General features: G+C 36.0%; 2 protein-coding genes and 1 pseudogene across 2 annotated transcripts; 2 read left to right on the top strand and 1 right to left on the bottom strand.

Moving 5' to 3' along the window:
- Positions 1-2,006: 2,006 nt before the first annotated feature.
- On the bottom strand, positions 2,007-8,981 carry LOC150011371 (uncharacterized). The gene is made up of 5 exons (XM_090275426.1): positions 8,871-8,981; positions 7,978-8,073; positions 6,914-6,997; positions 3,271-3,357; positions 2,007-2,555 (listed from the first exon to the last, which is right to left on the bottom strand). The coding sequence occupies exons 1-4, from the start codon at positions 8,950-8,952 to the stop codon at positions 3,293-3,295; spliced, it is 327 nt and encodes a 108-aa protein (XP_090131552.1). The 5' UTR covers positions 8,953-8,981; the 3' UTR covers positions 2,007-2,555; positions 3,271-3,292.
- A 5,573-nt stretch (positions 8,982-14,554) lies between these two features.
- LOC150011372 (spindle assembly abnormal protein 6 homolog pseudogene) lies at positions 14,555-18,595 on the top strand (annotated as a pseudogene).
- A 17,408-nt stretch (positions 18,596-36,003) lies between these two features.
- Positions 36,004-44,492, top strand: KLRD1 (killer cell lectin like receptor D1). Its single transcript, XM_090275427.1, has 7 exons — positions 36,004-36,123; positions 37,387-37,479; positions 37,686-37,748; positions 39,459-39,610; positions 40,336-40,439; positions 41,456-41,630; positions 44,258-44,492. The coding sequence occupies exons 1-6, from the start codon at positions 36,117-36,119 to the stop codon at positions 41,574-41,576; spliced, it is 540 nt and encodes a 179-aa protein (XP_090131553.1). The 5' UTR covers positions 36,004-36,116; the 3' UTR covers positions 41,577-41,630; positions 44,258-44,492.
- Positions 44,493-59,994: the final 15,502 nt, after the last annotated feature.

Raw genomic sequence — 59,994 nt, forward strand, 5'->3', positions numbered from 1 at the left:
TGTGACTCTGAGACTGCTACTTAGATCCACAGGTACAGATGTGTTACAAAGAACTCTGTTTTAAAATCTCAATTGTCAAATTTGTATTTCTTTAAGTTGTTCTCTTACATAGGATCTTTTAAAAATAAAAAATTAGAAATTATTTCATTTTAACTTATCAAAGGCTTTAGAATTGAAACAGTGCTGATGACAAGCTGGGGTTCTTCTCGTGGTTTTATAAACTCCAATGGTTTCTATGTATTCTGATACAGTAAGCACCATTCTTTGTTTATCCCATAAGACTTAGTCTAAATGTATATATAAAGAGTAAAAAAAATATGCTTTACCGATGTCCTTATTTTATTTTTAATTTTTTAAAAAAGATTTTATTTATTTTCAGAGAGAGGTGAAGGGAGGGAGAAAGAGAGAGAGAGAAACATTAATGTGTAAGAGAAACATCAGTTTGTTGCCTCTCACATGCCTCCAGCTGGGGATGGGACCTGACCCACAACCCAGGCATGTTCCCCGACCAGGAATAGAACCAGCAACCTTTTGGTTCACAAGCTGCTGCTCAATCCACTGAGTCACACCAGCCAGGGCCCAATCTCCCTATTTTACTATTGCAGAAACCTAATAGTGACAGAAGAATTATATACTCTATTCAGGCTCTTTCCACCTCACCACACCTAGTTTACTGTATACTTTTCTCCTCTAAAAAAATTTTTTTTCCAGGAGGTCATTCTACACAAAAAAAGTAGCAATTTTTCAGAGTTTAGCTTTTTATTTTGGTGTATATCTCCGTGGGATTTTTTAAAATGGGGTTACTGAAAGTGTTAACATATGCATGCAAATTTGTCAATAAAAGGTGAGAGTTACTCTTATTGGTAGAGGGAAGACTATTCTGACTATCCCAAGTGCGGTAAAATTCAGGAGCCCTGTCGTGAACAGACTCTGAAGGGAAACAGATACTTCATTTTTGTCATAGCTAATTGCCTTATTCCTGATATGCCAACATTCTTCTTTATTTCAGGGGATATCCATTTAGCATATAAGATCTTTTATAAAAATACATGAAGGAAGGGTAGCCTACTACCCTTTTATAGACTATGGGGTCACTAGAAAAGTAAATTATTATCCAATGTTACTGCAACACATTTAAAAAGAATATGTAACAGGTATTTAGTACCCATTTCTAGTTCTATTTCTTAAATAGTGTGCCTATATCCTGGTCTTAATTTTATTTTTAAACATATTTTGTTTGCTCTTTCTGAACGTGTTCACTGATGATCTTTATATACATGTTCATTTTGAAGCATAATACGTAGATAGTAATGCAATGGGGGAAAACATTCAGATATGCTTTGTTGAAAATTTTTCAAAGTGGAGTCCAGCCTCAGTAGGGAAGAACGTTGTGATTATGAGGAGTGTCTTCCAAGAGCACCATATGGAAATTGTCTGCATACATGCCATAAATTTACCATCACTGATACAGTTCAAAGTCTTTATTGAAGGGAATAACAGAACTTGAATGCAACGAAGAAAGAGAAAGAGCGTATGGGAATCAGCCACATAGTAAAGGAGAACTAAACAATAAAGAAGACCTGTATTCTTTACTCTTGCTAGAATCTAACAGCATCATTTCTATTCATCTCTTTTTATGTATTCTGAAGAGTGATTAGTATTAAAACAGTCATCCTTATAAAGAACTATTGTGAAATTTGATTCTGGAAAGGTTTTTTTTTTTTTTTTTTAACCATCTTTTCTTCTCTGAAAGATACATTCGGGGGAGAAAAATGTAAATATGCTTGTATAAGCAGCCCTGGCCGTTTCCAAAGAAGCAATATCCAAACAACAGGGTTTGATACAATGTATTGCTCTGCAGTCAGCATAGCATAATGGTTGTGCTCATGGTCTCTAGAGAAAGTCTATCTTAGCTTAAATCTTAGTTCTACTTCTTACTAGCTATACAACCTTGGAAAAAATTTTCATCCTCTCTGGGTCTTAGATTATTATTATGATAGCAATAATGATAATACTGTCTTATAAGATATTGGGATGGTACATGCTTTAATATATGTAATCACTGAAGTGCTGGTGCTAGAAATATTAGAAGCAATCAATAAACATTAACTATATCTTAGGTGCTGATTGTGACTAGATTTCCTTTAGTTTGTATGTCCTACATAATTTTTCCCCCATTTGTTTACTAAGGTCTGAAATTTTTATATATTGTATATTGACATCTATATGTAAATATATTTAGAATTTAAAAAATTACACAATCATTTTAAGTCCATATTTTGATAGTTTGTGTTTGATTATGAGATCTCCAATTATAATACACGTAAGCTTTACATGACTGAATGAACACAAGATATTAAAAATCTCTTTTGATAATTATCTTCTGTGTAAGACAATATAGGAATAAATATCATGCCATACACTTCCCATTCTTCCTTGTTATTTGTCTTGCTTGATAAGACTGGAACTCAGTGCTCAGAAGAATATTTTTGCTCCCAAGGTTTTATTTTCAGCAGAAATAATATATCAGTTTTCTTCACAGAAGGACCAGTTACCTTGACAAACAAAAAATACCATATGATTTAACTTATATGTGGAATCTAAAAAAACCTAAACAAACAAACAAACCAGAAACAGACTCAGATACAGACAACAAATGAATGGTTGCCAGAGGGGAGGGGGTAGGAGAATGGATGAAAAAAGGAAAGGGGAATAAAAGGTATAAACTCCCACTTATGAAATAAGTAAGCCATGGAGATATATAAGCACAGCACTGGAAATATAGTCAATAATATTTTATTTATTTATTTATTTATTTTCTTTTGAACAAGATTGTTTATTGAGTATATGACATGCTGGGCTGGGGTCTTGGAGTCAGATGCCAGCAGCCTCAATAATATTTTGATAACTTTGTATGGTGACAGATGATTACTAAACATTATGTTGACCACATCACAAAGTATATAAATGTCAAATCACTATGTAATACACTAGAAACTTATGTAATATTGTATGTGAACTATAATAAAAAATGTTTTGAAAAGTACATGCATAAAGATAACCTATTGCTCATGGTTACTAAGTACATTATAATTTTTAATTATTGTTTTCAATTATCTTCCATAACTCTAAGTTTTGATACATGAACATTTTTTAATGAAGTACACCATAGTTATGTAACTTTGATCTCATTCTATTAATTGTACATATACATCCAGATATAAACAGCTTACATGTGATACAAGATTCCCATTGTAATTCAATACATACCTCTGTTTTGCTATAGCATTTTTTAATGTGCAGTCTCATTTTGCATACAGATTTTCTTTGCCTCCAGAATCCCTTTTAGATACTGAACTGAAAGTCACAAAATTTGCAAAAAAGTATGTTAAGACTATTACCTCTTTCAAACATTGGGGACTACAAATAAAATTGAAATCTAAAATTTCTTAAATAAATTTATTCATCATTTTTATTATTAACTGAAGAATATGCTGTAAATTTTCATTTGTATATAACTGATATTAAAGTATTTAACTTTTACTGATAATGGATATTTATGAATTAATAACTGGTGTGTTAATAATTTCAACTTTTCACATTTGATTGATGTTGTTCTAAGCAATTAGTAAACCTAGAAAAGTCAGGACATAATGAAAGCTATCTTTGACACAAACACTTTTGACATAGCACACATCACATCAATCACAAAGCATTTGTTCTATCACTGTGATGCTTCATGTATCTGTTCCCTTCTTCACAATACCATAACATTTCCCCTATTCAGATTTTATTATGTTTATACTGAGCTATTGCAATGTTCTACAAGCTCTTGGTCTCTAGTTTTTAGTTGCCAACATTTTCCTCAAAATGCCTCTAGAGTTATTACCTCCAACGCACAGCTTGAATAATGCTACCCTTTCAGTCATTTTCAGAGACTATCAGTTGTTTATACGCTGAAATTCAAACTCATTAAAATTAAAAGATTACAAAATTCTACCATTTTTCTTAACAGCTCTATTTCTAACTATCTTCAAATACGAAAGCTTTAACCCACATCATTTCACACGGATGTGTTATTTTATTTTAAAGGACCTAGAACAATTTGAATTTTCAAATAATGAGTGAATAGAATGTTCCTAGCTTGAATTTATTTTAATCTGAATGGTCTATGGTTACTTCCAAGGGACTTGGGAAACTTTACACAGATTGTAGGGAAAAATCTGCCTGCGTGCCTGCTTTATCAAGATCTGATCCCAGTCCAATTACAAAATTATGTAATTTGTTGTTGGACAAAGGATTTCAATTTGGTCAGGTGCAGACACCTCTCACTGTGGCATTAAGATCTCTGGACCATACTACTCTAAATGCTTTGCTGACTCATGGACTCATGGGAATACATGAAAAAAAAAATTGTTGCATCATTTCTTTACCAGACCACTTAGAGTACTAAAGTTAAGAATTTTTCTTATGGTAATTCAATGAAACCAGAAGAAAGAATTATCACCAACTTCCCATTCCCTCAAACTTGCAGTCTTCCATATTTGCTCCAGAAACTGGATTATTCCATATTTTAAACATATTCTCCTACAACAGATGCTGCTAGTCACTGATTTGATGTCAGTTAAATATGGACCCATAACTTTCCTATCTCATGGAAAATGTGTGTGTTATATGCCATTGAGTTGAGAGATGTCCACAGTGTCCTGTTCTTAAAATGATAAGCCAAATAATCAAGCTAAAATCCTAAGGCATCACTGGATAAGCAAACCATGCTTGACTAATATTATTACCCCAAAACATTCTAGTTTGTTTACAGAATTTCCCCTCCTTTCCAGCACTTGTTTTTTCATCCTGGGCTCATTTATTAGGTGGCCATAATATTCTGGAAGATCTCTCCTCTAATTGGAAATTCACAGATAAGATTAGCTTATTTGACACAGGGAAATACTTCTGTTGGTTCAACTACTTCTCTTTTCTCTCCTCTTTATTAAGACAAAGTTAATGTCTTGCATTAGATAGGTTGTAATGCAGATATAGAGAAGTGTTATAACTCACTAAGTTGAGATAATCAGTGACAGTTAGATACCGCAGATCACTCCTAGATTCATTTCAGTGGACATCAAGTGTCAAGGAAGACAACAATATTAAAGTGTCTGATTTTTTTCTTGATGTTGATAAGAGTCAGTGTTGAGAAGATAACAGTCTGTTTGGAAATGTTGTGTGCTAGGTATTTTTTTAAGCTATCTAAGAAAAAATGTCAATAAGAGGCTTAAAATATGGATCCACATATTGGATGTTAATATGTAACTTGCCGGTATATTTAAAAACTCTGTTAACTTTTTATTATCTTTCTTATTATCATTTTTTAAAAATTTTGATTGTTTTTTATCAGTATATTTTCTTGAAATATCTGGACTAGAAAGCACACCATTCGTGGACAATTCCAGTGTTTAATTTTTGATATTTGTGTTATATCTAAATAGGTTTTCTTCCATTATTGTTTTTCTTTGGCTAGGACACCCGAAGAAATGTTGAGTAATATCAATATCCCTGTTTTCCTAATTATATTGAAAATTATCTTAATTATTCTCTATAAGAGATAATATTTGCTGAAAGTTCTCATAAATACTATTAATCAGTTAAATGTTTTCTTTTACTTGTTATTTCTTCTTCTCTTCTACAATATATTGAGAAATCTCTTGATAAATATCCAAAGCCATTCATAATTTTAACCAGAATCTGTTCATCATGTAGCATTCTTTTAGTACAGTGGTGTATTATGTTACCTCTTTTATGAAGGATTTTTGCTTTATCTTTGTAAGGAATATTGTCTTTAAATATTTTCTTGTGTATGGAGATAATTTGGTATAATGCTGCGGTCATCTTACTGATTTCAATGAGAATCTTCCATTTTACTAGCTACTAACAATTTATCTAGGGGTTAATTTTTGTTAAAACATTTTAAAGTTCATCCTTAAAAAATTCTTAGTCATATATCTACTTAAGATCACACTACTGATTTATTTATTTTTTCTGTAGAATATAGTTATTTTATTCAATTTCTCTACATTGTCTTGAGTCTCTCTTTATCATCATATGAGTCTTTGCAGAAAACCATATGTTTAAGCAAGTTTTTTGTTTATTAACATTGTATATTGAAAATTATATATTAAATTATTATTATTAAAATTCTATATTATGCTATATTGTGAAATAATTCATTTTAAGATTATAATTGTTTTAGATCAATTATGCCTTTTGTACCAATTTATATTCTGTGTGTTTTGAGTAGTTGTTTCCCATGCTTTATAAATCTTTATAAATCTTTTCTTACTTTCTATATTTGAATCATTTTTTCCCATTTCTGGTCTGTTAAGATTATTAAGTATTTTATGAACTGATTCTTTTAAAGGGTGTCTATTTAAAAATAATAATAATATTAAGACATTGAGTTCATGCAATGTATAGATTCAGTTTAATATTCTGATCCTTGAGTTTCATTTTTTGATGAATATATGCGCACCATCTTTCCAGCTTTTCTTTCCTCTATTAAATTATCTCTTTAAAATTATTTGAATTGATGCCCTATAAATATTTTCATGTTTTATTACATCTCAGACTTGGTGAATCTAATGTCAATAACAATATGATAAGATATAGAAAGTTGTTATTATTTTCCATTTTTTATCAAAACATTTAGTTATCCACTGATTTCTTCCATAAGACCACTTGGGCCAATGCTATTATTGAAAACTCAAAAACTGAATTGATAAAATTACTCTTATATAATTAAAATAACAAATGAGATAAATACCATGAGGAAATCCTTAGAATAAATTTGAAAGGCTTTTAAAAATTATATTGTAGTAATTTAAAACAAATTAATTAAATAGCTCTGAAAAGTACTTACCCTTAGCTATCATAATCGCAGCTGTTATCAGAGCAATTAAATAAAGGAAAGCAAATACCATTGCAACAAGGAACCATGGAGATTCTGTCCAGAGAGAGAATGGAATACTGATATGATCATTGGAAACAAGATTCAGGAGTTGGGATTAGAAAAATTTTGGTCAGGAATATTCAACCCATTTGAATTGGACTGAAATCTAAGCTTATGGGAGCAACACATTGTGGTAAAATATACTCCAGCCTGTGAGGAGAACTCTAACAATTTCATGCAGATTTGGCTACAGCCAGGGAAGATGTATTTTTTATGCACAGATGGGTTGTTTGTGAACTCATAATTGGTACTATTAAAGAAATCTTTCAAGTACTATAAAATAGCACTTCAGAAATTTTACCAGGAATTTATCAGCCTCTCCAAACTTTTAATAAAATGATTTCTTCCATCCTGTTGCAGAATTATGTAAAAATAAAACATCTATATTAGCTATTGGCCCAAACAAATATTCTGTGACATATTTGATAAAAATCTATTTACCATTAAATACCTCAAAGCTCCATGTTTTTAGAAATATGAATGCATTAAAGGGACACACCATTTTTTTAAATCTAAAATATCGAGCTGGGGAATTATATATGAAAATTTTTTTTTCTTCTATGGCTATGGTACATCATTTTAAGCCACTGTGGCCATCAGTGGTTCCTTGTTAATTCTTATTTGTTCTTAACACAGCACTTTAGATCAGTATGACAATTAAATAACTGTCGGTGTAAGAGGTGAACTTTGACTCCGAGGAGAGTCCAGGAATATTTGTTATTATGATTAGTTAATTAAAATATTACCCCCCACTTCCCCAAAAAGGAATCTAGCCCTGATCACTGTGGCTCCAGTTTGATTCCCAGTCAGAGCACATGTCTGGGTTGTGGCCTGGTCCCTGGTTGGGGCATGTGGGAGAGGCAACTGATCAATGTTTCTCTCCCTCTCTTTCTGCCTCCCTTCCCCTCACTCTAAAAATAAATAAATAACAAAAATTTTAATAACAGGAATCTAGAATTTTAAATGTTTTTTACCTTTTGTCTTCAAAGTCCTAGTTATATAGTTTTCCTGAATATTTGAAGAACAGTGAATTTTGAGTTCTGAGTATGTTACACTTCCCTCACAAAGCTCTAGGAAATATATAAGAAAAGATGCATTCAATAACTATAATTAATAGATATATGCTAATATATAAATATATAATTTAAAATCATGTTAGAAATAAAAAATTATTCCATTTTATAAGAAAGTTTTAAAATTGTTTATAAACAAATTCTAAAAAATAATTCTTAGTTTCTTCATCTATAAAATAGGGATAACAAATATATTCACTCAGATATGTTGTGAAGATTAAGTTAATGTAGATAAAGTCAATAGCATAAGTGCTTAAAACAATAGTCATGCAATAAGTTATTTCTCGTAGTACTACTAATAATAGCAATGTGGAATAGAAATTTGCAAAAATATAATGGTCAATAACATCAGAAGCAACATTGGTTGCAGAAGCAAGACTAGAACTATAAGAATTATTTTAAATGCCTATTTCTGTTTCCTCTATAGTTGAATATAATCTTAATTAAAGGAGCATGAGAAAAAAATAATCTAATTCTCATTAGGTAGATAAATTCTCCTGGCAAAATATTGCATGTACTTTGTCAGTGAAAGTGAAGCAGAAGTCACAGCCACCAAGGCAATAACATTTTTCCAAAAAATGTTAAATTTAAGCCCAATTGTAAATATTTATGCACCAAAAAATGATGGTCTGAAATTTAAATCTCATTCACTTAATAAAAGGAAATCTTAAATTCAATCATAAAAGCAAAAGATTTTCAATTCCTACGAGTATCTGGTCATCAACTTTGTTGTTTGTGATATTTTCTCATCAAATAAAGGTATTACTTAGCAATAATAGTAGTACTGATTTTACCTGTGTCTGTTTCATGAAATTCCTCTGGCAAAGGACAAATGTCAAGACTGGAGCTCGACACTGCCACCGTCTTTGGTTCCATAGTTGAGATTAGATTGTGGAGCTGATGATGAGCAGAGGGCCAGAATGAGGTAGGGCCAGAGAAGCAGATCTCAATATTGCAGTATCAGACAGGATGTTTACTCTGAGTTTAATATGTAAACTACTTTTTCCACTTAAGAAAATAAAAGGCAATGTAACTTATCACCTATAGATTAAATTTGTTAGTTTTCTATGTATAACGAAATGTTCATTTATTTTAAAGTTATACTTTTTTAAAAGTTATAAAATTATACCTTATATTTCTTCTCTATATTGTTTTTTCCCCAAAAACAATGAATAAACCATGAAGACTGAAACATTTTTATGTAAATAAATGATATATTTAAATAAAATTGTAGCAAATACTAATTATTGAAGTATTTTTGTGGCTTTAAATATCCATGCCTCTTTAAAATAATTCAAACAATATTAGAACATATCCTATAGGAAATGAAAAAGACATATACCCTATTCACTCAATATAACTACTGTTAACATAATTAATTCATAACTTTTACTAATTGTTCAAATGACCAGTGGATGCTTTCTTTATAAAAGTAAAAAAACTATTTACATTAGATGATGAAATAAATCATAATGGATTCTTAAAGTAAAACATATGTATATAGTAATTAACTATAAATGAAAGTTCTGCAAATGACATGGATAATTTCCCATAATATATTAAGTGGGAAAAGGGTGTAGGTTATTGCATAATATGATTGTATATTATGTTTGGTAGAAAAAATATTGTTATGTATGTACTTGTAATATAATATGCACCTGAGCTGATATTTTAAGATTACAATATAATAATATTTAAGTGACAGTAAAATTTTACTTCACATATGTGGTTTTCTATTTTGTATAACTATTTTTAATGAACATAATTTATAAAGTATGCATATGTAAAATTTTATCTTCAATCTCATCTGTGCTCTGAGATATGCACACCACAGTGGCCACAGGGGCCTCTGCCCTCACCTTTGATCAATAGAAATAACCTTCAAAACAAGTGAATATAATTTGACTGAGAGACCATAGAATGTTCTTGAGTCTCATATTGTTTTGGAAAACGGTAAAGATTTTGGTCAATTCCAGACATTAATAATTTTAGTACACATGCATTAAATATGAGTGTAAATACTAAAGGGTGAGAAGTACAACTTGAAAAATTGTAGAGAAAAACATATATTAAGAAAAATAAATAAACCCAAAATAAGCAAAAAAGGGAGGAGGGGAACCCAAGAATAGGTATGGCCAATAGAAAGCACAAAATTATGATATTAATTAAAAATAAAATATAGCGACAGTAAATGTGAAGCCTCTAAATGCTCCAGTAAAAAAATAGAAATTATCACCTGGGTTTTAAAAAGAATTTAAATATTATGTATTATTTCCCAAATTAACATTTAATAGGTAAGGACATGCAATGATTCAAATAAAAGCTTAAAATGTGTAGGAAAATACAGATATATGAAATTAAAGCAATCATAGTTCTTAACATCTGATGAAATACACTTAATGTAAAATGTAACATTTAAGGTGGATTTCTTAACAATAATAAAATTTTCAATTCAACAGTAATGGATCAAATTACTTTAAAATATAGTAAATATAAATGGCATATATGTAAAAGGAGCAATAACCAAAACGCAGTCATTTGGGAAAATTTTAACATAGCTTTGATATATCAAACAGATGAAAAAAATCAAATGTTAAGTAATTACCATTTCTCTAGTGCTGACTTTGGAAATTCATTATTGTGCTTTGTGTTCTGGTTTTTACCAAATATGTACTTTTCTTTCTTTCTTTTCTCCTGATTAATGTTAATTGGGCTTCATAAATCTGTGGGTTGATGTCTCATTATCATTAGAAAAGTCTTTGTTATAAAATTTAATGGAGAACACATTTGCCCCGTTATCTCTTCACTCTTTCTGGAAAGCTTCCTTTAGGTATTTATATAAGTTGTTTCATGTTTAATTTTTTAAATAATTTTTTTGTCTTTATGTACTGTATTTTGCAGAGAGACTTTGAAAATCTTTTTTTTAAGTATATTTGATTGATTATGTTGTTACAGTATTTCCAATTTTTTTCCCCTTTACTCCCCTCTGCCCAGTACCCCCCATCCCTCCGCCAATCCCAACCCCCTTAGTTCATGTCCATGGGTTGTGCATATAAGTTCTTTGGCTTCACCCTTTCCTATATTATTCCAAACTTTCCCCTGTCTATTTTGTACCAACCGATTATGCTTCTTAATTCCTGCACCATTTCTCCATTTCTCCCCCTCCCCCTTCCCAGCCGATAACCCTCCAAATGATCCCCATGCCTATGATTCTGTTCCTATTCTTGTTTGCTTAGTTGGATTTTGTTTTTACTTTTTAGATTCAGTTGTTGATAGTTGTGAGTTTGTTGTCATTTTAGTGTTCATAGTTTTGATCTTCTTTTCTTAAGTAAGTCCCTTTGACATTTCATATAATAATGGCTTGGTGATGATGAACTCCTTTAGCTTCACCTTGTCTGGGAAGCACTTCATCTGCCCTTCCATTCCAAATGATAGCTTTGCTGGATAGAGTAATCTTGGTTGTAGGTTGCTTTTCATCACATTGAGTACTGCTTGCCAGTCCCTTCCTGACTGCAAAGCGTCCTCTGAGAAATCAGCTGATAGTCCTATAGGCACCCCCCTGTAGGCAACTCTCTGCGTCTCTCTTGCTGCCCCCAGGACTCTGTCTTTATCTTTCACCTTTGGCATCTCAATCATGATGTATCCTGGTGTGGTCCCCTCTGGGTCCAGCTCGCCCAGGACCCTCTATGCTTTCCGGACCTGTATGTTCATCTCCTTTGCAAAATTTGGGAAGTTTTCCTCATTTCTTTCAATTCTTGCTTCCTCATTCTGCACTGGTTGACTGTTTTTTTCTTCCTTATGTTCTAAATCATTGATTTGAACCCCAGTTTTCTTCCCTTCACCTTTGGTTTTGTATAGATTTTCCTTCATTTCACTTAGCATAGCCTTCACTTCTCTTATGCATCTGCCATACTCATGCATATCTGTCAAGCCTGTGAGCATCTTTATCACCAGTGTTTCGAATTCTGCATCTGTTAGGTTGTCTATATCCTCATCTGTTAGGTTGGCTATCTCCTTGTCACTTAGTTCTCCCACTGGAACCTTGATCCATTTCCCCTTTTAGGCCATACTTCTCTGTCTCATTCTGACAGGCTCCTATGTTTGTTTGCCTCCGTGTCTCAGGTAGAGCTGCCACTCCTGTTATGTTGCAAGGGACGGAGCCTTAGGGATTCATCAGTACAGTGCGACCTGTTTTACCACATTGTGGCATTGTATGTGAGGGAGGGGTCCAAGAGGGAACAATGCCACCTGCCCAGCACTCGCCCCTTTTCCAGACACCTCTCCCACTTCTGCACCAGACTGGTGCCTCTCTAGCTGCTGCCCTGGCCATCGTCCCCAGAGTGGGTGGGTCTGCAGACATTCTAGGACTGTGGGGGTCCTTTAAACAAGCAGACTTTGCTGAGACTGGCAGTTTCTGCCTCCACTCTAACCCCCACTGGTCTGCACAGTCAGAAGCAATGAGACTTGATTTTCACCAGTGCTGGAACCGTGAGCTGCAAGGTTCAATGAGGAGCAGGGAACGCTCCCCAGGCATCCCTCTTGACTTTTTAAAATGTGTGACTGTGCTTTCTGCCAGCCTACCACTGCCACCGCCACACTGTGTCCTCTCCACCCTGGCTCCGCCCCTCCTACTGTCTGGATGAGTATTTCTTCTTTATATCTTTGTTTGCTGGACTTCCATGCAGTTTTGTTTTCTGGAACTTCTGGTTGTTTCTAGTTTTGAGATAGTTGTATTCCTTCTTAGTTGTTGAGGGAGATGTAGCATGTCTGTCTATGCCTCCATTTTGGCTGGAAGTCAAAAGTGTCTTTTTTTTTTTTTTTTTTGCAGTGTCACTAACTTAATTATTTTAAAAATATTTTTATTATTGTTTTTCTATTAAAATTGTCCCAATTTTTCCCCTTTTCCCTCCTCCACCCAGCCCACTCTGCTCCCACAGTCAATCGCCACACTGCGGTCCATGTCCATGGGTCATTCATACATGTTCTTTGACTAGTCCATTCCCCTTCTTTTCTAATTGATTAATTCTTTATTGATTTCTAAGTAGATAGTGAATATATCCAATATATTATTTTTTTATTTAATGTATTGGGGTGACATTGGTTAATAAAATTTTATAGGTTTCAGGAGTGCAATTTTATAATACATCATCTGTATATTGTATTGTGTGTTTAATACCCCAATAAGTTTCTTTCCATCACCATTTATTCCCCCTTGGCCCTCTCCTACCTCCACTCACACCCTCTTCCCTCTGGAAATCACCATACTGTTAATCTCTTAATCTTTTTCACCCAGCTTCCCAGTCCCTTCCTCTCTGACAGCTGTCAGTCTGTTCTCTGTATCTAAGAGTCTATTTGAACTGCCTTTGATCCAGCAATTCTACTTCTGAGAATACGAGGTCTGTCCAGAAGATATCTAGCCATGTAATATCAAAAATAGAGACATTTAGTGCATAGAACGATGACACCTCAAGCCCCTTCAAGTAGGCACCTTGGGACCTCACACAGTTCTCCCAATCACCATCAGTTGACCCATTGTATTTTCCTGAATCTCATTGATGGTCTGAAATCTCTTCCCTTTCAAAGGTGATTTTAGTTTTGGAAATAGCCAGAAGTCACAGGATACCAAATCTTGGCTATAGGGGGCTGAGTCACCTGGGTGATTTGATGTTTCACCAAAAAACTCTGCATGAGCAAGCCCATTGTTGTGATGAAGCTGTCAATCACCAGTTGCCCATAGCTGTGGCCTTCTGAATCATCTAAAATGATTCCATGGAGGCATGTTCAAGCTTAATACAAAATATGATGCTTCATTTTGAATGAGATGGCCACACAGTACCCATGCTCACTCAACAGCACCTACCACCCTCACTGACTAGTACAGTGAAGTCATCATTGTTCACACATGCACATTATAGTCCATTCTCCTTGGCTGCAAGTTTCCATTGATGTTACACAAACCATTCTTCTTTGATTAACAATAGCTGGACTTTTTCTGAACAGACCTGACCTGAATCATTATAATATATGCACCTCTATGTTTATTTCAGTATTATTTACAATAAGAAAGATTTGGAAGCAGCCCAAGTGCCCATAAGTAGATGAGTGGACAAAAAGCTGTGGCATATTTACATAGTGGAATACTACTTGGCCATAAAAAAGGAAGGGAATCTTTACCTTTTTTGGACAGCGTGGATGGAGCTGGAGAGTATTTTGCTATATGAAATAAGACAGTCAGAGATAGGCAAATACCATATGATTTTACTTATATATGAAATCTAATGAACAAAATAAACTAACAAAACATCTATAGTATCTTTTTTAAAATTCTATTTGTATAATTTCAAATATTTTTGGTCATTTTAAAGAGATTTTTGTTCTTGGTTGAGTGCTAAACTCAAACCTCAGCAGGGCCTGGACTCTGTTCAGACCAGTTTGGCCATCTGTGGGCATTGTGCATGCAGTGGGGCAGTGGTCCAGCATGAGCCAGGTCCTGTTCCAGCAGCTCGTTTTGCTGCAGGTCAAGTGCAGAGACTGTGAGGGGAGGATTTAGTTATCTGCCTGACTGATGATACTGATCCATTTTTCCTGTATAACCTTGTTATATCTGAGGAAGATTTTCAGAGTTTAACATCCCAGCAAGGTCTTTTCATAGACTTCCTCACTTTTCCACAAAAATGTGTAGATTTTCTTCAGCTGTGCACTCAGGAACAAGCCAAAGAGATTCTAAGGTTTTTACTGAAGTTAGTTTCTCCAACTGCTGTTTGGAATAACTATCCTGGCCTTTGAAATGTGGTAGAGACAATCCTTTTAAGCCTCTTACACTCCTCTCCCTAAAACTTTTACCTGGAAATGATGTGGAAATTAAGAAATTTCTAGCAGGCTGTTTGAAATGTACCAAGGAAGAAAAATTATAATCGATGTGCCCACTAGAGGATATTACCAGACAACTGAATTTCAGACAAAAGACATTAAAAAAAAACAACAACAATAATTAGGTAAGTTACAGAATGAATGGGCATCCCACACAGCAGTGTTGTCAAATACATATTCTCAGGAAACTGACCAATGATAAGAAGAAGGCCTTGCAGGGCAGGTTCAGTAGCAAGAATTCCACTCTGGATGCTGAATGCCATGAAAAAGAAAAGTATATTAATTAGCTTCAAGCAAAAGGGGCTGCTTTACAAAAGGAAGTTGAGGATGAGGACCAGCTTGTTTTAAGAACCAAAGAAGCATCTGATACAATCCATGAATAAAAGGTGGTTTTAGAAAATGGCGAGAAAAATCAGGTACAACTAGGAAAATTTTAAGCTACCATAAAATCATTATCAGCAGAACTTCTTTTTTTTAAGTATATTTTATCGAATATATTGTTACAATAGTTCCATTTTTTTCCCCTTTGCTCCCCTCCACCCAGCACCCCCCCTTTCCCAGCAATCCCACCACCCACTGTCCATGACCATAGGTTGTGCATACAAGTTCTCTGGCATCACCTTTTCCTATATTATTCTTTTTTTAAAAAATTAATTAATTAATTATTTTTTATAACAATAAAAAATAACAACCCCCCCCTCAGACTTAAGACCTTTTATAATCTTATAAAGGACAATGGGCGAAGGTCTTGTGCTCCTCTAGCTGCTTCAAGCTGGACATGGTCGCTGTCCTACCTACCCTTGGGTCCAGAAATTTCTAATAAAAGTGGGGGCTGTGGAGGGGAGGGTGGCCTTCCCACTTGGGGAAGGATCTTGCAGCCTCCAGGTCAGTTGGCTGTCCCCAGACCACGGCATACTTGGTTTAATGGGCTGGCATCCTTGTTGTATTCTGGGGGCAACAGACTTGGTAACAGTGTTAAAAGGCATCATTCAATCCATAACCACTAGATGACAAAAGGCAGGAATTAATTTTTCAATGTCCCACATTAGGGGAAAAAAGGGCTTCTTTGGAAGAAGGTGCGGAAGGCATGTCACACTTGTCCAAAACCCTTTTGCCCACTACACTTAGTTTGGGCTGAGGGAAATATATTAGGTTTCCCCCTTCTCAGATCTCTGAGCCCTTTCTGTCAAGTCATTAGGATAGAAAAGAGAAGCCAATTTTAAAGTGAAGCCCACAGACCACCCCATGCTTCACCAACCCCAGCCACTTAGTTCAGCCAAACCATTGAGTCTCAGGAGGCAGCAATGCAGACAGGATTAAGTGAGGCCTATACGTACAGATAATCACTCAGGTAATGAGATCATAGGCTTATGCCCTTTGAAAACAGAAAACACATGTTAATTTATGCAACATAACCCACAAACCAATCTCTAAATTGTAGGACTGTCTTATTGGAAAGACATCCAGTTGTAAGGTATTTGACATTCTTCTTGCCTGTAAATTAAGCATCTTTTTTGATGCCACAGACCTAGTTTAACTTTCAAATGAAAACAAACTTTAAATGAAAATAAACTTTAAAGACAGTTAGCTGCACTACTTTATAGTCTACCACTGAGCATTGTGATTTTCCTCGAATCATGATTTTTCTCCTTAATATTACCCTCCTTGTCATTAAAGGGACTGCATTGAGTCCATTTTTAATTTATCCTGTTCATTTGCATAAACACAACAAGAGCAGCAAATGATCACTTATGATCTTTAAGTCTGCTTTGCTGGAACTTACACAAGGAACATTTAGGGTGACCTTCAGTCTGCCCTTCAGGGCACAGGAGCTGAGCCACATACCTGGCATTCAGCCTTGCCTGTAAACACCTGTCTTTTCCAAGTCCTTCAGGTTTTCCATTGTGCCTTAAGGTCCCTTCTAGCCATCTTCCAGGAGAGCATCCTTCATTCCTTCTCTGGAGAGATATCCATGGACCGCACAACCAACCAAGGTACCAAGTCTTCTTTCCCAAGGGATTTTATTACCTTTGAAAGTCAATGCTAGTTACTCGGGGCTTTTGGTAACAACCAGAGCGCAAGCGTGTCTCCTGTAGGCATGACATTCCAGTCAAAGTCTTGGTCAACAAAACCTCTATTAACAACTGGTCTTATTAGTTTTATGCAAAGAACCTTATGTCATTACGTACTTGTTTAGAATTCCAAATTCTGGAGGGATCAGACAGGGAGAGAAATATACAGTGTGAAGTAAAATCCTTATCCTTCTAATATTCACTGAACTTGCATTTCCATTCTTTATATTTTCATTTTTTCTCCCCACTAAAAATTTTTTTGTTTGCTTTTCTATTACAGTTGTCCCACTTTTTCCCCCCTCTTTCTTCCCCGCACCCTGCCCCCCCTTCTCCCACATTCAGTCCCCACCCAGTTGTCCATGTTCGTGGGTCATTTATACATGTTCTTTGACTAGACCCTTCCCCTTCTTACCCCCTTCTCTCCTTCCTCCTTACCCCTTACCCCCTTGTCACTGTTAGTCTACTCCTTGTTTACAAACCTCTGGTTCAATTTTGCTCATTTGTTTGTGTTGTTCATTAATTTCCTGTAATAGGTGATAGCATAAGGTATTTTTCTTTTGTCGCCTGGCTTATTTTGCTAAGCATAATTCTCTCTAGTTCCATCCATGTTGTTGCAAATGGTAGGAGTTCCTTCTTTCTTTCTGCTGCATAGTATTCCATTGTGTAAGTGTACCACATGTTTTTGATCCACTCATTTATAGATGGGCACTTAGGTTGTTTCCAGCACTTGGCTATTGTAAATAGTGCTGCTATGAACATAGGGGTGCATAGGTTCATTTGAATTGGTGTTTCAGGATTCTTCAGATATAATCCTAGCAATGGAATTACTGGTTCAAAATGCAGTTCCATTTTTAGTTTTTTGAGGGAATTCCATACTGTTGTCCACAGTGGCTGCACCAGTCTGCATTTCCACCAGCAGTGCACCAGGGTTCCCTTTCCTCGCATCCTTGCCAGCACACGTTTTTGTTGTCTGCAGAACTTCTTAAGGCAAATGAAATTATCAAGCAGTTACAAGGGGATCTGAAAACTTAATGGGTGCATTGAAACAGAAGAATACAGTTACCATTCAGCAAGAGAAATTTTTGGCTGAAAAGGAAGAAAAATTACAAAAGGAACAAAAAGAATTACAAAATGTTGGACAATCACTCCAAAATAAAGAGCCAGAGGTATGCGAATTACAAGAACAATTAGAAGCTACAGTTCAAAAACTTGAAGAAAGCAAACAGCTTCTAAAAAACAATGGAAAGTTAGTAACATGGTTAAGTAAACAATTAAATGAAAATCAGCTGGTGAGAAAGCAGGATGTGCTGGGCCCTTCTGCCACTCTGCCTAGTAGCGACTCAGTCAGAGGTGGACTCTCTCCTAACCCTAACGTGGTTGATGGCAGAAGGACTTCCCCAGCTCGTGGGATTAGTTGTCCCGTCTCCCCTGCATTTGCTTTCCAGAGCACTTTTTCTCATCTTGTATCTGCCAAAAATGCTATCCATCCAGTTTCATGACCAAAGGTCCAAATTGATTTTTTTCCCCTTACATCATGGAGAAAAACATTTTTGGAAAGACGATTTTATAAAAGGTGAAATTGGGGACTTTGAAAGTGTTGTTGTGAAGTCTTTCACACATTAGGCCGGGACCTCCATGAGGATCAGTGTGCCGTGATGCTTAGGCCTGGGCTGCCTTTCGGCCGGGCTCTCAGTAACTGTGCGGGACTGCTGAGCATTTCAGTGAAGGAGAAGGAAGCTGAAGACTTTATGATGAGAATCTTATGTAAAGGGCGGGGCAGGGGAGAGCACTGGGGGAAAAACTGGGACAACTGTAATTGAACCACAATTTAAAAAGAGTATGTAGATGAATTTCATTGACTTTTTGCATTACTGATTAAGGAATATGGATATGTTTATTCAAAGGAATACTGTTGTTTTTAATAAATATCGCTATACTCATAGTTAAAAAAAGTTTCTTGTTCTTTAAACACATATCCAAATTTGTCTTATATTCATTTAGCCATAGTAAATATAGTTAATTTATATACAATGTGCCTGATTATTGCAGAGATAGTAGTTTTGTCAGTACCTACTGCTGTCATTTTTGTTCCTGCTGGTTCTTTCTAAGGTTGATCATTTACTTATGGTTTTTAGTGTGTTTGTCTCTGGCTCTGAGCCTCTTATCTTCCTCACTAATTTATTTATGAGCACTTATTAAGTCTGGGATGAAATGAGTTGTTCTAAAGAATATTTACATTTTTTTCCTGCTAGCTGACAAAGAAACATGACTAAACTTTAGGCACTTTTAAAATAAAATCTTGGGAGAGTGATGTCATCAAGATGGAAACATAGATCATTCCTGACTTTAGTTCCCCTCAAAGAAGACCAGCTAGCAACTATCCACAGAGAAGTCACCACTGTGAAAGCCCTAGAACATCTGAGTGAAGGTGGAAGCACTCCTTGGGCTATAAAGACCAGGAAGGACCACTTTAAAAGGGAAGGAAGAATGGTTACACTCTGACCACAATAAATGCAAAACATTACATTAATAGAATAAAAGAAAATATCATTTGATGATCTCAATAGATTTAGAAATGGCATTGAACAAAATTCAACATTGGTTCATGATAAAAGCTCTTTTTAAATTAAGTATAAGAGAAACATACTTCAACATAATAAAGTGTATGTTATGACATGCCCACAGCTAGCATCATACTTAATAGTGAAAGTTTGAAATCTTTTCCTCTAAACTCTGGAACAAGACAAAGGTGCTCACTATATATACAATGTAATATTTAGCCTTATAAAAGAAGGAAATCCTGCTAAATGGGATGACATGAATGAAACTTGAGGGCATTATGCTAAGTGAAATAAACCAGACAGAATGAGACAAATGTTGCATGAACTCACATATATGTGGAATCTCAAAAGAAAACCAACTTACAGAAACAGATCATATTTATTGCCAGATGTGGGGCATGGAGGGTGAGGAAAATGGGTGAAGGTGTTCAAAAGGTACAAACATTCAGTTATAAGATGATGAATTCTGAGGATGTAATGTATAGCTGATTAGTTTATAATACTGTATTGTATTTTAGAATGTTGCTAAGAGAATAGATCTTAAAAGTCCTCATTGCAAGGAAAATATTTTGTAACTGCATGAGGTGGTGGATGTTAACTTACTTGTGGTGATCATTTTGCAATATATACCTATATTAAGTCACGTTGTATACCTTAAATTTACACAATGTTGTATATCCATTATATCTCAATAAACTGGAAAAAACAACAACAAAAATACAAACAAAATAAAATTTTGGCCCGGTGATCTTTTTAACCAGAGAGGCGGTATTGATGCAGCCTGAAAATTTACATGAAGCCTGGCTTTAGAGAAGCTATTTCAGAAGAACATTTTTCTTTCAGTTATCTGAGGGAAGTTGATTTAGTTTATGTTGGTCCTTCTCCTAAGACAGTAATTAAGGTTGCCAGATTTAGAAAATAAGTGCCTATTTGAAAAAATGAAGGTACTTAATCAGTGTTAACTGAATAGTCTCATGTTAGGAAATTATGTTAAAATCAATTGAACATAGGTGAAATTTTGTAGAAGCAGGAGAGTGCCTCTCAATCTTAATTATTCTTCAGAATTTCCTGTGGTGCCTACCCAAAATTCAGATTCCCATCATCTACACAGAAACCAAGGCACTAAGTCTGAGGTGAGGTAAAGGGGTCTGTAGCATAAGGAAGGGCAGTAGGTGATAAGCGAAATGGGTGTTTTACTGACCACTGCTTAGGCAAGCTAAGGATAGAGAAGAGAGTTGTCTAAGGATTCACTTAGAATTGTTAACCTTCATCCCAATTCTCTTGGTGACTTCTGTGACACAAAATTCTTTGGTTTTACATAGTTCGCACAAATTAAGATATTTTTGTCTCAAAAGGATGTTTCTCTGACCACTACCTTAGCTCTGGCAGTGGTACATCAAATCCAGATCACCAGAAACCCTGCCAAACACTCCTGAGCCAAAATGCAAGTCCTTTAGTTCTGAAAGAGATATGGTTTGACTTATCAAAATATGCTTTACAGAAATATTCAATATTATGCTTTTAGATTTTTAACTCTGATTTTTATGTGCACTTTTTTTTTTTTTTTTGGTTAAATAATGTCAATTAGAAGCATTTGCTGCTAAATTTGCAATACTAATATAAGCAAGTTTTTTTTATCCATACTAAAACCAAAACTAAATAAATATGAACAATAGAATAAGTGTAAGTTAAATAACACAAAACACACATATCTCTGCATAACCACAGCAAATGCCTACTCATTATGGATTGATTCCCGCACATATGAAAAAATCAAAATATTCAAATATTCAGAGTTCCTTTAAATATCAGTGCTTTTAGTTTGGAAGATATGTTAGTAAATCCGCCCCCCACCCCCCCAAAAAAATTTCTCTTCATGGAATTCTTTAAAACAGAAACTAACTAAAATAGTCTTTTTGTTTATAAATAATTGCCTATTAAATTTTATGTAGTAAGGCTCTGTGTGACACAGGCACCCATGTCATTTTACACTTAATCTCATAGAGAAAAGGTACACCCTAGATTTAGCTGATGGAGTTTGGCAGAGTCTCCATCGTGGAAAAGCAAAGTTTACCTAATCTCCTGGGTGGAGACCTGTGGGCCAATTCAGTGCACTACTGTTGTTGCTTCTACATTTGAATGCACAGTAGGAATTGAGGCATTACATGCTTGTACTTCTCCAGCCCCTCTGCCAGAAGTATTCCCTGGACTGGAAGAGGCCCATGTAGAGCAGTGCTAGAGGGACAAACTCTCTGGCATCTGCCACTAGTGTGTGTGTGTGTGTGTGGAGGGGCATCAGGATTTATAGGAAATGTCTCTACCCGCCAATGCCCACAGCATTCACTGTATAGGTGATGCATTATTGGTTGGTTAAGTCAGAAGCCTGGGTCTCATCAGGCCTGGCTAACAATGGTATTACGTATATTTCAGCCAGCAAGCATTTGCTCTTCAACTAGTTTCTTGCTACAACATGGGCTGATTCACAATACTTAATTGCTCCAAAAGTCAGAGAAATATTGCTGCCTGTTCATCTTCACACCCACCTCCAACAAAGAAGCTTAGAATCTTACTGGGTGTTGGAGAAAATATTGGGTGTTTTATTCGATGAGTTAACCCCTACAAATCAGATTACTTTGAGTGGTTGCTGGTAGTAGTCTGGCAAACTATAACATGCTTTCCACCTTATTGCCTTTCATAACCCTTGGGAATACTACTTTCTATCACTGATAATTTTACCAAATGGAGTATTTTAGCAAAGGAAGGAAGCCTCCACCTGAAGGTGTCCCTTAAGGATATAAATTCATTGTCTCCTTACCTTTTACATTTCTTTTGAAAAACTGCTACTAATCGGCTCTAAATCAAATTTTCTTGTAAAAATGGAACACTAACAAGGGGACCTTGTGACTCCTTGGCCTGATATCTCAATTTTGGGTGACACAACTTGAAATCAACAATAATAGGGTGAGAAAGACACAACAAGCTTTCTTGGTCCAATAGAATTGTTACATCCAAGAGTGGAGATGGCCTGGTTCCAGCAGTGGCTTGTCATTACCTGAAAAAGTGGCATCCATCCCTTTTTCAGAAATTTTATCCCCAGCTTCATCATCTGAAGAAAAGTGATGGGCTCAGTGGGTCCCTTGAGTTACAGAGGTCCCCCAAATACTTAGGTCTGGTTCACTGATAACTTGACTATTTGAAATCTGATAGACACACCTGTTTTTGGCATACTGCCAGCTATGCAGAACTGACCATCCACGTGGTCACTGCACTCAGGTGGCAGAACTCAGCCATTCTCATAGCTCTAGTCAAATTCCTATGGAGGAATCTCATTACTTTGAGATATGTTTTTGCCAGTGGCCTGCCTGTGGTGTCTGGATATGTAAAGCTACCCTGGCAGATGTTTATGCTCTTCCTCTGGGCCAAAAGCTAGAAAGAATTTATAGCTAGCGATTTAACTGCCTGTGTCTCATGTAGATGTCCACATTCTCTGATGAGAGTGACCAGAATCAGGTTGTTGACTGAGTCTGCACTGTCTGCCTGCTATCAGTGCTATCTGGATCCACCATTGTAATGGACATGACAATACAGTGCCTTCACAGGCTGGCACAGAGTATAGGACTCCTTCTGATTTAGAGGCTATCACTGTGCAGCAGACTAGTGGCCCCTGTCTACTGTTTTCTACCGGAGACCACAATGCACAGGGCATTACCCCATTCATTCCTGGCAGATTCACTACATTGGACATTTGTATTGAATTTATTGGGGTGGCTTTGGTTAATAAAATTATACAGGTTTCAGATGTACAGTCCAATAATACATCATCTGTATATTGTCTTGTGTGTTCACCGCCCAAAGTCAAGTCTCCTTCTGTCACCATTTATTCCCCCTTTTTTCTCTTCTATTGCCCCTACCCCCTTTCTCCTCTGGTTTTCACCACACAGTTGTTGCCTGTGTCTTTGAGTTCTTTTTGTGTTTGTGCTTAATCCCTTCACTTTTCCCACCCAGCCCCCCAACACCCCTCTCCTCTGATAGCTGTCAGTCTGTTCTCTGTGTCTGTGAGTCTGTTTCTATTTTGTTTTCTTATTTATTTTGTTCATTAAATTCCACACATAAGTGAAATCATATGGTATTTGTCTTTCTCTGACTGGTTTCCTCTTTGTCCCAGTGCTGTCTTGATTTCTCTTTATTTTCTGACACTGTTGCTTCTCTTGTGTATCCCACAAGATACACAAGAAACACATGATAACCATAGATTTAAAAACCCTTACTACTATTTGCAAAATAACTCATTAGTTTTAAATTATATTCTTCCTAGAATTGCCACTTGAATATAGAGTTTTTGCTACTGAACACTAAGAATGAATTGTTTCTTTCAATATGTTCTGCAAATCATGATATATTCACTTATTATTTCAGAAATTATTTTTATCATGGTCCAGCTTTTTGTTTCTCTGAGTGCCTGAATGTGTTTTCTGAAGACATTCTCATCCTATTACATTTTATTTTATAAGACGTTCAAGATTTAAAAAGATTCAGTTTTACATATATAGGCAGTGTGACAGGGGTTCATATTTGCATTTTCTTGCCTATAATTTCTGTTTATAAAATATATTACTTAAAAGCATCTGAATGAGATTTCCAGAAACACATATTTAGAACTGGACCATAACATTTACATAGTTATATGAATGACTCACATCAGTGATTTTTTTTTAATCCTCATCTTATTTCTCATTCTCATTACATCAAAGTTGCTCCAATCTCATGCTATTCCACATTTTGTGTTGCTGTTAGCTTTGATGCTGCATGTCCAAGTGATAAATGACACTAATGGGATTGTTAATGTGGTAGTGATCCGCATGTCCAACTTTTTATTTCATTCTCTTCAATTAAGCTAAACCTACTGCTCCTTGGAAAATTACACAGGTTTTGCTTCCAATATCTTCTACAGTAAAATCTTATTTTTTTAACCTTTTGCTATAACCACCCCACCCCCTCTTAGATCCTCAAGAATTTTTACAATAATATTGAGTGGTCTAGGTGTTAATTGGCATTTCAAGTGCAGGCAACACTGTGGTTGGAAATATTATGCATAATAGTGTACAGTGAGTAAAAATATCAACGCCTTTACATGCCTAGTGTGTTCACCAGTTGCATGATGCTCAAAGTAAAACTAGCCACTGGATTAAATGCAGAAGAAAATCTAGTTTTCTTTCTGAAAAAACAAACAAACAAACAAACAAAAAAAAACGACATGGCTCATATCAAAATCGAGATTTTGTTTTTAGTAATTATGTGAAAAATACATTTTTAGCAGCCAATATTCTAAAAAGCTACCACAGAGAACTTTATCAGAACTCATTTTTTATTTCTTAATAAATAAAATAAATCAAATAGATTTTTAAGCTGCATATACTCTAGGCAACACTGTATAAGATATCAGGATAATGATCACATTTGGATCCACTGTTTAGTGTCAGAAAATGCCAAGAACACATAGGAGAGATTCTAGTCACTGCCAAGACCTGGAGAATTACTTAGTCCATTTTATCCTTTGACCTTAAAAAGTCTTTTTTTAAATTTATTTTCAGAGAGAGGGTAAGGGAGGGAGAAAAACACCAGTCAGTTGCTTCTCACACCTGGCCTGCAATCCAGGGATGTGCCCTGATTGGGAATCAAACTGGTGACTTTTCAGTTCACAAACCAGTGCTCAGTCCACTGAGCCACACCAGACACAGCCCCTTTCACATTCTGATCTCCTTCTAATGTCTCCTAATGGCAGACGCTAGCCAGAGCCAGAGGGCAAGCAAGGAAACTTGAGTGACGCAGTTGATAAGAGTTTAGCTTCCAGGACCACAGAATGCAGCAATGAAACATGGGGGATGGATGTGAGTGTGGCTTTATGAAGAAAAGGTACCAGGGTCATGCCATTGGAGTAGCCTATGGTGACAGAGTAGTAAAAGCTACACTGGGAACACATCACATGTCTGAAATACTGGGATAAACTATGTTGGACTGTTTCTTGTGAGCTAAAGGGGGCCCATGGAGGGCAGGGAGCAACCCAGGGGCATCCTGGTTTCTGTGGTAGGCTGAATAATGGCCCCAAAATGTCCAGGACACAATCACTAGTAACTAAATAGTACCTTTGGGGCAAAAAAGAACTTTGCAGAGGTGATGAAGGTAAGAATCTTGAGATAAGGATACTAGGTTGGATTTTCCAGGTGGGCTTGAAATGCAGTCAAATTGGAAATTTGAATTGCTGGAATGACACATTGTTGTGACTGAATATGACTAAGAAACAATTATCTAAGAATTGCATACACTTGTAGATACCAGGAAAGCAAGTAAAGAACGAAACTGCATTCAAGTTTAAAGGGAAATTCAGAGACACTTTGATCCTAAATTGATACAGGTAGTATCTGAATTATTTTAATTGTTTTGGTTATATAAATATGAATAGGATTTTGGAATCCTGAATAACAGTGGTTACCATACAAATATAATTTCTTTTACCTGAATTCTCTTAAAATATCAATAATCTATAATGTCTTCTAGTTTTAATCTTTCTGGTTATCTAGTGTTCTTATTGATTTGAGAATCAAATTCTTTGATGATTATATGGCTCTATTCTGTTCATTGAATTTATTAAAATCTAATTACCTGATTACTTTTACATTGTCTATAATCCTAGTAAATCTCAACATTATGTAAGAAACCAATCATTCTCCCTAAAGTTACAAATATCAAACAAAAGTACACTTAATATATAGTTTATATGTAGCAATACTGTGTCATTTTATATTTTGAATTTTGGTTGTTCATCCCATAAAGGAACTCTGGCTTCTTTATCTGTTGTAGGAAATATTGTAGATCATATGGGATGAGGTGGGTACACATTGAAAAAGGGTGATCACAGAAGTAGTCACGGGGGTGACATTTGAGTGAGGCCTGAGTGAAATGAAGGAACCAGCCTCCAAAATTTTGGAGAGCGGGGGAAAACCTGTACAAGTAGTGCAAAGTCTGTGAGATGTAAGTCTGTGCAGCATGTTTGAGAGAAATTGCAGGTAAAAAACCCCCATGTAAATACAACTCCAGTATTTGCAGACTAGTCAATGCTTTAGGTACCTCATGTTGTTTTAATTTTGTTTGACTAGCTTTTCTCTTTCCTTTTCCTGACTTAGTGGGTAAAAGCTGTCATGATTCTGAATTTAGTTTCATTTCCTGTGGTCATGTTTGTCCGAATGATAACAACACAGATAATAACAGTTAAAGTGACAATGATCACCCACATCCAGGCCGTACACCTCATTTTTGGTCTTTCTTCTTGTTGAGCTTTATTGTGTCCCTTGACCAGGCAAACTGCTCTGTTGTAGCTTTTCGTTATTTTTATCAGACATGCTATTTTCTCCACCCAATAGTCATTCACCTCATCCCCAAAATCGTATGGTCATATCGAGGCTAGTGTAGGTGTTAAATGTTATTTCAAGCAGCAGCAAGTCTGTGGTTGGAAATATTCTGTATTGTGCAGTATACCTGTTACTGATATAGAGTGCATTGAGCTGATGATATTACCGGAGTCCAATAATAAGACCAAGGAGGATTTGGAAAGCTGGGAAAGTATGATAAGTGATAAAATTTAACTAAGATGATGAGGGAAACCTCACTGTACAAAAGAGAACTGAGCAGCTGAGAAAGAAACACCAACTGCTCTGTGGCTTCACAGTTAAAGTGCGATACTCATTTGGTTGTTCTATTGAAACAGACTTCAAACTGTTATTAAGAATTGTATACTCCTATCCTAGACATACTTCTGTAACCAAACAAAAAACAGAGGTTCAGCTGTCTTTCGCCACAAAAGCCAAACTCGTGAGGCAGCTGTTGGTGCAAAAATAAAAGAGGTTTTATTCAGATGCTGTGCGATCTGCGAGAATGGCAGCCTCCTACCTCCAAGCTCTTCTCCTCTCTCTGCCATGGAAAAAGCCTAACTGTCCTCAGCAAGGCCAGGACAAAAGCCAATGTCTAGAGTTCCTGCTCCATTTTATAGTAGAGTACTTTGGAGTGCACAGGCAGCTGCTAAGCGGTTTTAGAACCCACCTGGGTAGCTTAGCTTGTTCCCGGCTGCTGTTCATTTCAGGCTCCCTCCTGGAGCCTGTGTGTGGAACCTACACAGCCATAGGCCATGCAGGTGCCAGGGTCACCTTGTCACGTGCTTCTGGGAGAAAGCACACACAAACACACTGAAGAGTACATCACCAGGTGGGCAAGAGAGAGAGAGAGAGGCTTCCTTCTGGAGGCCATGGGCCTTGTGGCTGATCAGGTCACCTGGCCCATGGAGAGAACAAGTTTGCACTGTACAAGTCCAGGTCACAAGCAAGAGTGAGCTTCTTTGGTCCCCTGGGATTATATTAGGTTGGGTGTTGGATGAACTGGGTGCTTTCTCAAAATGACTGATCAACTTCTAAAATTCTGTGCTCTTTGGGTGGATCCACCTTCCAACAAATCCTTCTTTCCTCAGGCTAAACTGACAGGCCTCTTTGGTCCAGCACCTCCCTCTGTGCCATTTTGACTTCTAGGGCCATGTGCCTGCCTTCCCCTGGTCCCGCCCTAATCTGGTATGGTATGGGGAGAGAGGGCTTTTTCTATCCAATAATCTTGCTAGCTTTTCATGTATTCGGTCTAAGAATCTCCCCCTGCTGCCATCGTGGTTGATGGGAGAGACTCCCCAGCACTCTGACTGGCTCTTTTATGGTAATACTTCTTTATACTTAATCCAGCGAAACCAAGAATGAATGGCCAAAATTCAGTCAAGAATCCTGAATTATTTTATTATTATTAGAGATTTTAAAGTTGATTTTTAGTGTGTTTCTAAAACAGATGAATCTAGTTCTAATGAATAGTATTCAACCTCTGTACTCAAGCTTTTTGACAGCAAATATACCCAACAAAATTCTGATACATTACTAGTAACAAAATATCAGTTACAAAAAATAAATAAAAAAGAATAATTGTGCAGGAGGGGTGAACTACAATTAATATATTTCTAAACTTTGTCAAATTTTACTTCACATTAAACTAAACAAATATCTTTATAACAACAAAAATGAGTAGCCACAAGGATGATAAGGTTTCACTGAGTACTATTACTTACAAAAGTAGTAAAGGTTGGATTAGGGCAGCCTATCCATATATGAAATACAAAGAAAGGAAAACTTATTCACATTTTTAATCCCCTTTCTGGTTCCCAGAAGTAAGTATTTTGACAAACTTCTGACAAGGCTCTGGAATGCCTCTCTGAAAAACCCAGGCTATTAGTCCTTTGCTCTAATCGAGGAGCTCAACAAGAACCTAAGAGTCACTATTCTAGCACTAAAGAAAATTCCAGAAGATATAGGAGCGTGGCTGCACATGAACAAGGACTGGGCCAGTGCTCTCTATTCAGGGCTGGAATACAACGTGTAATAGGCAAACATGAGCAAATGTAAGGTCAGAGTGGCCTCTCTGGTCTGAACACCGCATGCCATTTTGAAGGGTAAAAGTGTCTCTAAATATAGTGTCCATACAGTTGTGTACAGTGTCCACCCATTTTGGTGAGCTTGGGAAATATGATGTGAAATGCTAAAAATGTCTTTAGTGGCTACCACTACTAAATGTATCTGCATGTTGGCAGGGATAACAATGCACTGAGTTCAGATTACAGTGTCCACCAGAACTGGAGCTGCTAGGGCCCCTTTCTCATTAAGGACATGGCATCTTCAGTCAGACATCAATTGGAGTCCTAAAATAAATTTTCAGGGTCTTTTTTTTTTTTTTTTTAGTTCCTCCATTAAGATATCATTTTAGAAGGACTAATTTGTCCCATTGTGGGCTCTTTTGAATGTTTCAAGAGCTGAGATTTCAAACAAATTAAATATTTCAAATTTCTATTTTCAGAGGTCCTCTGGTCCAAGCTTCTGTAATCCCAAAATAAAATTTTGATGATCACCTGTCATTGACCATCCCATTCTACAGAATGTCCCTCCAAAAGGAAATGCCTCCCATTTCCAAAGAAGATGCAAACAACACTTATTTCACTTCCAAAAGGCCATTGCTCAGAAAAGAGTAGTTTCTGTCCCAAGCTGGGCACTAACTGTTCAATAATGAAATAGCACAAACACCATAAACGGTACATGATACAACACAAGGAAGCTCAGGGATAGGAGAATGCAGGCACATGGTGCCTCATACTTTGGTCATCCCACAGAGAGGCTTGCTTGGCTGGGCACAGCTAAAGCCACTGCAGATAGTGCTGCAGGCACGCAATCCTGATGCACAGTGTTATGGAGAAGCTGAGGATGTCAGGAAGTATCTAACCTAAACTATGTCTACCAGGCCATATATTAGGCTATGACCCAAAGAAGTAATGACTGAAAAAGGTCAACTGCAAAACAAATCCTTTTTGTCTCAGATACAAAAGGTATGCATTACAAAATATTAGAGAAACACATTAAAGGGTTACATTAAAAGTTTTAGGGTGACAAATTAGGGTTTATTATAAATTTCTTTTCACATATCAATTTACATCATCTTGAATATTTTTCCACTCCAAATTTAATCTTTGATATGTAAAATCACTGATGTGGTCCTTAAACTCCCTAAGGCATGGAAGAAATAATCCATTAATGAATTATTAATACATTAAAATGTTTATTCTTAGGATTTGTGAGAATAGTTTAATGTATAAACATCTAAAGTTTTTAACACACAATAAGTTCTAAGAAAGTTTATGGTATCTATCATGTATTATATATGAATATATCACATATATACATGACATATACCATGAGTGTGTGTATATATATATATATATACATGAGCTCATAGGTCAGAGACCATTAATTACAGTACATTTGAAGATTAAACTTTACTAGAAATGATGTCTGGATTCTGATGTGGCCCTGGCCCTTTTGGTCAGACCTCATCTGTAAAACTATCACAAAACAAGGATTTTGTTTCTTTTTGTGTGTGTCTGGCACTTCGTATGTACCCCACAATCGTTTCTTAAATAAATCAATTTTAAACTGAAATATTTTCAAAGCATGTATTGATACTTGTTACCATAATGGGGGGTAGGGTGGAGTATCTTAATATTTTAATTATAAATATCTCTCCAACAGTGACTTATTTTTAAAATAGTGATTTGACACATTAAAATATCAACTTCACTTCTCCATTAAAAGGGTTCCTACATTGTATTCATAAAAATTTGATAATATAATGTAAAATAGGATTCTGTTCTTCAGTGTTGAAGACAGGAAGAATGAAAAGCTTCAGATTAATGAATGGCAGTTTCAAAACATTTAGCATGTCATTTTAAAGACACAACAAAGTAAATGCCTTCACCTAGTGACAAACATTTCTACAGTTCTCCAGGGCAGAATAACAACAGCCAACAATCACAATCACTTTCTTCTCGTGTCAATCACTGGGAAGACTAAGAAGATCAACTACATTTAAAGGACCTGGGGGAAAGTAAACAAAATACAAGCCATGTCTGTTCATTTTTTAATTTCCAACACCGTGAAGGAGCCTAATCAGAAAAAATTCATATTAAATAAGCACATTATGAACTTATTATTCATGATATTAAAATGTTTGCATATCCTAACATTACCGAATAAAATCAAATTCCTTAGCATTAACAAAGTTTTTCTCATCCAATACATAATGTAGATTTTCTATGTCCTATCATGGAGTAGATTTGTCCCTAACTCTACGGTCCTGATTATGTTTTATACACCACTCACATTACTAATAAACTGTGCCATAATTTTCTACCCTTTCCCCTAGACAGAAATCTTAAAATGAGAGGTAATATTTATTCATATCATTCTAGCCCTTAGTCTTCCTAGGACATTGTAAACATAATGCTACCTAACTCTAGGGGATTACAGTTTGGGTGTTTAATTCAAGAAGGATCAGTGGCAGGGTAGTTTTATTTACTGTAGCAAGTAAAAGAGACAAGGTATTCACATGCAAAGCTCTGTCTCACAGTGGGTAGGCGTATTTAGCCAGTTACACATTGACTTCTTTTTTGCAGTTGATGACATTTACCCCATGAGTTCCTGTCAAGCTCATCCTGTTTACAGGTGCATCTGCAAAATATTTTACTACATTTTAACATTAAGGAAGAATAGCATTTAGCAAGAATTGCCTAGACCTTGAGACCCTTGTCCTCTCTAACAAGTGTTCACTTATAGTTAACAGTAAATATCCTTTAACCGCTATGGTAAATTATAATGCTAACTTTGCACTTAGGTCTCTCGGGTTGAAGGTTTCTCACCTCTCCCACCACACACACCACCCACACCCTCACAAACAGTTAAACACACCAGCAGTAGAAGAAGGGAACAAGATATATTCTCCCTCCCACCCCATTAAATCTAATTTCAAATAAATCCAAATAAATTCTAAAATGGACCACTCACCTTGATGCCAATATCCTCTTCATGTGAATTATTTTGTATCTGAAAGCATCATAAAATTCACAAATAGTTGTTGGGGTATATAAACAGATATTTTAAAAATTAAAGTATGCTTCTTCATAGACAGAACTCATGAAACCAGGGAAGCCAGGAAATGAAGCATATATCTAAAAGCTTGCTAATACAATAAAAAACCACTTTTAGGTTATATAAAATTATGGCAACAAAGGGTTAATGATCTAAATCTCTGTTTTACCTCCATAAGAACAATAGGGCATTAACAAGTCAAGTGTGTATGCATTTATATAGGTATACAAATAAATACTAAAAATTGCCAAGATAAGGCAAAATGATACATTTCTTTACAATTATGCAAAGTGTCTCCCTGCACTTTGTTCTGTTAGAGGTAGATAGAGCTTAGTGGGGCTCAGCCCAGCCATTGCTAGCTACTTAACTTGGAACATATTTCCCTATAATCTTATGTATCTGAAGCTATAAAATTTAACATAGGTTAATCAAGATTAAATAACTTAACGCAAAATGTCCAACACAAAACTGGCATATAGTAAGCCCCCCAAATTGTCTTTACTATTTTATAGATAACAGTTAAATACAATAAGTTACAGACTACTTTTCTACTAAAGAATTTAAAAACATTATACATTTTGAAAAATAATTCTTTTTTCTCAGATTTATTTCAGAATACTGGAGCTTGGTAATGTGTAAATTGATTGACACTCACTGGTAAGAGTTTGGTGCAAAAGTTAAAAGGTGAGCTCTTTAGGCTGATGGAAGTTTTCTGATGTGAATAAGCTCCTGTTTGGTTACTGATGTGACTTGCTCTTCTTCCAGAGTCCCTTTACTTTCTGTGTCTCTTTTCTTTATGCCCAAGTTTCATCAACAGATACTGACCTTGGCACTTTAAAATGTAGATATTTTTGCATAAAGCCTGAGAAAGAGGCTCAGTGCTGTTTCAATGATATTTAGTAAAAATATCGGAGCTTTAAAGTTCAAGTAGTTACTAATGTATCAAATTTGGTGTGTTATTTGAGCGTGAGAACCCAATGGCCTACCCAATAGCTCACCACAGAGAAACTGTTTCTAGTGACGTGAGGATTGTCAAGCCACATCTGTAGCCAGCAAGCTCTTTACTGGTCTTAGGTGAGTTTTTCACTCTTAACTTAATTCTCACATGTTGGGACTTATTAAGTAGCAGGTGAACATTAAGGGTTGAAATTAAGAAACTTTGGAACGAATTGTACATTTTCTCCACTCTGGCTTTAAAAACCTCTCCTTCCCCTAAACCAGACACTTGCAGCCGGTGTGTGGCAACAGGCACACTGGTGGGCCCCAAGAATTGTTTTAAATGCCATATCTGACTATTTAGTCAGAGGCACTGACCTCTTCTCCCTGAAATTGTCAGATAAAACAGTGACAACAGCCACCACAACAAAAGCTGTCCTGTGTGAATAAATCAAGGTTATACCTATTTCTTTGTCTCATTGGCAAAAAATTCAATATAGTTTTTGGTGTGCCACAGAACTTCAGTAATTAGTTTATGCCATGAGATGAAAAAGGTTCAAATTTCTGCCCTAAATAATCTGAGAATGTCAGTGTTTTTTCCAAAATGTGCATTACCAGCGTGATCACCATTATTCAAATGCTTCCTTTTCTGTGTAGACATTTCATTAAAAAAAAATAGCTATTAGGCAGAGTCAAGTGTTGAGAAAGATCAATATCCACCCAAAACTTTCACGTTGTTATGTTGCTTTCATTTGAGTTTGATGAAGCTTCTCCTGAACCAGATTCAGAATTGGTTGCTTCTTTCATTTTATTTCTTGTTTATCTGTTTACTTCTTTTGATAAGAAGCAGTTCTCTTCATACTTTTCATGCAAAAAGATAAAATGTTCTTGTGTAATATCTCTGGTCAATATCCATAAGTGAATTTGTAACTGTCAGTTAAAATTCTAACTGAAATGCTACCACCCTTGTAAAACCAATAATGCAATATTCATATCCTATAATATAATTGCAAAGGTGTTGGATAACATATCAGAGATCGATTAAAACAATGTTTTGAATAAGAACTGAAAATCAGCATCTTCACCAATACTAATATTCCTTACTTGATTGGAGCTACAAGGTGATCATCTCTACACCTTAGAGAAGATCAGAGCAAGACCAGTAAAGAAAAATCCTAGTCAAGTCTTCGAAAGGGTCCATCAGTAGAATGGAACGACCAATTAGAAAATGGCTGCTCAGTTTAAAATAATGTCAGGATCTTTGTTTCAGGACAAGAATATTCAGATGTGGGAGGTAGGTAAATGATTTTCTATTGCTAGGCATACTTTTGTCCTCTTCATATTAAAGTATTGCCTGTAAGAGAATTTCTATGCATTAATAAGCTTTTGTCATCAGTAAAATAGTGAGATGCCAAAATACTTTGAGTTAAATGTACAGACACACTTAATGTGTACTCTTATACTTAGTGAAGCATTTACTTTGAGTACTACAATAGGCATGGAATATGTGCTCAATATATGTTAAAATTCTCCTCTACCGAACCAACTCAATAAAATAAAAATTGGTAAACACAGGAAAAGTTTCAGTCATATATCACGACTTTCCTTTGACAAGCATACTTCTGAGTACAAAATAATTGTTGGTAGTTATTTTCTAGAAAATAAAATATAAAATAGAATATAAACATGATTTGAATCTGTTGCTGTGAAACCATGTTCACACAGTGATTGCATCCAGATTTTCCCCAAAGAAACGTAATCCATGCCCTGGTTACTTTAACTCAGCAGTTTTGATTTTTTCTCTTGGGTGTTTTTGCTTCCAGTTCTCAATAAAAGAGTCACTCACTTGTCCTTTTTTGCCTGATCAATTCAGAAAACACTTTTCTTAAATATCATGTGTTACATATTACATTTGGAGTGAATGATAGATTGTATTTACGGATAATTACAGATCAAGCTCTCTCCTCTTAAGATTCTTACTCCCACATCTGTCCCACATTTAAATTGTCCACTAATATGGTTATTGTTCTGAAGACAAAATCCTGTAAACTGAAGTATTAGTATACTATCTGAATGAGATAACAGTGACAATATAATACTTAAAATATCGGTACAAATAAAGGTAATAGAGCAACTGATCTTCAAGGGACTTGAAGGCAACTGAACAATGGAGAGTTACATATTAAAAAAAGCACCTGAATAAGGCACTGAAGGGTGGGCCTAGACCAACTGAAGCAGTTTACAGCACAAGTGTGTGGGTGCACATGGACCTGTAATGGGAAATCACTCTCATTCTACTATTTTGACCTTCACCTTCCGTAACTGGGTTAGTGATTCAGGGATCAGAAACACACAACAAGAGATGGATACATCAGCTACTCTGTGCTAAAGAAAAGAAACCAAAATCATAAAACATAGACACAGAGGGATAGCTTTGGTTTGAAATACATTGCATGTGTGCTTTGAAGAAAGACATCCTGGGCCTCAAACTTAGTGACTTCAGTCAAGTATTTATCTCTGCCTTAGTTTTCTCATCAGAAAATGTGTGTGTGTGTGTGTGTGTGTGTGTGTGTGTTGTATCTTTATCATTAAGCCATTTTCAGAAGTAAATGTGCTAAAATATGCCAAACACTTTAATCTGTCAACAACATAGGTGAATTATAAATGTTTCTAATTATTAAAAGAGGAAAATTCTTGTGGAACTTGATTATACTAAGTAAATTTACCTTTGGTGTGCCCATCTTTTTTCCTGTTTCCAAATATTTTAAAAGACGATTGCTGTTCAAACATTAAAAACTTCCTCTCACCTTTTTTTTTTTGATAGTCAAAGAATTGTATTGCACAAGTGTAGTGAGAACTTCCTGTATTGTGGTTTCCTGTACATCAAGAATTATGACTTAAATACACAAATTTTCTTTTCCCTTTCCTTTTGAACTTCTTCATACACAACTTTCAGATTCTTAGCCTCCAGCTCACTTCCATGACCTAACATCATTCTTCTTAAACAAACAAACACAGTGACTTAACTGTATCAACACCGGAACAACATTCTCATGGCAGGTATGTCGGCCTGAGTCATAAATTTATATATATGTAAGCAGAAAAGGTTTCTCGTAGATATAGCTAATTTCAGGACATGCTTTAAGAAAAATATGGAAAGTTTTAGGCTTCTTGTGTATCAGCATTTTACACTTAATTTTATTTCTCTGATTCTTCATTCTGTAACTTGGAAATGATTTTGTGAAGCTTTTCCAACAGGTTTAAAGAATGACTATGACAGAAAACTCTAAATTCTGAATGAAAACTGAATTTATCAGGTTAAATTATGAGCAACTTAATTCTAGCATAGGGTAAATAGAGAAGGCCAAATATTAATGACACAATGCTTACAAGTGTAATTTAAAAATTTAGCATTTTTGTGTGACATCCAAAAGGCACCTAGATTTTCGGTTTCACACATTGGACTGTTTGTTGTTAATGCCAGCAATCTTTGGGAGTGTGCTAACGTTGATGCGGAATCTCCTAATGATGAATTGATTTAGCAGAAAAAGCTGTAAGTAAGTAACATGGGGTATTAGGAAATGTAATATTCTTGTAAAAAAAAAGGTTGCTTGTGTATCATAATTCAATGTCCTGTGAAATGAACCCAGCTTCCCAGGTATGGCCCACACATTGTTTGGGGGCCCTCTCATCACACAAGGTCCAGATACTTTCCTGAAAGTCCTCTACAAATCTATAAGCACCTGATGTTTCTCAGAGCAGTCTCAGAAGGACACACTCCAAAGGAGCATTATTGTGACAATGATAACAGATGTTAAATAAACACTGGTCCTAGACAAACCTTTATTTGCTTTCTGTCTTGGGTATTTACTAGCTTTGATGCCTTGAGAATATAACACTATTAATGAATTCTAAATTTGCTCACCTACCTAATAAGGATCATACTCTATCTTGTGATTTTTGTTTAAAAAATTAATGCCTGTTAATAAACATTAAACAGACTTTGGTGCCTGTTCATCTCTTCTTACTCCAGTCTCCTGGCTTCTTTGCCAAGTTAGATATAAATGCTAAACACACTTTCTGGGACAGAGTTGGAAGGGAAAATATGATATGGATAATCTTCCTAAAGAATAAGGCCCACCACACAACATTTTTAGTACTGGGTGGAGTTCTGAATGGGATGTCTTCATTTTTCAGTGCCAGGATGGCTGAGTTGTCAAACCAGAGAAATTTTTGGATTCTCTCTCCCTGGTTTCTGCTTATAAGAACTTTAGCTCCTGTATTTGTTCTTTAAGTGATTTCCCTACCTCTCTTTCCCTAAAGCTTTTCAGACCACTCCATGGAGGTTGATTTCTGGGATCATAGGAGTAACGTGCCTTCTGTTGATGGCTACTTTGGGAATCTTGTTGAGAAAAGGTAAGTTTTCCTAGGAAAGTTATACAAACATCAAAGCTGTGATAAATAATTTAATAATAAAAGTTTTATTTTATTGATGTGTAATATTGTATTTAATACATTTTATTTAATTAAGTAAATTTCTTTTAAAAATCTTTATTGTGTTTTTTTTCTTCCAGTTATCATTTAGTCCCCTTAATAAGTAAATGTCTAATCATTTCTTATAGGATTTACTAAACAAAGTATTCAGACAACATCTTTTCCAGAACCCACCACTGAACACCTGAAAGGTAGGTCTCATACTTTGGAAAATACTAGTTTTGGTAGAGCATGAAATCGTTTCTTGTTTCACTCCCACAACAGTGTGATTTCTACAAATATCCTTTGAGAATATTCTTTATTTTCCAAACTTCTGAGGATAGTCCTATGAATGAATAATGGACATTATATTCTAGAGGAAGCATCACAATTATATAATTTTCAATCATTTATTAGTTTTATTTAATGATCACTTGGGTAAGTATACATAAGAAATACAGTATGTTAGAAGCATCCTGTAGTAGTGTAGGAAGTGAACAAAAGTTGAGTCCTGCTGTGTAAGTAGGAGTAAATTAGACTAAAGAGATATTTAATTAACACTTAGTAAAATACAAATTTACCTACTAATTGTAAGGTAGTCTCATTTCTTTGTTCTGTAATGTAAGAGTGGTTAAATCACACTGTGCCTCATTTATCTATTTAAGTAATGAGGAAAATATTAACTTGAAGTGATATGTTTTTCCTATATGAGAGCTCATGTTTAAGCAACAAATCAATAATAAACTATAGTGTATATTAAAGCTAATCCTACATGCCAGTGTTTGCTCATAACTTGTAAACTTACACATTTATGTCTTTTCGCCTTTGCTTCTATTTCTTGCAGACTCAGAATATAATGCAAAGATTTCTGCAAATCTGACCCTACTTCTCTGTCTTAAGCCAGCTCTTAGTCCAATTTTTAAAATGTATTTTTCCAAGTTCTAAGTTGTCTCATCATCTTCAGGGATCTTATAGGACTTTATTTTATTTTTTCTTCTTGGGGAATTTTCGAGCTTTATTAAGATATTTTCGGTGTAAAACATGGTGCAAGTTTAAGGTGTACAATGTGTTGATTTCATACACGTATATATTGCAATATGATGACTTCTGTAGCACTAATACCTACATCATGTCACATAATTACATTTTTTTTTGTCCTGAGAACATTTAATATCTACTCTTTAGCAACGTAAGTGTATAATACAGATTGTTAATTATCAATATAATCATAATGTTATGCAGTAGATCCTCAGAACATTTATCTTTTAGCTGGAAGTTGGTACCCAACTTCTCTGCATTTCCATCACCTCCCAACCCCCATAACCATCATTCTACTCTGCAACTTCAGCAGCATTAGCTTGATGAAGATTTGAGTATAAGTATCATTACCCCTGTCTCTGAGGATAAAGTGTTCAAGGCACTATCACCGGTTAACTGTAGGACTGGTTTCCAAGCTAATTGTTCTATTTATTTTAATTTTGAAAATAAAATACCTAAGATACATATCATACTTCTCTTAAAGTACCATATTCCTTTCTGACCCAGGAAATATGTTAAAATGTCTTCTTCCCTTAAATATCTCTTTCATCTAATTTACTCCTATTTACAGAATAGAACTCAACTTTTGTTCACTTCCTACATTCTGCTGCAGGATGTTTTAACATACTGAATTTCTTATGTATACTTACCCACATTAGCATTAAGTATAATTAATAAAAGATTAAAAATCATATAATTCTGACACTTTCTCTAGAATATAATGTCCATGATTCATTCATACAACTATCATCAGAAGTTTGGCAAATAAAGTAGATTCTCAAAGAATATTTGTAGAAAAAAATAACAAATGATTTTTATATGAGTAAATAGCACTTAAAATGAATCTACAATGTCATTCGTCAAGTTTCCTTTTTTTCTTTTAGGCTGTGGCTGCTATTCATGCCAAGAAAAATGGATTGGATTCCAATGCAACTGTTACTTCATTTCCAATACAAGTAAAACTTGGGCTGAAAGTAGGGATTTCTGTGCTTCTCAGAATTCCAGTCTACTTCAGTTGCAAAACAGAGGTGAACTGGCAAGTATTTACTTCGGGTTTCTTATATTTTCTTTGGCCTAGAATAACATACTAAGTAAGCTGACTATGTTGATTGAAGTCTTTATCGGATAGTAACTGGGTGGTTAGAGAATTAATAATGTCTTAATAATTTTTTATACCTTGAAACAATCATTGTAATATAGGAATAAAAATCAAGATAGATGCTAGATAAAGTACAGGAGGTATTTTAGAGATAAACCAAATAAAAAGCAACAGGTCTTTGTTTTTGTTCAAAGAACCAACTAAGCAAGTTTGTAATATTTTAATTGAATATATATTTTCTGTAATTATATAGCTATTGTCATCATTCTGGGATATAAGATGAATGAGGAACCTGTGCTGAGTATAGGTCAAATAGGTTATATCTGAGAAATTATTTCTCATGGTACTGTTTACTTAGAATCAGATTTGATTGTTGATGTCCTGTGAAAGAAATGTTCCATGAAAATCTAACCCATTTATAATGTTTTTCATTCATTCAGGAAATAAGATTGTAATATTTTTCTCCATAATTGAATGGGTCTTATAGGTGTGAATGAGTCTTATGAGACATAAGACTACCTTCTAAACTAAACATTAAACATGATTTCAGTTTGAGTGATTTAGAGTCTGAATATGATTCTGGACACTGACTTTCTTAAAAAGTACATATTCCCAGAGTAGATTCAAATTAGATTAATATGTTTGTCTCTGTTTCCAAGCAGCATTTTTTAAAGTTCGGTAAAACTTTTTACTGGATTGGACTGTCTTACAGTGAAAAACATCGTGTCTGGTTGTGGGAGGATGGTTCTGCTTTCTCCAAAGATCTGTAAGTTTCTGGCAGTCAAGTTTTTCTGTCCTTTATGAGTTTATCCTTAGATCTCACCAGAGAATGTAAATTCCAGAAACACTGTCTAGAGCATGAGAACACAGAAAAGAGAATATATACAAGAGAATGACAATTTCAGCATTATCTAGAACAGAAGTCCCCAACCTCCAGGCTGTGGACCAGTACCGGTCCAGGCCTGTTAGGAACCAGGTGGCATGGCAGGAGGTGAGCTTGAATGTAACGCACTTGAATCATCCCGAAACCTCCCTTCCCTGGCCCTGACCCAGTCCATGGAAAAACTGTCTTTCACGAATATGGTCTCTAGTGCCAAAAAGGCTGTGGGCCGCTGATCTAGAACAACAAAGTATATGCTCAGTTGACATCAAGTTACTGTACTTGTTACCATAAAGGAGGTTTTGACTTTTTCTTTTTATCTCTTGGTACCACCACTTGTATGAGCAGATAATTAGTAATAACATAGACATAAAAATTTGCCCTCACACACAGAAGCTGTCCAGAGAAAACAAAACAGCCACTCTTTCCTTTATTCTGGTGGGACCCAATATCCTCAGTGTTTTCTTATGTTTCATATATTCGGAGTTTATTTTCCGCATACTTGTAATTTTAGAATCTCATTCCCATTCATAAGCATGCTATTTGAAGCATCATACAATGAGTTATTTTATGCTCTGATTTGTTTTGCTAGGTTAAATTAGCAAGTACGTTTCTAAACAAAATAGAAGTAAAGATGATTATTTATTAGAACCATTAATAACAATGGCAACAACAAAAATATCCCTGGCCTCAGTGATATTGGTTATTGAAACAGCAATTGAGTTTTTATGATATTGTACTTGAAACTGTGAAAACTGTGGCTATTGAATAAAAAAAAAAATGACAGTGTGTTAAAATAGCTCATTCAAATGCTTTTAAAAGTTCCATCTTTTAATAAAAAAACACCATCCCTAAACATTTTCTTTTTTTCTTATGTGTTAACATTTTATTTTTCGTTACAGATTTTCATTCTCTGACCATGTAGACATAAAGAAGTGCATAATGTATGGCACACAGAACAACCTTTTGGATGAACCCTGTGAAAGAAAAAATCCTTATATCTGTAAACAACAACTTATTTAGGTGTTGCTTAGGGCAGAAAGGGTGGGCAGTGAAGGTCCCGTATTACTAAGAATGGTAAGTTTACTTCTTACATTATTACTAATTATCTACTTCTGGGATTTTTTTAATGTTTTATATTGTGTCTTATACATTTGGGGGGAGACCCCAAAAATCCAGAATTTATTTATTAAAAAAGTTGGGTATTTGTTCTTACATGTTTAAACTTCAGTCACTTTCAACGTACTCTCCATTAGATGCTGGACACCTATCCAGACGTTTTCCCCACTGCTCCAAACAGTTTTCGAACTTGTTGATTTTGATGCTCTCTGGTGCTTCTGCCATTTTTTTGTTTCACCTCTAGCACATCGGCAAAACATTTCTTTTTGAGGGCTTTTTTTATCTTGAAAAAAAAAGTCATGCATAGGACGAGATCTGGTGAATAGGGAGGGCGGGGCATGGGGGTCATACTGGTTTTGGTCAAAAACTACTGAACACAATGTGGTGTGGGCAGGTGTATTCATAAATCACCCATCATAAAATGGGAAAATGCGTTGAAAGAGTCTTTAAAAAAATTTTTCTGAATGAAGCCTCTTACAACAAGGCCAGCTGGTACATTGATACAGATGGGTTCCTAGAACACTAACCTAGCAGGGGAAGCCTGTACTACAAGGGGTGCCCCTCCAGAAGATAATTCCAGGTTTTATTTTTGGGTCCCCACTCATATTTGAAAATATGTTTTAAAATTGATGAGCTTTCTGCGTGTACGTCTAAAATTATAAAGCAGCAAGATAAATAATTTCATGAACATTTCAATATAATGCATAAGATTAATATCGAGTGTAATATATTTTCATGTATACATTCTGAAAATTTTTCTCGGCAGAAATTTAAGGAAAATAATTTACATCAAATAATATATATCAACATCATTTCAGAACTTTGGGATACTAAACTGGAAATTCCTATCTTCATCTCACTTTTCTGGATGTTAGTTCTTTCTGTATATCTATGCTTTGATGTAAAGCTGAAAGTCCCTCTGACAGCTCCCTCATGTATATCCTCCAGCTTCAGAGGAGAACACATTTGTGTATCTTCTCTTGATTTTCCTCAGTTCTGTAGAACGATATTGTCTTTGATCAAGTGTGGTTCTTGTTTGATTACTTTCTAAGTTTACAAGGGTAAAGGGACTCCCAGCCCTGATCACATAAATTTACAATACCTCCTCCTTTACTCTTTTTTTTTTTTGCCTTATGCTTATCAGTCAGTAAAAGAATCACATCTTCATTGAAGATCTTAATCTCTAATCAATCCCAAGAAACTTTCCCTAAAAGTTACATGTAAAATATGAACAATTCTTTTTTTTTGTCAACTTAGAACTCTGCCTACTATACTAATAAACTCCTAAAAATGTTTTTACTGCTACTTTATAGTTCATTGAATTTAAATGCTGCCTTTGATTTCTGATAAGTAGGAATTTAATTCATGTGTGCCAGGACAAGGAATATTGTATTAGTGACCCCAATATATTTTTTCTTCATTTAAAAAAACATTATTTTTCTATTACAGTTTATTATTCAATATTATTATGGTTCAATATTATTTTGTATTAGTTTCAGGTGTACAGCATAATGGTTAGACAGTTATGTACTTTATAAGTGTTCCTCGTAATTATGGTACCCACCTGGCACAGTATATAGTTTTACAATACTATTGACTGTATTCCCTATGCTGTATTTTACATCCTTGTGACTATTTTGTGACTTCCAATCTGTACTTCTTAATCACCTCAACTTTTTCATGCAGTCCCCCCAAACACCCTCCCCTCTGACAACCATCAGTCTGTCCTCTGTATCTGTAAGTTTGTTTCCATTTTGTTTCTTGTTTATTTTGTTCTTTAAATTCCACATATAAGTGAAATCTTATGGTATTTGTCTTTCTCTGACTGAACTTTTCAATTAACATAATACCCTCTAGGATCATTCATGTTGTCACAGATGATAAGACTTTATTCTTTTTTTATGGTTGACTAATACTCCATTGTATATGTATACCACAACTTTTTTATCCACTAGTCTATTGATGGGCACGCAGATTGCTTCCATATCTTGGTGATTGTAAATAATGCTGCAGTGAACAAAGGAGTGTGTATATTGTTTTAAATTAGTGTTTTGGGTTTCTTCAGATACATATTCAGAAGTGGAATTTCTGGGTCATAAGGCAGTTTCATTTTTAACTTTTTGAGAAACCTCCATACTGCTTTCCATAGTGGCTGCACCAATCTGCAATCCCACCAATAGTGCACGAGGGTTCCCTTTCCTCCGCATCCTCACCAACACAATTGTTTGTTGATTTATTGATGATAATCATTCTGAAAGGTGTGACGTACCTCAAAAGTATCTCATTGTGGCTTTATAGTTAGCTGAATATATTAATTCTTATTTACTACATTAGTGATATTTAACTTTGCCTGATAAAGACAGAATTATTTTACAGTTGGATTGAGATAGGTTTTTGCCTGTTTCCAGAAATGCTTGAGTGTCAGCTTTTGCTTCTTAGTCATGGTGATGGCATTGAACTAACTAACTAATTATTCATGGTAAGTTTTTTTAAAGTTCAAAAGTCTCGAGTGAAACCTAGAGCTAATTTGTTAATTGACAACTTACAGTGGAGATAATTGATCAGACATCCTGTCTCCATTTTAGGACCAGCCGCTGCAGGAAACTTCCGCCTCAGCTCTCCTGAATTCCAGTTTCATCAAATAAATATCCAAACAAATACCAGCAATTTTATCCAAAAAAATTATATCTTTGTGTAAATAAGAAGAACTTTGGGAAGTTTGTTCCTGGATGTTTCTTGGTCCCCAATCTATTTGAATTATCTTTTTCTTGTTGTATCAGACTATTTACCCTTATTAAAAACATTATATGAGTATGCTGATTGAAGCCTTATAATTCCTTTAAATTAAATAAACCTGGGAATATCTGGAGCATTTAACTCATGTTTTATATTTTCATAATTTGGAGATTTGAATCTTTTCTCTTCACATCCCAGTGTATGGATTGCAAAGCATTTTCTAAAGAATTGAATAGTAATTGTTTTTAACTTTGTCAACCAGTTTTTGCTGAAACTACTCAACTATGCCATTGTAGTGCAAAAGAAGACATAGAAAATATGTAAATTAATGGCTTAGCAGTGTTACAAGGGAATTTTACTTAGAAAAATATATGTAAATATGGGACAAATTTGATCCCCAACCCATAGTTTTCCAACCCTTATCAAAGTGTGTAAAATGAGTTTATATAGGCACCAATGTGCTCCCTATGTTGCCTTATCCTTTTTTTAGGTTACACAATAACAGTTATAAATGTACTTATAAATTTCAAAGTACTAAAAAAGTTGTGTTTTATATTATCAGTCTGTGTCTATTATAAAAGTGAAAATCCCTCAAGTATGTGTCATTGCCAAATGCGAGATGTTCACCAATGACCCCCATTTTCAAGTTCACATACCTTTGTTTAATTTCCTTCCACGTTGTCTCAGGGTTGACCTGTGTGGTCAGTGAAATACAGTGGAAATGATGTTGTGCCACTTCAAAGTCTAGTTCATAAAAGACAGTGTGGCTTCTTCCTCTTTCAAATTACTTGATATGGGAAAGCCAGCTATCATATCACGAGCAGCCCTACTGAAAGGACCATGTGGCAAGGAACTGAAGTATCTTATGAACAACCGGCAAGGAACTAAAGTCTATTTATAGCAGCTCTATAATGACCCTCTCTTGCAAGTCAACTTTCCAACTCAAGTCAAAGCGTTCAGATAACATAGCACCAGCTGAATCTTGATAGCAGCCTCATGAGAGAACTTGAGTCACATTCATCCTGTTAAGTTGTCCAAGGATTCCTAACCCTCAGAAAGTGTGTGATATAATAAGTGTTCATTCTTTTAAGCTGCTGTTTGTTGGACTTCATGGTAGACTCACTCACAAAGGCCTATCTTAAGAAAAAAATAGGAAACAAAACAAAAACAAACCAAAAATTATTGAAAGGAGTCAACAATTTCCTAAAGTTCATCCTTGTAGAAGTTCCATGCATCAAAATTTCCTTCCTATAGTCACCACTATCCATTTTGTTTCAGTAAACTTGACCCCATTCCAGTATGCAGATTGAGTCCCAACTGATTTTCATCAATCAGTGTGTCTTATTCACCAGCCACAGTATTTTACATCCAGCCTAGTTGTCCTCAATAAGATGAAGAGGAGCCCTTGAATGACTCTTACAAGAGAACTTGAAGAAAATAAGCTAGACACAAAATAGTTTGTATTGCATTGCACTTGTTATGTAAATTTTAAAACTAGGAGAAATTAAACTATAGTTTACACTAAATTTCAAGATAACAAAAGAGGTAAAGATGGTGGTAATATCTGGAAGGAGAAAAAAGATGATAACTGAAAGTTTAAATAAGGAAAGATCTTGGTGATCTTGGGAAATTTTCTATTTCTTGACATGGGTGATAATTGCATGGGTTTTGAATCTGGAAGTTATTAAACTTTATGGGTTTTTTAATTACTTTTTCATATGTTTTATTTTATCCAGAAGGGTGAGAAGAGAGAATGTTTGTTTAATTTTTTCTGCCTTAAATAGGTTTTGATATGAGGCAGGTCTGTTATCCATTTCTCACTTTACAATAACCATAGTTCTGTATTTCCAAGTTCTATTTAATTTAGACAGTCTTATTCAAACTTTAATTTTAATATGAGTCCTTTCTTCATTTCCTTCTGAAGTTGTGTCTCCCTGCTCTGTGACTCTGTTCTGTTCCAGAGTGAATTGGGGGCAGATCCAAGTATTAACTCTTTTCTAATGATGCAAATATTTTATTAGAGAGCTGGGATCTCTGAGATTGTCAGAATTCCAGTGTACTTCAGTTACAGAGTAGAGATGAATCACTTTTCTCAAGCCAAGTATCACCCATTTACCTTTGGGGGATATTGGAAAATATTTCACAGTTAAACTGAACACTTTTAATCTGACACTGAATGAAATTCTTAACAAATTATCTGGATACTACTTTTACTCTAAAATACTTACTGTAAAACTCATATGTTTTTAAAGAAATTATATGAATAGCATAAAATTAAAGTTTTGGGTAACTTAATAAATAAAAATAAGTCATTATTAAACACTAAGCTCTAGACACCTATGTTTCTGTGAAAATTAAATAGTTCAAATTACAAATAAAATAGAGGTATTCAATATTTTTACCATTTGATGTACCATTTAAATACACTTAATAGGTTCATATTTTGTACTTTAGGTAATTAGAGATAAAAAGGTGGTCATAATTCTAACATCTGACCTCATTCAATATACAGAATTTCATGCTTTTCATTGCTTTATTCAATAAAATTCTTTGAATCTTAATAATTTTAACTCATCTCTATCAATTGGTTTAAACTAATTAGCTTTTTCTATGTCTCTGGAATAGTATGTGGGACCACATTAGAAGTATGAAAATAAAAATAAGTCCATCCTTTTAAGGAGGAAGGTCTTGCTATGGCTACATTCAAAACCTATGCTGACTGACTATACGAACTATAGGACATACACACAAAGTTTCATCAAATTCAGATATCTCGAGATGGAATCTCTAATTACTTAAGAAGGATCTGTGGCTTAAGACATTTAAGTTTTGGCCTCTTCTAAAATAAGTGCAGGTTGGTAGTGATTTATACTCCAAAACTAAATGTGAAAAAATATAATAAAGAGAGAGAGAGAGAGAAATAAGTTATATGATTATTCCCTTATTATGCCTTTGCAGCATGAGAATAAGTGGCTGAGTCTGATTGCATGTACTCACTTTATTTAAAATGCAAGGTGCCCAGAGTTGCACAGGTCAAAGTAAATAAACAAATCTTGTGTCACCTGGGCTGCAAGGAAAAACATTTATTTTCTCTGTTTGACTGTTCTCAGCTGGGGCTTTGGGAACTTCCTACCATCTTTGTGCTCAGCCAGACACTCAGATTCTGGGATGATGGTGCTGCTTTTTTCCATAATTTAAGTGTCTCATACTTTGACTGCTCCCCTATGCTTTTTCTGAATTCCAGCTAAGGTCTGAGCAAGCAATTCACATTTCATAGAATTACCCAACATGTAAGGTCTCAGGGTGTAAAATTTGAGAGAATAAAGCGAAGGAAACAATAATTTATCTCTACTCAGATTACCCCAATAGGCTCAATGGATGAAAGGATGGAAGTATTCCTGTGTCATAGAGATTTTAACTTCTGCTAATTTGTAAGCTGGTGATTCACACACACACACACACACACACACACACACACACACAACCTCTATTTCATTATCTTGTAAAGAGACTGGGGAAACTTCTGAAATCAAAACCATTGTATTTGTAAGAAGCAACTTATTTAACTATTTTCTCAGGAAAAGTTCAACACTGTAAAACAGTTCTTACATTTGAGCAAATCGTGCTCATTTCTGTACCACTAGGAGGCAGTGAAACACCTCAGTGCATTTTATCTTATTGTTACACACCTTATATAAATAAATTTTAAACCATTCACATTAGTAATGACTGAATTTCTCTACTTTAAATAAAAATCTATTTTTAACAATTTCTGATTTTATTAAACTTCTTTTGAACTTCTTGCTTTAAAACCATGGTTCAGAGAGAAGAAGATGGCGGAGGAGTGAGGGGAGGCTGTGCTCTCGGGCTCCTGAAACCCATCTGTGGTTTGGACTAATTGCAGACAGATCATCTCAGTGAGCGGCTGGACACTGGCAGGAGTCGAGCCTTGGCATTGCTGGATTAGAGAAAACCATCTGGGAGTGACCTGTTTGGTGAGGATAGCGGAAGAAAAAAGGAGGAAACGGGACTCCTGACTGGGGTGGCTGCCCGAGCTGCAGCTGGAAGGACACAAAGGCTTTTTGGTGACCACAGGCTTCCCCAGGGGTGAGTTGGGAGGAGAGCGGATCTCTGCCTGCTTGCAGAGAAAGGACTCGACCAGGTGGCATTGACGCTGGAAGACGGGGGACAGCGTGCTACTGTACAATTGAAAACGTAATTTTTCCTCTGTATTTTTCTCTTGTGAACTGCAGAGAGGGGGGGAATGTTTGGGGGGTGATAGGACATTCTTAAGGAGTGCAGGTGCAGAAGTGTGCTTCCCCACTCCCCAACCCTCCCCTTGGGTCATGGGGGTGCGCATAGGGAAGTGCCCTCATTCACTGGCCCAGGTGCGCAGGGCTGCGTGTCCAGGTGCCCTTTGGACACACTCCAACAGACATAAAATCAGTGACCCAACGGGCGCAGGGAGGGCCCACTGGACACGCAGAAGACTGTGCACAGTCGCCCCTGGCCAGCCCAGTGGGCGCCAGGCCGAAGTACCAGGCCGGAATCTGGAGCACAGAGCACTTGCCCAGGCTCTGCGTGTGCCCGCTCAGGAGGTACGGGAATGGTGGGCGGCTGTGGCGTGGGAACAGCGGGCAGCAGCGACTCACAGACACTCACTTCTACTGAGCACAAGTGTCCGGGGCCCCGCCCTAAGAGGCGAAAGACCAACTCCCGGAACAGGGTGCTGCAGGCCTGAGGCTAGCTCCCCAGCCGCTTGGGTGCACACCGGCACTCAAGCGAAAAACAAACAAACAAACAAAACACCTCGCCGGCTTTCCTGGAGCACTGCGCAGCCGGCTTTCTCAGAGCTCGGCACGGCAGGCCTGAGCTTAGTTCCCCGGCCACCTTGGGCGCGCACCAGTGCTTGAGCCAAAAAACACCTGGAGGGCTTTCCTGGAGCTTGGCGCGGCCTGCTTTCCTGGAGCGCGGCATGGCAGACCTGAGGTGGGCTCTTGGCTGCATTGCATTGCACCCCGCCGGCCACCTCGTGCACACCGCTGCTGCAAGGAATAGGAATCTCTGACCCATCACATTAGACCAGCTGTGGACGCAGAAAAAGAAGACGACACAAGAAGGCTGAACTGAGTAAAAACATTCTTTTTCTTCTTCCCTTTTTCTTTTCTTCCTGAAAGAGGAGGGGAGGAGGGAGGAGGGGAAGGAAGGAGGAAAAAACAAACTATATCTCTAATATGTTTTATATAATCTTTCCTTCTTATCCCTCTTCTTCAATTGTTGTTTATTTGTTTGTGGGCCTAGTTTAGACTCCCTTTCACTCTAAATAAATAGAATATAACTACTATATAAATCCAATACTATATAATTCCACTTTCCTACTATATTCCGCACTCTTCCCCCTTTTTTTTCTTCTATAGTTATTAACATACAACGTAAATATTACCTACTGTCTTGCACAGTCTCAACTATTATTAACCTATTATCCCCTCTCTCAAAAATCATATTTTTCCTTCACTAAAACAACTCTTATCTATTCTTCCTATAGTGTAAAAGCTCTAATCTCTCTACATTTATGTTAATACTGGCTCGGTGGCTGACGATAGCAGGATAGAGGGTGGGGGATATTTTTGAGGGTGCGGGTCTCCTGCTGGGGCTGTGTGTTTATGTTTTTAACAGCATCTCCACAAAAGAATTCGAGATAAAGTGGGTAGAGTGACTCTCAATCAACAAGCCAGAAGGAAGATCCTAACAAAAAAAATCTGAAATATAACCAGACAGCATAAACAAATGATATAAAAGGTATCCCAAGAACATCAGGCTCAGGAGATCAAAGAGACTGCACCACTGAACCCCCCAGATCTACCATAAAAAATCTCATACCACAAAGGTGGGAAGGCAAAGCAGACAAATCCAAACAACAAAAACAAACAAGAAGAATCCAACATGGTAAGACGGAGAAACAATCTCTCAATGAAAAGAAAAGAGGAATCCCCAGAAAGAGAGGTAGATGGAATAGACATAGCCCAAATGTCAGACATGGAATTCAAAACTATGGTGGTGAAGAAGCTCAATATGCTCGAAAACCTCAAAAACAACTATGACAACCTCCAAGGAAGTTACCAGCAGCTCCAAGAAAATTACAGGGAACTTGCAGAGAACTACACCAGCATAAAAAAAGACATAGAAACTATCAACAAGAACGAGGAAGAAATGAAGAATGCAATCTCTGAACTGAAAACCACAGTAGAATCAGTCAAAAGCAGACTAAATGAAGCAGAGAATTGGATTAGTGAGTTAGAGGATAATGTAGGTAATAATTCTCAAACGATACAGCAAAATGAAAAAAGATTGAAAAATATGAACAAGATGTAAGGGAATTACAGGATAGCATTAAAAATAATAATATCAGGATCATAGGAATAAGAGAGGGAGAAGAAAAGGAGCATGGGATTGAAAAACTGATAGGAGAAATAGTGACAGAAAATTTTCTGAACCTGATGAGAGAAAAAGTTATGTAAGTCCAAGAAGGACTGAGAGTTCCAATAAAGAGGAACCCCCAAAACCCACTCCAAGGCACATCATAGTTAAAATGGCAACATTCCAAGATAAAGAGAGAATCCTAAAAGCAGCAAGAGAAAAACAGCAAATAACATACAAGGGAGCTCCAATAAGGCTATCGGCCGATTTCTCAACAGAAACATTACAAGCCAGAAGGGAATGGTCAAAAATATTTCAAGCAATGAAAAACAAAGGCCTACAACCAAGAATACTCTACCCAGCAAGGCTCTCATTCAAAATAGAAGGTGAAATAAGGAGTTTCTCAGACAAAGGAAGACTAAAAGAATACACCTCCACAAAACCAGCATTGCAAGAGATGCTAAAGCGAATATTCTTAAAAAAAGGAAGAGGAAAAACAAAAAAAGAGTAGAGGAACAGAGATACAAAAGGGAAATGAATAAATACATGTCAATAATAACCTTAATGTAAATGGATTAAATGCTCCAATTAAAAGACATAGGGTAACGGAATGGATAAGAAAACAGAACCCACATATTTGCTGTCTACAAGAAACACACCTCAAAACAAAAGATTTACATAGACTGAAAGTAAAGGGATATAAAAAAATATTCCAAGCAAATGGACCTGAAAAAAAAGCTGGGGTAGCAGTCCTCATATAAGACAAAACGGATTTCAAAGCAAGGGCAATAAAAAGAGACAAAGAAGGACATTTCATAATACTTAAAGGAACGATTCATCAAGAAGATATAACACTGATAAACATATATGCACCCAACATAGGAGCACTCAAATACATAAAGCAAATACTAGAAGACCACAAGAAGGATATTAACAACAACACACTCATAGTAGGGGACTTCAACACTCCATTATCAACAATAGACAGGTCATCCAAGCAAAGAAACACCAAAGATATACAGGCATTGAACAACACACTAAACCACATGGACTTAACTGATATATATAGAACTTTTCACCCCAAAGAAGCAAAATATACATTCTTTTCAAAGGCACATGGGACATTTTCAAAGATAGACCACATAATAGGACACAAAACAAGCCTCAACAAATTCAAGAAAATTGAAATTATATCAAGCATCTTTTCAGACCACAATGCCTTGAAACTAAAAATCAACCTCAGGGAAAAAAATCAAAGACACCCAAACTCATGGAGAATGAATAACACGCTATTAAATAACGAATGGGTTAACAATGACATCAAAGAGGAAATCAAGAAATTTCTAGAAGCTAATGACAATGAACACACAACAACCCCAAACCTATGGGACACAGCAAAAGCAGTCCTAAGAGGCAAGTTCATAGCAATACAGGCATATCTGAAAAGACTAGAAGAATCTCAAATAAAAAACCTAACCATAAAGCTACAAGAACTAGAACAGCAACAACAAACAAAGCCTAGGGCAAAAACAAGAAAGGAAATCATCAAGATCAAAGCAGAATTAAACGACATAGAAACTAAACGAACAATCCAAAAAATCAACAAAACTAGGAGCTGGTTCTTTGAAAAAATAAACAAAATTGACAAACCTCTAGCCAGGCTCATTAAGAAAAAAAGAGAGAAGACCCAAATAAACAAAATCAGAAATGAAAGAGGAGAAATCACGACTGATACCTCAGAAATACAAACAATTATAAGAAATTACTACAAACAACTATATGGCAAGAAATTTGACAACCTAGTAGAAATGGACAGATTTCTAGAAACATATAACCTTCCAAAACTGAATCAAGAAGAAGTAGAAAGTCTCAACAGACCAATAACAAAGAAGGAAATTGAAACAGTAATCAAAAATCTCCCTGCACACAAAAGCCCTGGACCGGATGGCTTCACAGGCGAATTTTACAAAACATTTAGGGAAGAACTAACTCCTATCCTCCTCAAACTATTCCAAAAAATCCAAGAAGAGGGAAAAATCCGCCACTCTTTCTATGAAGCCAGTATTACCCTAATCCCAAAACCAGGTCAAGACACAGCAAAGAAAGAAACCTACAGGCCAATATCGCTGATGAACATAGCTGCTAAAATCCTCAATAAAATTTTGGCAAACAAGATCCGACAATACATCAAAAAGATCATACACCATGATCAAGTGGGATTCATCCCAGGGATGCAAGGATGGTTTAATATTCGCAAATCAATAAATATAATACATCATCTAAACAAAATGAAAGACAAAAATCACATGATCATATCAATAGATGCAGAAAAAGCATTTGATAAAGTACAACACCCATTTATGATGAAAACACTCAGCAAAATGGGAATAGAGGGAGCATACCTTAACATAATTAAGGCTATATATGAGAAGCCTGAAGCCAACATCATACTCAATGGACAAAAACTGAAAGCATTCCCCCTGAAATCAGGAACTAGACAAGGCTGTCCACTCTCCCCACTTCTATTCAATATAGTGTTGGAAATAAAAGGCATCCAAATTAGGAAAGAAGAAGTAAAACTATCACTATTTGCAGATGACATGATAGTATACCTAGAAAACCCTATAAACTCCACTAAAAGACTACTTGATATAATAAGTGAATTTGGCAAAATAGCAGGGTACAAAATAAATATACAGAAATCTAAGGCATTTCTGTACACCAACAATAAAATATCAGAGACAGAGGCAAAAAAGAAAATACCATTTACTATAGCAACAAGAAAAATAAAGTACCTAGGAATAAACTTAACCAACGAGATAAAAGACCTGTACACTGAAAATTATGCAGCATTGAAGAAAGAAATTAAGGAAGATACAAATAAATGGAAGCAAATACCATGTTCTTGGATGGGAAGAATCAACATCAGCAAAATGGCCATACTACCCAAAGGAATTTACAAATTCAATGCAATCCCTATTAAAATACCAATGACATATTTCACTGACCTAGAACAAATCCTCCAAAAATTCATATGGAACCAAAAAAGACCCCGAATATCAAAAGCAATCTTGAAACAGAAGAACACAGCAGGAGGAATCACAATACCAGACATCAAACAATACAACAAAGCCACTGTGATCAAAACAGTCTGGTACTGGCCTAAGAACAGACATATAGATCAGTGGAACAGAATAGAGAACCCAGAAATAAACCCAGGCCTCTATGGTCAACTAATCTTCGACAAAGGAGGAAGGAACATAAAATGGAATGAGAAGAGCCTCTTTAACAAATGGTGCTGGGAGAACTGGACAGGGACGTGCAAAAAAATGAAGGTAGACCACCAACTTACACCACACACGAGAATAAACTCAAGATGGATTAAAGACTTAAATGTAAGCCGTGATACCATAAAAGTCCTAGAGGAAAACATAGGCAGGAAAATTTCAGATATCACATGTAACAATATCTTCACGGATACCTCTCCTAAGGCAAGAGAAATAAAGGAAAAAATAAACAAATGGGACTACATCAAACTAAAAAGTTTCTGCTCAGCAAAAGAAAACATCAGCAAGATGAAAAGGAAACCAACCACATGGGAAAACATATTTGCCAATGATATCACAGACAGGGGACTGATCTCCAAAATACATAACGAGCTTATATGACTCAACATCAAGAAAACAAAAAGCCCAATTAAAAAATGGGCAAAGGACCTGAACAAACACTTCTCCGAAGAGGACATACAGAAGGTCCATAGGCACATGAAAAAATGCTCAACATCATTGGCCATCAGAGAGATGCAAGTAAAAACCACAATGAGATACCACCTTACACCTGTCAAAATGGCAATCATCAACAAATCAACAAAGAACTTGTGCTGGAGAGGATGTGGAGAAATGGGAACCCTACTGCACTGTTGGTGGGAATGCAGACTGGTGCAGCCACTATGGAAAACAGTATGGAATTACCTCAAAAAACTAAAAATGGAACTGCCATTTGAACCAGTGATTCCACTGCTAGGATTATACCCGAAAAATCCTGAAACCCTAATTCAAGAAAACCTATACACCCCTATGTTCATAGCAGCCCTGTTTACAATAGCTAAGTGCTGGAAACAGCCTAAGTGCCCATCTGTAGATGAGTGGATCAAAAAATGGTGGTACATTTACACAATGGAATACTATGCAGCAGAAAGAAAGAAGGAACTCCTGCCATTTGCGACAACATGGATGGAACTAGAGAGAATTATGCTTAGTGAAATAAGCCAGGCAAAGAAAGCAAAATACTATATGATATCACCTAATACAGGAAACTAAAGAGCAACACAAAAAAACGAACTAAATAGGCAAAGACTAGAATAGTAGTCAGTAGGGGGGAGGGAGAGAAGGGGGATAAGTAAGGGAAGGGTCTAGTCAAGGAATGTGTATGAATGACTCATGGACATGGACAACGGGGAGGGATATAACTGGGAGAAGGGATGGGCTGGGAGGGGGGAGCAATGGGGGAAAAATGGGACAACTGTAATTGAATAACCAAAAAATAAAATTAAAAAAAATAAATAAAACCATGGTTCACACAGTGACACTGATTGCTTCTAGATTTTCCCAAGAGAAACATAATCCATGCCCTGGTTAGTTTTGCTCAGTAATTTTTACTTTTTCTTTTTAGTGGTTTTGCTTATGCTTCTCAGTAATAGAGTGATTCACTTATCTTTTATTCCCTGACCAATCCAGAAAACATGTTCCCTAAATATTGGGTTGTCCAAAAATTACTTTTGTTTTTTCCATGGAACTTAGTTGTCTTGAACTTCATTCAAAACAATTTTGTTAGATTGCATTGTGATAGCTGTTGTATCCAAGTGCATTAAGAAAAGCTATCAAAATTGGTGAATTTTTGTGTAGTTATTCTAAATATTGAAGATGGAAGAAAATATGCAACATTTTTGGCATATTATGCTTTATTATTTCAAGAAAGGTAAAAACACAACTGAAATGCAAAGAAAGATTTGTGCAGTATATAGAGAAGGTGCTGTGACTGACTAAACTTGTCAAAAGTGTTTTGTGGAGTTTCATTCTGGTGATTTCTCGCTGGACGATGTTCCACGCTTGGGTAGACCAGTTGACATTGATAGCGAGCAAATTGAGACATTAATTGAAAATGATCAATGTTATATCATATGGAAGATAGCCAACATACTCAAAATATCCAAATCAATAAAGTTACTAGTGGAAATGAAAAGTGCGTCTTTTAAAAGAACTTTTTGGCCAACCCAATATTATGCATGTATCATATATTATAAAATTCACTTTTATGATAATGTTACACATATATCTTAAGAAACTCAGATTGACGTTCTTATTTTGCATTTAATTGTATATTTCAAAACTGTGAATATAATTGAGACAAATATGACTTTATTTCACCATTATACCTTGTAATGGGGGCCCTGGCTGGTTTAGCTCAGTGGATTGAGCGTCGGCCTGCGAGCTAAGTGTCGCTGGTTCGATCTTCCAGTCAGGGTACATCAGAGAAGGAAAACTCTGACTCCAAAAAACCTCCGCTGCCTTGCGGCATACCTCTTCAGGGGAAAGGCTAAGGGAGTAAACCCTGACAGAAAATCCGGAGCCGGAGTCCCTAAGGCGGTTTGACGTTGTAGTCAACACCGGCAACTCCTGCGGCGCACCTGAAGCCAAGCTGTATTGACTCCATCTTTCCCTTGGACCCTTCAGCTGTGAAGAGAGGGGGGGTCTGCTGCATGGGCAACAGCAGACCCTCCATATCACCCTGCCCAGGCTCTGTAGCTTCAGCGTCATTGCAAGATGTCGATTCAACACGGGAGGAGACAGATACGATGTCACTCCCGAGTCGGACTGCACAGCCATTCTCGGCGGTGCAGATGGACTCTTAAGAAGCTACACCATCGTCTCTCGAGACGGACGGCTGCCGACGACGATGACAACGATACCTTGTAATGGGCCAGTGCTGAGTAACGAAACCCCTTCATTTATATCTTAAAGTATAATGACGTAGTGACTATCAAACCAAACCATTTTACTCTTGAATAAAGTGAGATATAAGTGGAGTGAAATTAAGTTACATGATAATAGATGCAGAATATAAAAACAATATATCAAAACATTTGAAGTCTAAAATAAGTTATAAATTATGCTTCATGGAGATTTAATTTTTGCATAATTGTCTTTATTTTTTTGCAAAAGGAAAACATGCATATGCTTAAAAATATATAACACAGAAACACCTTATTTTGAAAATCAACAGTTCTTTCTTCTACCTGCCTTAGCCTGGTTGGTCCCAAAAGACAACTGATTCTCATTCTGAATTTTCTACTTTTATTAACTTTCTTTGTAAACGAATAGAGAGGTGTTGTATTATTTTTCAACTGAGAGTGAATCTAAGATTTTTTTTTTCTAACCAAATCAAGATTCAGAAATAGTCATTTCTACTTAATTCCAGGGTCCCAGTTTGTCTTTAGTTTACAAATTGTTGTTATTATTTCCCGAGTGCTTACAAAGATTATTGGATATTGCAGGAAACAGTGGTGTCTGATGCTGTTAAGCACAATGGATACCATGTCCTCATAAGGGAACTTATCTGCAGTTAATGACAAGAACAGTTAGAATACACCTTGATAGCCGAAAGTGCACAATACTCTCTCAAGTAGAGGATGAGGTTTTTTTTTTTCAGGTGTTTCCTCACTTCCCATTATGATTCAGTGTTGATGAAGGGACATGTTGATTTCAGTGTTACCTGAGTGTCACCAATGCATTCTCTGTTCTCATAGTGTGTTTTTTACCAGTAGCAGCAGTCCACTCTGACCTCTCCTTTTGACCTTTCACCCTCCTCCACCATTTCCACCAGTTCACCATTAGCTTACTCTCCTTTTCTCAATGTTAGGGAAGTTTTTTTATAATTTTAGAAAAGGGAAACACATTTTTCCCACATTTCTTTTTTCAGACATGCATCCCCAGAGGGTCTCTGTGTATTAGAGGCAAAAGTAGCTGTGATGTTTATATACCAAATATTGAGATTCATTAATGTGAGGCAGCTAAGCTTTTGGCAGACCTAGGAGGAGATGAAGGCTCCAGGCACACAGAAGTGCAGAAATATGCCTGGTACAATGGAAGTTCCCAGGGACATGAGAGGGGCATGATAACTCTGCTGCAAGTGAAGATATGTGCTAGGAGGGTGTATGATTATATGTACATACATACATATACATATATGTATATATATGTAAGTATATATATATATATACACACATATATAAGTGTGCATATTTCTCATGATCTACGTGAATGGAAGTTACCAATTCATCAGGAAGGTAATGCAAAGGATTGGGTTGTGAAACCAGACTCACAAGCATTCTCAGAGACTTTACTCAGTATCATTCTTTACTAGTAATTTCAGTGGTATAATACTTATGAAGTAGAGGCAAAGCAGTAAGATATCCAGGCCTGCAATGCAGCTCCTCGGGTCCTTCTTTCCACCTTAAGATACACTCTTGTCCAGACTAACAAAACAACAAATGAATTCATTAATGGGAGGTTGTGACTGCATCACATACATAAAAGGTGGTGCTTTGGTCATGATATACCTCTATTTTATACTCAGATGGTCATATAGTTTATGTGACATTTTCCAGGAAGTTGTACTCCATAAACCCATAGATTCTAGTCCTATCTTTTGTTTGAACCATGAATAGTTTTAGATATTCTAATACATCCTGCTAAAATATTCAATAGATAAGGATTTTGACAAGCAGAACTAACCAGTGTTTGCTAGCAGTTTTGTTATTAACAAGTTTACAGAAGAATTTGTTAGTCCAGAATCCTTTTTTTTTTTTATCTCAGAGAATCTTCCCTCTCCCTCATGAGGAAAATAAGTTACAGCCTGATGTTAGCAATTTTCTTTTCACTCAGAGGACACATATGTTTTCAAAACAGTGAAATCAAAATAAGTTTCTCATTTGGGGCTCATAGCATGTATACTACTACCATGTTCTGCAATATTTTAGGTAGAAATTACTAAGCATATGCTGTTCATATTTTAAGAGGATATTAGTTTATATTCCCTAGCTTCTTTTTTTGTTCTTAATGATATAGTTACTAGAATCATTTCTTTCTTTGAACAAAGGGCAATAATAAACTAGTGTGGAGAAAAAGTAGGGTTGCTCCAATGGCCATTGGGGGAGAGCCTTTCCTGCAGAGAGAGATGCATCTTCTGGAAAGAGTCTTAACTTTTTAAAAGCAAACACATAACTGAATCTGAACATTTCAGTGACATTTTAGTTTGGGTTCCATCTGTATCAGACCCAAGTTTGGTTTTCAGGGCAAAGTTTATTTGGATGTGCATAGAATAAAGGTCAGAAAGAGTGTTAATACAAGAAAGGGCAGGCAGAACATCATAAAGGTTGTTCTCTGAATGGAGATGCTAGAGGAGGAGATTGGAAGTTAAAACTGTTGAGTGATCCCGTGAAATGGGACAAACCCAGGTGTTCAGAATTGCATTTTTAAGAGATCAGGGTGTTTGACTACACCAAATTCTAAGACTCATTGGTTGAAGCCCATCCAGGTGATAATTCCTCATTACTTCCAACTGCCATGTGTGAGATCAGGAGGGCTTTCAGCAGTTCTAGGAGAAAAAAGTCTGCAGATGCAGAGTTTCAGATACTGGTTGGCCAGAATTTACAATATAATGAGGGATGTGCGTGGGGCAATAATAACCGCTGCTCCAAGTGGAGATAAGTAGGAGGCACCCTGCAGCAAAAGCAATTCAACTACCCACACACAAGAAGGAATCAAAGAATCAACCAGGGTTGGCAGTTCGGAAAGAATTAAAGAGAGCGTTTTTATATACATCTTCTGTGTGAGCATGTGGGTGTGTGCGTTCAGCTCTCTGTTTTTGTGACTTTAGCCTAAGATTCTTGAATTGAACACATCTTTGACAAATTTTTATTTCTAAGTAAGTGAACTAAGATGGAAAAAGAAGACAATATTTTAGGTAAATCTCATCAAACATGGTTCTGGAAATTTAGAATAACTTCCAAGCGAAGGTCATTCTGTGAATGTGGGAAGGTAGTTGTAATGCCTACTACATATTCAGTCACAAATTCGTATCATCTCAAAACTGAATCTGAAAGCAAAAT

This window comes from Furipterus horrens, unplaced genomic scaffold (assembly GCF_987537825.1).
Source record: "Furipterus horrens unplaced genomic scaffold, mFurHor1.1.pri manual_scaffold_4, whole genome shotgun sequence".
In the NCBI taxonomy this organism is placed as follows: domain Eukaryota; kingdom Metazoa; phylum Chordata; class Mammalia; order Chiroptera; family Furipteridae; genus Furipterus; species Furipterus horrens.

Bases quoted from the DNA above. Each gene is read 5' to 3' on its own strand.
- LOC150011371 (XM_090275426.1), bottom strand. From the start codon at position 8,952: ATGGAACCAAAGACGGTGGCAGTGTCGAGCTCCAGTCTTGACATTTGT. The intron at 6,998-7,977 runs GTAAAAAACATT...CTCTCTGGACAG, and splicing joins TAGGACTTTGAAGACAAAAG to AATCTCCATGGTTCCTTGTT. The intron at 3,358-6,913 runs GTAAGTACTTTT...TGTGACTTTCAG, and splicing joins TGCGATTATGATAGCTAAGG to TTCAGTATCTAAAAGGGATT.
- KLRD1 (XM_090275427.1), top strand. The intron at 37,749-39,458 runs GTAGGTCTCATA...TTTTTCTTTTAG, and splicing joins CACCACTGAACACCTGAAAG to GCTGTGGCTGCTATTCATGC. The intron at 40,440-41,455 runs GTAAGTTTCTGG...TTTTCGTTACAG, and splicing joins TCTGCTTTCTCCAAAGATCT to ATTTTCATTCTCTGACCATG.